The 72,089-nt window shown below is 44.2% G+C and overlaps 1 protein-coding gene across 3 annotated transcripts; it reads left to right on the top strand.

Moving 5' to 3' along the window:
* The first annotated feature begins 14,478 nt into the window (after positions 1-14,478).
* LOC147984638 (uncharacterized) lies at positions 14,479-23,890 on the top strand. 3 transcript variants are annotated; one of them, XM_087543675.1, is made up of 5 exons: positions 14,488-14,741; positions 15,623-15,679; positions 16,151-18,142; positions 23,013-23,069; positions 23,541-23,890. In XM_087543675.1, the coding sequence occupies exons 3-4, from the start codon at positions 16,804-16,806 to the stop codon at positions 23,066-23,068; spliced, it is 1,395 nt and encodes a 464-aa protein (XP_087399801.1). In that variant the 5' UTR covers positions 14,488-14,741; positions 15,623-15,679; positions 16,151-16,803; the 3' UTR covers position 23,069; positions 23,541-23,890. The 3 variants fall into 3 exon arrangements, with proteins under 3 accessions (XP_087399802.1, XP_087399801.1, XP_087399803.1); XM_087543676.1 differs by lacking the exon at positions 15,623-15,679 and having other exon boundaries at positions 14,479-14,741; XM_087543677.1 differs by lacking the exon at positions 23,013-23,069.
* Positions 23,891-72,089: the final 48,199 nt, after the last annotated feature.

Here is a 72,089-nt window from a genome sequence, read left to right as displayed (position 1 = left end):
CGCTGTCAAACGACATATATGATTCCACAATGGAATCGTCAAGAACACTCAGCAGGGCGGCTTTGAAGAGGGTATCCATGTTCTCAAAAGCTTCCTGTTGTGTAGGATTAAGATCGCCCTCAGGCTTACCCTTAGTGGCGTCATAGCAGTACATGATCTGAAACCAATATACTGCTCTTGTGCGCCACCTTTTATATTGCACCCCCTAAAAGTAGGCGGCTTCAAAAGCACAGCAGAACCACTCGGAGTAAATTGCCTATAAATAGGTTTTTGGATTGGATTGTTGAATATATGAGCAATTTACTATGAGATTTAATCTGAATCAATAGTAAATAGATCATGACGACAACTGCAAAGATCAAAGTAATGATGTGGACTAAACCAGGAGGAGAGAATCACATACTGTATAGCGGGAGCAGAACCACTGTGGTTGGTGTTGTCATTCATGTCGTTGATGAAGAGGTTACCGAGGTCGGGGAAGAAGGTTGTCGTCGAGGAAGTCGTCGCTGGCAGCAGTCACAGGAGTGTTCTCCCCAAAAACCTAATCGCCCCTCTCCCGTACAAGATCATGAAAGGCGGGGTTCGGAGGACTGATGCCCCTTCTCGCGGTGCACGCCGAAAGGAGGGCTGGAGAAGAATTGTGTGGCGGCGCTAAGATCTGGAACGGTGCGAAACCACATGATACAGCAGCGGCTAGGATAGAGCCTATCAGGTCGGTCGTGTGAGTTAAGACCAAGTATAATAGTAGGCCTTTGGCCCAAACCCCACGTCCAAGTCAATAATAGCCCCACTATCCAAAAGAATCAGAAACGGCTGAGTAATTAAGGCATCCGTTAATTATTAATTAATGGCTGAATAAATTTTCCGACCAACAAAAATATAGACAACGTGGATAGCTTTTGTCCTTGGACAGGCTCATTCCCGAAGAGCGCACGTGCAGGTTTCCTATTATCATGCTCATGCAAATGCTAGAATAGATCACATTATAAAGTGGTGCAACTCACATTCACCTAGGAGTATGGGACTAAACTTTAGTCCCACTCACACAACACTTAGAGCATGGTTAATAGTATAGCCAACATCCGGCTATATGAAGTTGACACATCATCTAGAACCAACCTAATAGCCTGCTAGTACAATAGTTAGTCCCTTTAGTATAATACTATATCATTAATAATGGCCCCACCTTTTGTCTCACAGAGTATATTGGAGCTCCTACTACAACTGGCTACAAGTTTACAAGCCGCTTCTCTTCTCTCTCCTCTTGTCTCTCCTTCAACTAAGCACAAATACTATATTTAAATCCTTATGTCTTCTAATTGTAGTACTTGCTCTAAAGTTACTCTCCACTGTAGTCTGAAATGTCGGGCGTGCAGTGGGTGGTGCCCTCGGTCGGTGCATCGCTTCAATGGCGGAAGCAGTGAGAGGTCGCGTCGCCCTGACTTGCCATCAATGTGGAGCGGCGGGCTCAGCTGGTGCCGGGCAGGAAGCGCGCAGGAGGGGGAGGGGGTTTTGTTGGGCCAAGAAGGTGAGAAGCCAACTTGGGATCGGTCCAGACGGGGAAATATCATGTGCTCCCATACTCACTACTCCCTCTGTTCCTAAATATAAGTCTTTTTAGGTATTGCAATAAGAGACTACATACGGAGCAAAATGAGTGAACCTACACTCTAAACTATGTCTATATACATCTGTAGGTAGTCCATAGTGAAATCTCTAGAAAGACTTATATTTAGGAACGGAGGGAGTTGTAGTTTCATGCATATGACACTAGTCTATGTTACTACTCCCTCCTTTGCGATTTATAGGGCTTATCTCAAAATCTTAGTTTTTCCATTTTATAAGGATCAATTTGGTTGTTCCCCATCACAAGTTTAGATTTCAAGGTGCATTAAATAATTCCATGCAAGTATTACGAGAAAATTGACCAATGCATGTACTTTATGCATGCATGCATTGCAATTAATACAATGGTAAACATAATTTTTTTAGGAAGTTTTGAGTCTATAGCTAATTAAATGAAGCAAGCTTAGCAACAACAAACTAAGCACCTAGTATTATGCATTGGAGACTTGAGTTGCTAAGCCATTTAATGCACTTAGCACCTCATCTAAGCACATTTGTATTGGAAGAGGTCTTAATTCCATACGGTATCATAATATGATACTCAACTCTCTCTTTCTTCATTTAATTCTACGCCACCTCATCAAATTTGCCTACTACTAGTTGGCATGCATGATACTACTTATAATACTACCATTACAACCAGCCTGGTAGAATTAAAATACCTAATCTAAATGGTCGCCGCCCGATCTCTTTGTCCTCCTCCAGCATCCGGCAGAAGAAGAATCGTGCAAGACACCGGTTGTATTCGCCGGTGTCGCCTCAGCGGTGGCCTTCATGGGATACAATCGGCGGCGGCCTCCCGTGTTCTACTTCTCCTCGATGATGGCGGTGGGCGGGGACGTGCTGCCCATCACCTCGTCGACATCCGGACGTAGCCGCATCACCTTGTCGACATCCGCAGTGGCTTCTTTCTCTGCCTGCATGTCGTGGCTACGAGTGCCCCGACGGCAGAAGGCGCAGTCGCAGACACTGGAGCCAATATACGATGCGACGGTGTCGAGAGCAGCGATGATGCCCGTGCCGCCGCGCTCCCTGACAAGTCAGCGTGGAGCAAGTCGGCACTCTTCCACGAGCTGTATTAGAGAGGCAAGCTGCGGAACCACGCGTTGGCTTAGTGCGGCAACTGCCTCCAACGGGCTAGGCGAGGTAGGTGGAGAAGCGAGTTGCCTCGCTCGTAACTGTCGGGCTCGGCGGGCCACCCAGACGGCTTTTATGCTGGAGAACTGCTCTTCCTGCTCGTCGGATGCAACCGAAAGAGTGGACAAAATGGTGGAAGGAGGAGCTTGGCCGACGTCCTGCTCCTGAACGGACGTGTGTGGCCGGAGTTGGTTTCTCGCATTCCACGCGGTTTTAAATGTAGGTTTTTGAATGCAGCGAGGAGGCGGATACAGCGGGCGGTGCCCTGGGCTGGTGCGCCGCTTCAAATAGCGGACACAGTGTGAGGTCACATCCGCCCTGACCCCCTTGACCGTGGACCTTGACGGTGTACGTCACCTTGTGTCCAGACCTAAGATGCCACGTGTACCAGATGAATGACTCCTAGCTCGACCATCGTGATGCAAGAGGTGCGAGCCGAGGAACACTGTGCAAACGAGTAGTAGTAGTTCATTGGTTGGTTTCGATTTTTTTATTCAATTGTTGTGCTGCTACCATCCAATATTCGTGTGTGGTTGTTTCTAGAATAAAAAAGGATGTAGCCCTACTTATGTTACTCCCACTATGCCTAGCCTAAGGTTAGTAGGTGACATTGCGCTTGGCTCTTTGCCTCTTCCGGAAGTCAAACAAAAATGATGGTACTACAGTAGTACTTCTGGCAATCTGACACCAAATGAACTGCAGCACGTCCACTGCTTGTAAGCAAAAGTTTCTCCTCGTGCTGCGAGCCACCACGCATGCGTTGGCGAGGTATAAGGCATAGCAAGCAAGCTTCTCATCGTTCTGCGAGTTGACGATACACATCAAAATTTAGTACGTACTCTCCCCAAAAAAGGGCTGACCATGTCATGGCTACCCCCCATCCCGTGCTCCGATATTGAGTACATGCACTATTCACGTGCCATCGAGGAGAAAAAATATTGCGTAGTAGTAGGTGCCATCGAAGTGCACGACTCACTTACGCACTGCTTATCTAATTATCTCCATTTTCTTGCATGACACGTGCACCTTGATGCTAGATGTCTCGCGTGTTGGCAAAATGATGAACAAAGCTCATGTAAAAAAAGTTGAAGAACATAGATTCCCGATGACTGAGAAGGAGCAAGGAACCTCGCGGTGGAGCGTCTACAAGGAACCTTGCGTGTTTTTCCCCTGTTTTTTGCCGCCTTCCCACCTATAAACAAATAAAAGAACATGGACTCTTCGCTAACCACTAGAGATGATACATCAGGATGCTAAGTTGAAGATGTTTTATACTAGTTTATGGGCCTCTTTGATTCACAGGATTTTGAAAATGTAGGAATAGGAAAAGTATAGGATTGCAGTGGCATGTCAACTTGAATCCTATAGGATTAGCAAAGAGTGTTGGATGCCACATGAAAAACAAAGGAATTGTAAAAAGAGGTTGGAGTGGATGTTAGATTTCCTATGAAATATAGTACAAAAGATTCCATAGGATAAATTCCTATGGGATCCAATCCTATGAATCAAAGGGCCGACATAGGAAAAATTCCTAAGGATTTCAATCCCCCAAAAATCCTAAATAATTCATTTGAATCAATGGAGCCCTATATTGATAACCACGCAAGAAGCCACACATGTACAAGACGCATGCAGCCATGCATGTACACACGCCAACGCACTAACTCATGCCGATCCAACTCATACACATACGTGCACAGCATGGAACACACAACGCACGTACACAACACATGCATGCACACACACTTGGCCATAGAATGCACGTGAATAACACATGCATGCGCACACACTCGGTTGCATGGAGGCGTGCGCCATCTGCGGCGACGTCCGATTCGTCGTGCTACGGCGAAGCTCACACACAACGGCGCCTACACATCTCTTGCAGCGCCTTTTTGTCGTTGTTCCTCAACGACTAGTTGGAGACGAAGACGACTGCAGCCTCGGCCTTAGAGCTAGCACCGATGGAAAAGCACACACCATGCACACGCACGAGCACGTACAGAGTGCCCACGATGTGGTGCGTCCCCAGTAGCCTCTACTCCTTCTGTGCATGTTGTCTATCAAGGCGGTTGCATGCCTAATGATGATGTGGGTGAGATCTTCTAGGACTCAGATGATGACGAGGAAAATTATGGGGAGTGGGCTCTCAGACTGGTTGTATAATGGCGAGTATCATATACTAGTATCATGTATATGATACTACATCCATAGTTCATAGTATCATAAGTTAGTATCATAGCTAACTTCATTTATTGCCATGCATGACACATAGTAGCACACCATTTAATATGATACGGTATCATGATATGATACTCAACCCTCTCTTTCTTCATTTAATTCTATGCCACCTCATCAAATTTGCCTAGTTGGCATGCATGATACTACCTATGATACTCAGCCTCATGCAAGATCCTGGCTATATGCGGATTCCTAGACAAATAGAATAAATGTTAAGAAAGAGAAATAGAGAAGGTTTAAAAAAGTACTAAGTGATGTTATAGCCAACCTTGTACCCACACTACTATATGAGTGACTATAAATGATGGCTATACATGACATGGCAGTTTCTTATAGCCATCAGCTGGCTATACTATTAACCATGCTCTTAGGCTGGTCATAGTGCAGAGTAACTTAGACTAGTGTCATGCATATGACACTAGTCTAAGTTACTACCTCCATAATGCAAAGTAACATAGTAGTAGTGTCATACCAGTTGGCTTCATTTATTACCTTATAGACTCATCCTCTTTTGGAAAGCGCTATGTTACAATGACATATTTTTTCTCGAATACACACAAGTGTGCATATCATTCATTAAAGAAGAGGGGAAAGAGCCCCAAATCCACGGTTACAAGCTTATTTACATGCAGAATTAATCCGGCACCATCCTAGTTTCTACAATGGACTACTCGCTTGTGCCCCACACTACATATTATGTTACTCTAAACACATCTCTCCTCATTAAATACATGCCACATAAAGAAAACTTGTCTTGGACTGCGCTATGTTACTACCTAGGAGTATGTTACTACCTAGGTGTATGTTACTCCCACTATGAACTATTGCACGTCCACCGCAGCAAAAGTTTCTCCTCGTGTTGCGAGCCACCACGCACGCGTTGGCGAGGGAGAAGGCATAAACCTTAGGCAAGTTTGGCAACATTGTTGTGTATGGCAAAATGTGGCACTCCTAGTCCTAGAACCAAATGGCCCCGTAGTAAACAAGCTTCTCGTCATTCTGCGAGTTGCCGCGTGTTGGCAAAAGGATGAACAAAGCTCATGTCAAAAAAGGGTGGAAGAGCATAGATTCCCGACGACCGAGAAGGAGCAAGGAACCTCATAGTGGAGTGTCTGTACTCATAATATCTTATATTATTCAACGATATAAAATCAACCAATCATCTCTACAGTGGACTGGAAGAGTACGAAACACGGCAGCCCAGTGTAGTTACATCATACTACATGGCTAACCCACGTTATCACCATTTTTCTTGGCCTCCGTGCGACACCTAGCTCTAGTAATCCAGCAGCCCGTATCGCTTCTCGCTCCTCGTCTCCCTCAAAGTGCGGTAGGTTGGCATTTTTGCCGTCTATTGAGGTCAGTTAACTCATCACATGTTACCGACATGCAAAGAGCATTCTAAAAAAATACCGTACTCTATTGTTATGCCAAGAAGAGGAAGCGCTTTGACCAACAGACCAAACGAGACAGGCGTGCCGTGCCGTGAGTATGTCGAGTTTCTCGTTTTCAACTCGTTTAGAACACTTGGTTTTGACTATTGATAAGATTTTATATAGGGCCTAATGTATTCTTCTAGGATGCCTTTGACTATTGATAGGATTTTATATAATTTAAAATTTATATCATTTGAAGATCCTTTCATGTTCCGTTTTCAAAAAAAGATCCTTTCAAGTACGCATTTGACCGTATGCTTTAAGCAACTTGCATGTCCTATACTGCTCCTGTTTGGATACTCTAACTTAGCTAGAGGTTAGACTAACTCATGACTAACCCTGAACTAACTGTAACCAAAGAGGTGTTTGGGTGACAGGGTTAGATTGACAATAAATGCACTTGATGGAGAGAGAAAAGTGATTTTCTAGTGGGCCCAATGAGAACTATCTCCAATTAGCACCTCTTGGGTGGGATAGTTTTTTGGTGGGTTTGGTGCAACTTGCTCCAATTTAACCCTCATGCTTGGATACTTTAGGGCTATTTGAGCCCCAACTAGCTCAAACTAACTCTAACCCATGGATCCAAACAGGGCCAAAGTTAGTCTCGGAAAATCCATTAAGCCCTATATACATGGACAGACGGAGTACATGATACTAGCAAACGCTCACCATTAGTAGTAGTTCATTGGTTGGTTTCAATTTTTTATTCAGTTTTTGTGCTGCTACCGCCAATATTCTCGTGTGGTTGTTTCTAGAGTAAAAAAAGAGGTACTAGTACTTACTGTGGGAAAGCTGAAGTGATGGTTGCTTCGCCCGACCAACTTATTACTCTGGGAATATGGGAGTACCAGCGGATTCAAGGAACAGATAAATGATGGTTGCTTCGTCCGAGCAACTTACTGTGGCGAAGGTGGGGCTCTGTGATTTGACTACTCACTAGTCATTACTACTATGGCGCACTGACTGAGATGAATATTTCCATGTAGTTGTGCACTCAATATTGCTACATGGCAGGTGGAGCCGGATGAAGGATGTCCCACATGTCGGCGAAACGAAGTTGAATTATTTCTGGCATTGCTATCAATCCTTCAGGATTTGTTTATATGTATGCATAATTTTAATGAAATTGTACTGTGATGCTATGAAGGTTTCAACTTTGGTTCCCGCAGGAAAAAAAAGGTTTCAACTTAGGATTCATGTGTCCTCTTGCCTCAAGATTATCTCGTTACAACATTCCAGCAAATACAAATAAAACTACCATGGCTGCTAATGCATCTCAATGGTTCGCAGAGCAGCGCCAATATTCACATCAAACCTGAAGACAAAGTTGTGAGAAGGTGTACAAATAAAGAAAATATATAATTGATCGATGTTGTTCGTAGGCATGGCTCCATTCCTGGCCACAGTGTTCATTGCTTGGCAGCTAGTTTCACCCAGCTCTGTAGCAAAAAAAGGTGTGTGGAGGACACCACAATCCGATCATTTTTTGCAGCTCCACTAAAATCGAGCGAACCATCCTTGTTTGAAAATATATCCAGTCAGTGTGATTACAATAATAGTGGAACTAGATGATGAAACATAACACACACAAATAGAATCTGATCACCTCTGCGATCTCTATTTAGGACTAACGACTTTTTGGATAAGATTAGGCACGAAGTTGGATGAGGAGGATAGAAAAACAAATCTCCCTTTCTGCAGTCCCACAGAAATGTAAAAACGTTGCCCGTGTGACATTTTGGTGGAACTGCACGAAACACTCTTAAGAAAAAAATGATTTGTGCAGTTCACCCAAAGTTCGCAATAGCAACGAGGTGAAAATGGATAGCCATGTTTGCAAAAGGAGGTAGAAAGGAACCAATTACTGCCCAATAACACGAGTTGAAAGAAGACACATACGCCGACAAAAAAGAAGCATATTCCATGTAATAAGGGAAAGATAGCAGCATGGTGGTTCACCAAAAATGGTTTGAGGACAATATTGCAAGATGGAAAGTACGCCAGCCGAGATACGTTTTAAGCAAACAACTAAAGAAGATCCACATGCAGCAACGTGGGAAGATGGGTAGTGGAGCAAGGCCGGAGGAAGATGTACCTGAGGATTGTCGGGATGTTACTAGGAGGGCGCCGGCAGCCGGGATCTGCCCATACTGCGGCAGCGATCAAGTGGCGAAGGCCCTACCACGCTGGAGCTTGGTCAGAGAGAACGGCGGGTACCGCAGATCAGGACGTGCTGCCTCAACACCGTCGAACGGAGAAATGATGCACATCCTCCCTTTCCGCCGGTGGACGGGATGCGGCCGGATCACTGACCAATGGTGAGAGAGAGAGGCCACCGCTGCCTTGTGTGATATGGTGTGACGAGAGACAAACCCCGGCAGGCAGGCTCTGTTCTATATAGTGGAGCGGATTTTTCCATTTCCCCCACGGCAATCATTTTATATTTTGTACGTGCCATTGAGGAATATATAACTTTATTTAATACTAACGCGTTAAGTCAAACTTTGTTCCGTCTAGGCATGGTACCCGACCCTCCTTCAAGTAAACAATCGCTACACGCGTCAAATTATCACGTGGGATGCCTTTTCATACAGGAATGAACTCCACCGTGTACCCGCGCGGGTGTGGCCGAGAACGAGACGTGAGTACGTGTGTCCCCCGTGCACCTCTTCTTTAGGTGCAGGTACGTACGTGGGTGGGTGTGATAGAGATGGTTTGTGCGAAATAGAGGCAATGTGTCGATGATATGTCAAAAAAAACGTAACATATGCAATGTGTGTGAAACAGAGTCATGGACGTGAGATATCGATAGAATCAAAAACAGGGATGAAGGCTGCACGATCGATAAAGAGTGCCATCGAATTTGTGTTTGCCCACATCAAAGATATAGGGTGGCTGGCCTATTGGAATTTGAGAGGGCAGAGGTGCAGTTTTTCTCTGTGGCATGGATACCTACCTACAAAGTTCGACTATCGGTGTGTGTAGGGGGGGGTAGAGACCGACCGACTAGTATATGTGTGGGGAAGGAGAGGGACCTAGCTATGTATTGAGGGAGATCAATCGGCATCCATGGATATGTGTAGCAGAGGTATAAGGTTGGGAGAAAGACAAAGGTAGAGCATCGGAGGGTTGGTGGTGGAGTGGCGTCTCACAAATGGTGGGAGAGGCCTGCTAGACAAACAAAGGGTACGAGTGCAATATCAATAAGAGAGGGCGAGGGATGTTTGTATCTCTATGCACGTGCGTGTGAGAGACGGGTCGGGAGGTATGCAAGGATGATGAGGGGAGATGATATGGTTGTGGTAAGCATACGTAACTACATAGGAAGATCAACCGCCATGTGTCCGAGAAAGGGAGAGACATAACTACTGAGGTAAGTCTATCAGTGCGTGGGGAAAACGAATTATAGTCGACCTGGCTATATGTAGGGAGATCGGTACGTATAGATGCATGCATGTGTTAGAAGCAAATAAGGTCCAGAGAGACATATAGGGGGAGAGGGGTGCAGCTAGGAGGTGGTGCGAGAGGCCTACCATGTCGAGGGGGGAGGAGTGTGCGAGTATGAGATCGATGAAAAGAGGGGCGGGGGTGTGCTCCTGCATGGAACTGTATTGGACATAGGGGGCATGGATGGTGAGAAGAGAAGAGGGGAAGTATGTGTTTGTGGTAGGCACACTTGGCTAGAGAGGTATATCGACCGGTGTGTGCCAGAAAGAAGGAGCCGGGGGGCCTACACACACCGCGGGTGGACAACCTAAAGAGAAATAACGAACATGCGCGATGGAGGGGATGCTAAGGGAGGGTGAGAGGGGGGCAGGCGTGTGCATGCACGATAGAAAGTTAGCGCTAGCTAGCTACAAAGAGAAGAGGATCGTGAAGGTGTAAAAGACGAACAAAGATCGTAATTCATTATAAAAAAGTGGACACGGATACTTGAAGAAGATATCATAATGTAGAACATTGATTATAATTTGGGCTAATGTGTGGCTTTTGCAGCTCAAGGCTAAATACTTGTCATAATGTAGGGGGCGGGGCACTATACTTTGTGTGATAAACACGGTGTACGTATGGAAGTAGGGGCGGCGCTAGGGGTATTCTTGGGTCTTCATGTGAATGCCCATGATTTTTACAAAACTGTGTTGATTTTGGCAAAACAGTGACAACTTCTGAAAAACAACAATGATTTTGGCAAAACAGTGACAACTTTTGAAAAACAACAATGATTTTGGCAAAATGAATACACATGAATACCCGGTTGCAAATTCTTGGAGCCGCCAATGGAACATGGTTTAGATTATGAATATATAGTTAGTACATCAAATGTACTATTATTTGGAATCAACATCAAGTGTATTCAAAAAATTGAATTCGAGTTCATATAGTACACATAGTTCATATCTATCTCTATAGTAATCATGTGGTGTGTTGTTAAGGTAATACACGAATGATGGTTGAAGTTGGCAACAATCATGATTGTAGATTCTTATTGAAATAGAGAAATGAATTCAAATTTAGTTCGAATTGCAGCGGTAGTATAGACATTTGGAATGCACTAAAATGTTGGTATGAGTAGGTTACATGCATTATACATCCAATGAAAAAATTTAATTGGACATAACATGTTGGTATGAGTAGCTTTGAATAGCATTTGTATAGTAAAATGGGACAAGACTCTCTCTTTGTGTGGTGAGAATAGTTTTATTTTTTTGTTTTTTTTCGTTGAGGGAAGTGCGAATTGATTTAGCACGTATATTACACGTTAGGCACGTTAGGCTTGTCCCTAAAATTCAACCCGCGCCTTGTTATATCCCAAAAATTCAGATATCGTGCTCCCAAAACTTGCGCCTTCACAACCCGCGCCTTGCTATCCCGAAATTACAACGCGCGCGAAAACTCCTTCCAGCTGCCAAATCCCGACACACAAAATCCCCCTTCTAACCCTGAGCCGAAAGGGCCGCTAGTTCAAATCGGTGGGGGTACTTTTGTAACACACCCTACATTTTGGACAAGCGCGTCCCGAAGTCATGGTTCCCCCTCCCATCGCCTCCTTTTCGCCTTTCGAAATCCCAGGCCGCCATAACCTCCCCGCTCCAGCCGTGAAACCCTACCCTCCTCTGTCCGCCACCTCACTGCTGCCCATCCGGAGCCTCTTCCTCGACGAGGTCGTCCATCGCAACAGCTCGATGTCCCTCATCCACCTCCCCGGATGAGGATCCGTCATCCATCATGTCGTCCCAGCGGTTCAGCCGCCCCGTCCTCCACCTCTAAGGAGCTACTTCAACGATCTCCTCGTCTATCGCGACTGCTCCATCCCCATAGCGCCTCTTTAACCCGCTCCACCGGAACCGCAGCATCCTCACCGACTCCTCGGACTAACTCATCGCATCGCACCTTCTCCTAAACTCGACCTCCCGGCGCCGACGGTGCTCCATCCCGCACCCCCATGGAGCGGCTACCTCGAAGCCGGCGCCGCAAGCGACATCTCCACGATGGATCTCCCCCAGTGCGAGGCCCCTTCGGCGGCGGCATCCATACCAGCCGGATCTGCTACTGCTCTGGCTCTCGCTCGCTCGCACTACTGCTGCTGCTCTGGCTCTCGCTAGCACTGCTGCTGCTGCTCCGGCTCTCGCTCGCGCTGTTGCTGCTGCTCCGGCTCTCGCTCGCTCACGCTGCTGCTGCTACTCTCCCCCTCGCTCGTGCTGCTGCTCTGCTCCGGTTTAGCTACACTTCAGTCGACTGAATCGACTTTTGGGTCAGTCGATTTTCATGGGGTGGGGGGGGTCTCGCCAGAGATAAGGAAGAACCACCCGTAGTGGGGAGGGGGCTCACCGGAGAGGTACCCCATTATCTATCTTAGGGTTCTGGGTGGGGTGCTGCATGCCGGCGGTGGGGGCGCGATGGTGCGGCGGTGGCACGAGGATCGCCGGAGAAAAAGCTTGGCATGGGGGGGGAGGCTAGAGGGCTGGCTGGGGTGGCGGCGGACCGACGGTGTGGATTTGTTTCGGGGCGGCGAGGCAGCGGTGGACCGGCGGTGGGGAGTTGTTTTGGGGCGGCGAGGCGGCGGCGGACCGACGGTGGGGAGTTGTTTCGGGGCGGTGAGGCGGTGAGGCGGCGCGAGGTTCGGTCGGTGGTGGCTGGCGGCTCAGGGGGGTGCAGGTTGAAGATGAACTACAGGCCCTCCCTAAACTACATGTCAAGTGCATCTCTGCTACCATTGCGTTCAGTTTCGACAGTAACATTCAGATTCCACAGTAAATTTCAGTTTCGGCAGTTAAGTTCAGAGTCAATAGTTTTTACCTCATCTGTTGTAGTCAGGTGGTTTTTGGTGATGTAAATTTTACATCTATTTTAAATCATCTATTGGAGATGCTATTAGAATCCCACTTGAGATTAACGATGTCTGTCTTGTGCTGCTTCAGCCTTGACGTCTTACGGCTCACTGGAGCTGCTCCAACGATAGAACGATCCATCACAACAGAGCAATACCCCGGACGCCGTCTACAAATATCTCAGATCTTCCTCCACACCTCCGACAACCACCTATGCCTCAACTTCTTTAGCGACCAACCCAATGATGCTGAGGTCGACATGGCTACGACAAAGAGGTTGTACACTTGTTGCATCACTTATTAATCTACATTCATGTCGATCCATTAGGGCTATTTTGGTTCAATGGAAAAACAGAGCAATAGGAAATTTTCCTCTGGCACTCTAATATTCAATTATTCATGCATTTTGTTTAAAGGAATGGAGCAAAACATCTACCTGGACCTACTTTTCAAAATCCTATGCATGAAAACAAGACCAAGTGCATTAGTGTCAGAATAACATTGTAACTGTACACGCTTTCATATGATTTCACTTTATTTTGGCCATATTTCTTTGCATTCCTCTGCTCTTCCAATTCCTGTGAACCCAATACCCAAGTTGACAAAAATCTTGTGTTTACAAATGCTTTGTTTACCATGTGCATTCCTATCCTATTTCGGTGTTCTTTCTATCCATGCATTTTTAGAATCATGCAAGCCAAATGAGCCCTTACAGAATTACTTCAGTTACAGGTAGATGTCGAAGGAAACTTGGTGTGGTTTGTCCTGCTCCTGTCGCGATGTCGTCCACCTCACCTGAGTTGCTCCATCGACAGAAGCATCCACCAAACCAGACATCACGACTCCTGACCGTCTTTCGCCGTCTCAGATCTCCTTCCCTGCCGCTGGCACCCACCGCAACGGCATCACCATCATCAACTCGGCAGACGAACCTGAGGAGTACACAGGTCCACAAGAGAGGCCGCACTCTTTTGTTTCTGCTTAGGTTATGCATTGCTTAAAACTACCTGCTACTTTATTGTCATGTTCACCTCTTGGAGTCCAAGTTAGGTCCAAATTAATGTTCAAACTTGAGTTCTAAATTAGTTATGGGGCACATATTGAGGCAGCAATAAATAGTATCTCTGTCTAATATCTGGTTCACCTAGGTTATGCTTATGTTGTTCATTTTGGGTGGGAAACAAATAGTAAAGCAATCATCATCTGTCTTTTTATTAAATTAAGCAATCATTAGCCTGCTATCATTAGTTTTGGATCCATTCACTGGTTGTTACCATCACTCTAGATTTCTGCATGCTCTCCTTACATACTCACCTTATTTTTTTCGTATGCATGTCAGATATTGTACACAGTCATGCTGAACATTTAAGAAAAAAAGAAGAGTTTTGCGCAGCAATACAATTGTAATGCCCCAAATTTCTTTTACTAATTGATTCTGCCTATATGCTTAAATATATAGATGAATAAGGTAAAGTCGATATTTGTAGACCATGATATAAAATAGAAAAAGGAAAATGACAGAGACAGAGAGAGAGAGACTATGGGAAATAAATGGAAGAGGCAAAAGGAAAGAAATGAAGAAGGGTGCATGTTGGCATTTGAACCTTGGACTTCTCAGTAGTAGGCTGAATACAAGTTGACCTATGTGGTGCTTTTGACTAAATAGCAGATTTTAGCTCTTTAAGCCTTCTTAAACGAGAGGAAAGAAATCCTATATGGGCTGAAGGCCCAGTCAGACTCGGCGTAGCCATCGGTCGCCCCTTGCGCCGCTATACGCTGCGCCCAAATCCTGTTTCTCCCCTATTACCCCTCACCAAAGCCTTCCTCTAGTCTTCACAACAGAGGCTGCTGTCGTCGCTGCTGCTGGTGGTGGTTGTCGCCGCCATGAGCCACTAGGTTGCTGCTCTCCCCGACGCATCTCCTCTCCGTGGTCATTGCCGAGAAGTGGTGGCTGCTGGGCGTCGTGTCGCTAGCAGTACGTCCCAGTTCTCCTTTTCTACGGTGCCTCCTAGGTCATAATTAGGGATTTGGGTAGCAGTTGATGGTTTAGAACTAGATTCGAGATTTGGAGAGGGATTCCCGAACCGATTTGCAAATTCGTTGGTGATCTCCATGCGTTTACCTAATTGGTATTGACACCCAGGCTGGACCTTCTCTATGTTAGTTCCTTTGATTAACCAAATCAATTGGGGATGATAGCCCATTTATATTGTTGCGAGGTGTTGATTGCTTCCAAGTAAAATCTGGAGCGTTGGGTGTCTCTCCCTGTAAACTGAACTTGGTTCGGTTAAATACTGCACATAAACTGCACAAAAACTGCACTGTCAGATCTGGATAGCCAGCTTCTAGGTGAAAAACGGGAAAGTTAAGCTTAGAATTTTGAGTTGGGCTCTACATATGATTTGTAAAGCATGTTCTAAGGTTTCCGTAGAGTACTTATTTGCTTCGTTTGGATGTACGGTTTGAGAGCAGCCGTCTACTTGGTTTGCTGGCCAGAAATACAGTTTTCTGCGTACAGTAATTTCATTTGGGAGATTAGGACCTGTTAGATGTGGAACTAAAATAAAGTTACAACATGATATTTGTAGATGTTGTTCTGTAGATGATTAAACACATATCATTTATTATATTTCGTTTGGTATATTAGATCCTATGAAGTTATCAAGGTGGGCTGTACTATGTTGGACAGAATTTTAATGTATGGACTTGTGTAGAGGAACAAGTATATATTCTCAGATTTCGGCAATGTTGATTGATATGTACTGGGGTCTTATGTGTAGGAGAGAAGCTGAATCATATATGCTTAGAAGTTAAGTTCATGTTTTAGTATTGGTTGTGATATATGCCTGTTTACAGGTGTTGGTACTTCTGGTTCAGGATCCTTTAACCCACAAGTTGTGCCCCGCGGTTGAGGCAAGTTCATGACAGGATAATGACGTTGCATATCCTCTGCACTTCTTTTGTATCTTGATATTCGCCCATGTCAATGATGTTTATTGTGATGGAGATGACGATGAAAAAGACATGTTGATTCAAGTTCTTTGCTTGCATTTGCATATTTGCATTCATGATGATCGTGAAAGAAAGAGTTCCCTACCTTGGGTAGGCACTTTGAGACCTCCATTGTTGGGTTGCGACCTACTTTGGAGGCAACCTCCATGCGTTGGAGTGAGTGGATGTCGACGGGCGTCCACTCAAGCGATATCGGTATACGCAATGAAATGAGATGAGCATGTAGGCATGTAGGGCATGAATACAAGTGTTGAGCGCTAATGAGTGTATGGTGCTTAATAGAGTTTTGGTATCTTGACATGTGTAATGTTTCTTATTCATGTATGTACTTGCTGAGCCTTTGTACTCATCCTTGTTGTTTATTTGTTTTAGGTAAATCCTGAGGACGACATGCATGGGAGTCTTGGGAGTAGCATCTTCACCGTTTTCACTTCACGGAACTTACACCTATTGTCCTTTAGGACCGTGTTTTGAGAACCTAGTACAGTTGTACTTTACTACCCGTGGTGGTTCATCTTGAATTTGAGAGATACTCTCTTGGTCTGTAGCTAATTTCCCCTTAAGACTAACGCCATCGCCTAGAGTTACCGAGCATGTTCTCGGTTTTGGTATTGTAGCTTTGTGCTTTGCACCGGTGCTAGTTCTTTGCAATATATAACTATATGAATTGCATGTCGTGGATGTCCTTAGAAATAGAGGAAACTCTGCCGAAATTCTTTTGAGGGCATGTTTTCTTTTCGAAGTTATGGGGTAATATTCCAAGCGTTGTGTCGTTTGGGGTGTTACAGTTGGTATCAGAGCGGGCTTTAGGTCCTGGTGTATCTATATGGGATAACAGCCTAACTTAGTTATGAATTTAGGATTGATTAAAATTTTGACTATAGAGTGAACAACATTAAAATTGACACACTGATGCACAATAGGATGGGTCGGGCCATGCATTGCATTACGCTTAAGTTTATGCTTTCCCTTCATGTTGACATACTTGTTGGCATATGATCATGACTTTTGGTTGATATTTAATTATGTTACTTATAGCTATGCTGAGGGGTAGAGGTCGTGGTCGTGGTCCTCATGGTCGTGGTTGTGGAGTACGCAACAATCAGGAAGAACTTTATGCGGAAAGTGAGCATAGCCATCATGGAGAAGAACTTGCAAGAGAATCTGCTAATAGCGGTGGGCACAATGATCGAGGGATGATCCTAAAAGATTGGATATGTTTGAAAGCTGATTGCTTTGATGGAACTGGGACGCCAATGGATGCAGCATCATGGTTGAATACCATGGAGAAATATATGGATGCTATGGAGTTGACTTCGCAAAAGAGAGCCCAATTTGTGCGCTTCAACCTTAAGAATCTTGCTGATGATTGGTGGACAGGAGTCCGTGCTGCTCATATTCCTATCTATGGGCAACCCACCTGGGAGTTTTTTGTGCAACAATTCACCGCAAAGTATTATCCAGACTCATTCAAGGAGGAAATGTCGGTGAAGTTGAACTACATTAAGCAAGGGAAGTTGACTGTGGATGAGTATGAGGCAGAATTTAGTAAGATGGTACTCTTTGTGGATCGGGTGAAGTGTAATGAGGCGGAGAAGGCTAAGGCATTCTTTAGAGGGCTGAATTCAAAGTATAGAGAAGTGATGGGAGCAAACCCCCCTACAGATTACTACCTAACAATGGTTAGGCAGGCTAGAGGGATGGAGTTGGAGGTCCGCCTCACAGAAGCCCAGGAGAATCGTGCTGGAGGTTCTGGTGGCACGGGTGGCGACTCAAAGGTGAGTTACCGCGGTGGAAGTGGGTCTACCCCTCGACCTCCTTCCACGAAGTTCAAAGGAAATTACCGTCCGCAACAAACAACAAAGTTCAAGCAGTCAAGGTCTCAGTATTCTTCGGTGCCCCGTCCTTCTTCATCAGCTCCATCTTTTCGCCCGGTGCCAGGGCAAGGCATGATTTGTTTCAAGTGTGGTGAAGGGCACCGTGCTTTTGAGTGTTCCTGGACTGGGAAATGCCACCATTGCAATCGTGAGGGTCATAAGGGACTGGTATGTCGTCAAAACCCCGCCAGCATTATCAAGTGGGAGCCGATGCCTGTTGGCACTACTCCTGCATCATCTCGGGGATCTATGCATGTGATAGTAGCTGCCACTACTACTCCCCAACTTCCACCAGCTGGTGTGCCACCTCCTGGCTACGTTTGGCAGGCTGTTTCGATGGCTTCATCCCATTTTCCTGCATTGACAGTTCCACTTCAGCTACCTGCACCGTCACAACAGGGTGTTGGGTCTTCCTCTGTTCCACCACAGCCTGGAGTTTACGCCATGCCCACTAGTGCTTCTTTGGGACGACCGGATGTCATGACAGGTATACTCCCAGTTGACTCACATGATGCACTTGTCCTTTTTGATTCTGGAGCTACTTATTCGTTTGTGTCGTCGGAATTTGCAAATAAGGCCAACTTATCTAGGCAACAAATTACTCAGTCAGTGGTTGTTAGTTCTCCTGGTGGTCCAATCTCTTCATCCACAGTTTGTCCCGGGTGTGTGATATCTGTAGATGATGAGGATTTTATAGCCAATCTTATGGTTATTCCACTAAAGCCTTTCGATGTCATTCTTGGCATGGATTGGCTACATCGATATCATGCTTTTGGAGGACCATCTCACATCAGGCCCCATCTGGCGAGGAGTTGATTTTTCAGGGAGATGCTCCTCTACACTCTCTACTTGTCCTAGCTAGCTTGTTCCCTGGCCAACGAGCAGTCAAGACCGGCTTACTATGGGCCCTTGCCGAGACGCCGAATGCTATGTTATCAATTGAAGATATTCCAGTGGTATGTGATTATGCGGATGTTTTCCCTGATGAGTTGCCTGGTATGCCACCTGAGAGGGATGTTGACTTCTGCATTGATCTTATTCCTGGTACCCGACCTATCTCCATGTCCCCATATCGATTGGCACGCCCACTTCGAGAAGAATTAAAGAAACAGTTGGATGATATGTTATCCAAAGGGTTGATTCGGCGTAGTGTGTCACCCTGGGGAGCACCTGTGTTGTTCATACTTAAGAAGGATGGTAGTTGGCGAATGTGTGTGGACTATCGTGCCCTTAATGTCGTGACTATCAAGAATAAGTATCCTTTACCCTGCATTCAAGATTTGTTTGATCAACTAAAGGGAGCTAAGGTGTTCTCCAAGATTGATCTACAGTCTGGCTATAATCAAATTCGCGTGCGTGAACAAGATATTGAAAAGACTGCTTTCTCCACTAGGTATGGGCATTATGAATTCAAAGTTATGTCCTTTGGACTAACCAATGCCCCTGCTATCTTCATGGAGACGATGAATAGTATGCTGCATATGTTCCTTGATGACTTTGTGGTTGTTTTCATCGACGACATCCTTATCTATTCAAAGACGGAGGAAGATCATGAGCGCCACTTGAGGCTTGTTCTTGAAACCCTGAGGAAGAATAAATTTTATGCGAGGCTAAAGAAATGTGAATTTTGGCTTTCTGAAGTGGCTTTTCTAGGACATGTTATCAACCAAGAAGGAATCTCAGTTGATCCTAGTAAAGTTTCTACAGTTGTAGAGTGGCCAAGACCGTCTAATGTCAAAGAAGTAAGAAGTTTCTTGGGTTTAGCTGGTTACTATCGGAGGTTTGCGAAAGATTTCTCTATTATCGCCAAGCCAATGACCAATCTAACACAAAAGGATGTGAAATTTCAGTGGGATGCTGAATGTGAGAATAGTTTCTCAACGCTAAAGAATAGATTGGTAACCGCGCCTGTTCTCACTCAACCTGAACCTGGGAAACGCTTCACAGTGTACTCTGATGCTTCTCGGGTTGGTCTTGGGTGCGTTCTCATGCAAGATGGCAAAGTAATTTCCTATGCTTCTAGGCAACTGAAAAAGCATGAGCAGAACTACCCTACACACGATCTAGAGCTTGCGGCTGTGGTCTTTGCACTCAAGATATGGAGGCCCTATCTTTACGGAGAATCTTGTGAGATTTTTACTGATCATAAGAGTCTCAAATATATCTTCACTCAAAAGGAGCTAAACTTAAGGCAAAGACGATGGTTAGAATTGATAAAGGACTATGACCTCTCAATCCAGTACCACCCTGGCAAAGCAAATGTGGTTGCGGATGCTCTTAGCCGCAAGATTGTCCCTCCCACTTTAGGTTACCACATTGCTGATTTTGAGCGGATGGGCATCTCATATTGTTTTGTCGGTGTAGCACATGAGGAGACACAATTCATTCTTCAGTCAGCTATCCCAGACATAGTGAGGGAAGCACAACAGAATGACCGGTTGTTGCAGGTGAGGTAAAACCGGAGATTTCACTCTAGATGGGACTGGCTCGATTCGGTTTCGCGGCCGCCTTTGTGTGCCACAAAAGTCTCATGTTAAGGAGGATATTCTAAGAGAAGCACATCGTACCCCATACACAGTTCATCCTGGAGAGACAAAGATGTATCAAGACTTGAAGAAGACTTATTGGTGGAAAAGGATGAAAGTTGATGTGGCAAAGTATGTGGCTTCTTGTGGGGTATGTCAGCTCGTGAAGGCTGAGCATAAGAGACCCGCGGGTTTGTTGCAGTCCTTAGAGGTTCCAGAGTGGCCATGGGATGACGTCGCCATGGATTTTGTTGTTGGCCTACCTCGCACCCGAAGGGGAAAGGATGCAATCAGGGTGGTGGTGGACCGACTTACCAAAGTGGCTCATTTTATTCCTATCCGTACCACAGACTCGGCAAGTGACTTGGCACCGGTATATGTGCGTGAGATAGTAAGATTGCACGGAGTTCCAAAAATTATTACTTCTGATAGAGATGCCAAGTTTGTATCAAGGTTCTGGGAGAGCTGGCAGAGTGCAATGGGTACACAGTTGAGGATTAGCACGATATTTCATCCCCAAACAGATGGTCAGTCAGAGCGTACCATCCAAACTTTAGAAGATATGTTGCGGTGTTGTATCCTATCGTGGCAAGGGAGCTGGGAGGATCATCTGCCACTTGTGGAGTTTGCTTACAATAATAGTTATCAATCTAGCATTCGGATGGCACCTTATGAGGCCTTGTATGGAAGAAAGTGTAGGTCTCCAGTATGTTGGAATGCAGTGGGCGAGAAGGCAGTGTTGGGACCAGATTGGGTTCAACGAACTACAGACAGAATAGCTGAAATTAGACACCATATGCTAGCAGCCCAGAGTAGGCAAAAGAGCTATGCCGACCCCAAAAGGCGGAATGTGGAGTTTCAGGAAGGAGAAGAGGTACTTCTGAGAGTCTCACCAACCAAGGGTGTTATCAGGTTCAATATCAAAGGAAAGCTTAGCCCACGGTACATTGGACCCTTCTTAATAGTGGCACGAGTAGGGAAACTAGCCTATCGTCTTGAGTTGCCCGAGTCAATGAAAGGTGTGCATAACGTATTCCATGTATCCATGCTACGTAAGTACTTCCGAGATCTCGAACGACAATTGACTGTGGAGCCGATTACAATTGAGCAAGATCTTACCTTTGAGGTTCGCCCTGTGAGGATATTGGAAGAGTCAGAGAGTGTTGAGGAATAAGACGCTCAAGTATGTGAAGGTTCTCTGGTCGCAACAATCCGAGCGTGAGGCGACTTGGGAGCTTGAGTCGCGCATGTGGGAGAAGTATCCGGAATTGTTCGAGACCGGTACGTGGTGTATGGTTTTCTTTCCATTTCTTAGTTATCAGCTATGCCCGCTTTCTGAGTAGTAATGTGGTGAAGAATTCGAGGTCGAGTTCTGCTTAAGGGGGTGATAATGTAATGCCCCAGATTTCTTTTACTAATTGATTGTGCCTATATGCTTAAATATATAGATGAATAAGGTAAAGTCGATATTTGTAGACCATGATATAAAATAGGAAAAGGAAAATGATAGAGACAGAGAGAGAGACTATGGGAAATAAATGGAAGAGGCAAAAGGAAAGAAATGAAAAAGGGTGCATGTTGGCATTTGAACCTTGGACCTCTCAGTAGTAGGTTGAATACCAGTTGGCCTATGTGGTGCTTTTGACTAAATAGCAGATTTTAGCTCTTTAAGCCTTCTTAAACGAGAGGAAAGAAATCCTATATGGGCTGAAGGCCCAGTCAGACTCGGCGTAGCTATCGGTCGCCCCTTGCGCCGCTGTACGCTGCGCCCAAATCCTGTTTCTCCCCTATTACCCCTCACCAAAGCCTTCCTCTGGTCTTCACAACAGAGGCTGCTGCCGTCGCTGCTGCTGGTGGTGGTTGTCGCTGCCATGAGCCACTAGGTTGCTGCTCTCCCCGACGCATCTCCTCTCCGTGGTCGTTGCCGAGCAGTGATGGCTGCTGGGCGTCGTGTCGCTAGCAGTACGTCCCAGTTCTCCATTTCTACGGTGCCTCCTAGGTCATAATTAGGGATTTGGGTAGCAGTTGATGGTTTAGAACTAGATTCAAGATTTGGAGAGGGATTCCTGAACCGATTTGCAAATTCGTTGGTGATCTCCATGCGTTTACCTATTTGGTATTGACACCCAGGCTGGACCTTCTCTATGTTAGTTCCTTTGATTAACCAAATCAATTGGGGATGATAGCCCATTTATATTGTTGCGAGGTGTTGATTGCTTCCAAGTAAAATCTGGAGCGTTGGGTGTCTCTCCCTGTAAACTGAACTTGGTTCGGTTAAATACTGCACAAAAACTGCACTGTCAGATCTGGATAGCCAGCTTCTAGGTGAAAAACGGGAAAGTTAAGCTTAGAATTTTGAGCTGGGCTCTACATATGATTTGTAAAGCATGTTCTAAGGTTTCCGTAGAGTACTTATTTGCTTCGTTTGGATGTATGGTTTGAGAGCAGCCGTCTACTTGGTTTGCTGGCCAGAAATATAGTTTTCTGCGTACAGTAATTTCATTTGGGAGATTAGGACCTGTTAGATGTGGAATTAAAATAAAGTTACAACATGATATTTGTAGATGTTGTTCTGTAGATGATTAAACACATATCATTTATTATATTTCGTTTGGTATATTAGATCCTATGAAGTTATCAAGGTGGGCTGTACTATGTTGGACAGAATTTTAATATATGGACTTGTGTAGAGGAACAAGTACATATTCTCAGATTTCGGCAATGTTGATTGATATGTACTGGGGTCTTATGTGTAGGAGCGAAGCAGAATCATATATGCTTAGAAGTTAAGTTCATGTTTTAGTATTGGTTGTGATATATGCCTGTTTACAGGTGTTGGTACTTCTGGTTCAGGATCCTTTAACCCACAAGTTGTGCCCCGCGGTTGAGGCAAGTTCATGACAGGATAATGACGTTGCATATCCTCTGCACTTCTTTTGTATCTTGATATTCGCCCATGTCAATGATGTTTATTGTGATGGAGATGACGATGAAAAAGACATGTTGATTCAAGTTCTTTGCTTGCATTTGCATATTTGCATTTATGATGATCGTGAAAGAAAGAGTTCCCTACCTTGGGTAGGCACTTTGAGACCTCCATTGTTGGGTTGCGACCTACTTTGGAGGCAACGTCCACGCGTTGGAGTGAGTGGATGTCGACGGGCGTCCACTCAAGCGATACTGGTATACGCAATGAAATGAGATGAGCATGTAGGCATGTAGGGCATGAATACAAGTGTTGAGCGCTGATGAGTGTATGGTGCTTAATAGAGTTTTGGTATCTTGACATGTGTAATGTTTCTTATTCATGTATGTACTTGCTGAGTCTTTGTACTCATCCTTGTTGTTTATTTGTTTTAGGTAAATCCTGAGGACGACATGCATGGGAGTCTTGGGAGTAGCATCTTCACCGTTTTCACTTCACGGAACTTACACCTATTGTCCTTTAGGACCGTGTTTTGAGAACCTAGTACAGTTGTACTTTACTACCCGTGGTGGTCCATCTTGAATTTGAGAGATACTCTCTTGGTCTGTAGCTAATTTCCCCTTAAGACTAGCGTCATCGCCTAGAGTTACCGAGCATGTTCTCGGTTTTGGTATTGTAGCTTTGTGCTTTGCACCGGTGCTAGTTCTTTGCAATATATAACTATATGAATTACATGTCGTGGATGTCCTTCGAAATAGAGGAAACTTTGCCGAAATTCTTTTGAGGGCATGTTTTCTTTTCGAAGTTGTTATGCGGTAATATTCCAAGCGTTGTGTCGTTTGGGGTGTTACAACAATGTCATGCACACATCACTTCATGGTGGGTTCAATGGCAAACCCTCCCCCTTTCCAGATTGTAATCCAGAGGAAAATGTCTGTTCTGAGGTGGATTCAGACGCAGCTGACCACTTCTATTTACCTCCAAGGTGTTTTCTCTACCTTGGCATGATCATGTTAGTCATATCATGCATATGTTGCCTTGTAGTGCCTACTTTTGACATTATATATGTCATCTGCTTAGTTTAGACATGTTCTGTAATGCCACCTATTTAGTTTCTATATCGTATAGGGGAATTATGTAGTCTCATGTCTTTTAGCCAGCCATAATATATGTGAAATGTGCAATGCCATCCTGTTTAACTAGGCATCATATATTTGAATGATATCTTGCCCATACTTTTCTTCATTACATTTCCATTTGTCGACAATGTTTGTACATTAAACTACTCTTCTCGCGAATCAGCCATTTGGGTGGCAGATGGAAAAATCTGGAGTGAAAACAAGGACTTCAGAGCTGACAATGCTACTTGTCAAAGCAGATCTCTTGTTGGGTCCCGATAGCTCCTCGGAGATGGATTCAGAGACAGATGACCAGTCCTATTCCCCCCACCGAGGTGTATGCTATAACTTGGGATTTAACTTGGCATGGTTATACTGCGCATATCATGTATATGGTGTCTTGCATTGCATAGTTTAGACATCATATACAAAATATTCAACACCATGTTCTTAGTTTAGACATCATATCGAATGCTCTCTGTTTAGCATATAAATCACATATGTGAATTAAATCATGCGATCCTGATTACTTAGATAACATGTATGTGAATTATGTCATGTGATCCTGTTTAGTTATTCATCATATCTTTGAATTATGTTGTGCTATGTTATCCATTTTAGATAGACATCATATATGTGAAATTATGTCATGCTATCCGTTTTAGTTAAACAATATACATGTCAACTATTTATTAATGCCCTCTTTTTCCACACTATCTATTGCATCTGTCTCTCATACAATGTATATACATTCAACTATCTTTCCTGTTTATCGGCCATTTGAATTGGAGCGGGTGATGCCAGTATCTAGCGGAGTAAAAACATGGTCTTCAAATAAAACAGTGCTACCTCTTGGTGGAGATAGCACCCCGGTTGTACATGCACGAGAACCAGCCCTACCACAGATAACCCAGACTCTCGCAGATTACCCCTACTGCGATGGTCAGAGAACCAGCTTCACCCAATCTAACCCCAACCCCAGCAGATAGTAACCCAGTTCTTGTTGACACAGCACCATCTCCACCACAGAGCTCCCAAACAAGAGCAGTTAGTAAGGCAGCTCCAGTGCCCAAAGGGCCAGTACTACGTATCATGGTGAATCCCAACTCCACTAGTTAGTACGCCTATTCCTCTGGAGGAAGCACAACCAGCCAGTCGTAGTTTAGCATCTATCGCATTTGATGTTGTTAAATCCTATGTGCGTATCTTCCCATCTTGGAAATATTATACTGAAGATGAAGGAAAATGCTAGTTGCAAGTGTTTGTCCAGGAGTTATGTGTAAGTAATATTATTCATGGCAATTACTTTGCTTTGTCCTATACATTCTACCTCCATGATGGTTATAATACAACAAATTTTCTCATTTTTCTCTATAAAGGACCGATTTGAAAACTCAGGATGAGGTAACCTGTGCTAATACCTCTGCTATCTTCAAGAATGCTTGGTGGTAGTATCGGAATTACCTGAAGAAAACGTACTTCACTGGCAAAGAAACTCATCAAATTCCCTTACGTTCTCCTGAGACACATTTACTGGACGATGACTGGGAACGCCTTGTTCTGTACTGGTCCCGAACCAAGAACATGGTAAAGTCTATGAGCTCATTTTTTAAAGTACGGTATTCTTGTGTCTTACTGTAGTCTGTTCATGTAGAACAAGTGCTTAAACCTGAAGAACAACTGTTCTAATTTAAGATTCCATTGATATCGTGCATACTGCTTTACTCTTCTATCACTGTATTTACTCATACAAACTTATTTTTAAATTGAAGGATCCAAACGAAACTCCAATGGCATAGTAGGTATGTTCACACATGTTTCTTTAACAGGTTTGCTCTTATCAATAGCTCTGTTGATTTCAATTTCAATTGTGTACACAGTTGACTTCTCATATCATGCACATTACTAGCATCACAACAGAGCCAATAGTGTTGTTGTACATATAGATCCATGGTACCCATCTGAAATCTTGTTATGCATTGTAGTTTCCCATGCTTTGTATTCTTTCAGTGTTACTTTGTCTTGAACTGATATGATTTGAACCGTGTCTCTATTTTGATTTGGCAAGACAATGCAGTGACCATAGGACATAGATATATGTTTGTTTGATGCTTTTATTATGTACTAGTACTTGGCGATAGAAGACTTGGTAGTTTAATCCTGTCCACCTTACTAATGAACTGGTTCACCGAAATGAGTTTCATATACTAGTACATGTTAAACTTGTTACGTGTCTGCTTGTTTCTTCTTTTAGAATGTTGACCGAATATTGGGGAAGAGTGCCTTATTAAGCAATGGTAAAGGAAGTAATGCAGATAAGGTTTAGGATAGTGAGATACCCTTGTTGGTCTCCAACAAAGCTGATAAAACAGCTAAGGAAGACTATCTTGAAGACAGTGAGACAACACCAAAGTTCTGTCTTGGTTTAGTGTTCGAGTTACTGGCCACTACCTCTTACACAAGCTATTAAAACTCACTGTCTGAATCAGTCGGTTTCTTGAGTCTCAACTACAAGCTGAAAGACATCGATCAATTGTGCTACGACAAGAAGCAGAAGGACTGCGAAAGTCCCTAGAGCATTTAGATGCATACTTTCTGGTGCAACAGCAAGCGTTGGAGGATTTTAGCGCCAAATAGGACAAAGCTAATACGCTTGCTAAGCTTATTGCCAGCATGGTGGATACCTAGGATTACGCTTCTTGAGCTCTTCTGAAGTTGTTTCAGTTATGCTCTTGTTTTGCTGTCGTGTTTATTTGCACTTGTGGCCAATTTTGACGGCCAGTGTATGTAATATGCTACTCCGTTCCCTATATTTGCACTGGTGGCGAACTTTGATGCCAAGTGGATGTAACATGTGTAATAGATGTAATAGGCTGGCGTTTGTTGCTTGATTATTTATTTCCTTACTGTCTTGTTTAGTTGTTTGCTAGTTGTCACTGCAGTTCTTTTTCTGAGTTTTTCTAGTGGCGACAATAACCTATTTTTGGTAACTAGTCCACAATAATCATGGCAACACACGCATTGTTGTAACCATGGGCCTCCTGCGGGCCGTAGTATCCATGGGCCTTCTACGGGTCGTAGGACCCATGGGCCTTCTACGGGCCGTAGGATCCATGGGCCTTCTACGGGCCGTAGGATCCATGGGCCTCCTGTGGGCCGTAGGATCCATGGGCCTTCTACAGGTCGTATGATAAATGGGCCTTATACGGGCCGTAGGGTCCATTGGTCTTCTACGGGTCGTATGATCCATGGGCCTTCTACGGGGCGTATAATCATTTCGCCAAACATGGGGCATACTATTCGTGGACCATAATGGGCTGTTAATAGGCCGTATTTGATAACGCTATGAAAACAGCCCAACAGGTTAACGGGCCACAAACGGGCCCAATGTAACCACGGGCTGAATTTGGCCCACAAACGGAACAGGCGGGTAACAGACCGTAACTAATCGAATTCTAGAAATGAGCCCAAGAATAAATGGGCCCTTAGAAGGCTAAAAGTTAACACGACTGTAAACGGCGGACGGAATAATGGGCCGTTAATGGGTATAAAGCGATACACTGTTCATTATGGGCCAGTTTCATCTCGGGGCTTTATTGGGCCTAGAGTTACGAAGGGCCTCATATGGGCCGAAAGACATCATGGGCCATACATGGGCCGGAAGTAACAACGGGCTGGAATCATATTGGACGGCCCAGATGAAGCTACTAGCTTAATTCCGATAGGTCGTAACGGGCCGGGAGTTAGCGGGCCGTAAATGCGCGATATACGAACAGGTCGTTAACAGGCTTTCCATGGGCCGAGCCGTTACCTTTTGACCAAGTCAAACGGGGCGGCCTTTTCATCAGAATGGGCCTTTGTTGGGCCGTGCCATGTGTCGACGTATCATAGGCGCCCCATGTCCAATGAGTGGATGACATCTGTCCCAACGGTGAGCCAACACGTGTTTCCTCTGGCCAATGAGAATTTTACATGTGGAAAATCACCATTGGTCCGGACTGTTAACGGGTTATCGGATCCAAAACTGGACCCGATAGCCTAACGGCGACCTATTATGGTGGATGCCACATGTCGGTCACCCTTGACGAAAACACTTCTATGATGCGCGATTTATCGTCATGGAAGTGGACACTTCCGTGATGATAATTTTGGTAATGTCATGGAACACTTCTACGACAGCACAAGTATGACTATCTTGATTCTGTCATAAAACTGTCATGGATGTACATGCATGACAGAAAACGTGACCTACTGTGACAAACATGTATCATCACGGAAGTGTCTTTTTTTGTAGTGTCTGTCGGTGTGACCGAGTGGAACAACTTGGTGGCACCGAGATGCAGAATCGCAAGCGGTTGCTGCAACTCGGTGTGACCGAAGGGTTCAAATTGGTTGCACCGAGATTAAAACCTAGATCAACTTATTAATGAACTCTGTATGACCGAATGGAATTGATCTGCCAGGCCGAAATGCACTAAGAGGTTTTGGAAATTAAGCCCTTGACAAATCAGTGACTCCGAGTGCTCCTCACCTGGAGGGTCCGAATTCGACTTGTTCAAACTTTGTGATGTAGCATGAATAGAGTTTGAGATGAGAAAAGCATAGATAGCTAGAGGGAGTTCTTAGGAATTCTTGTCCGTCCATTTGGCAAAAAGAAAAGCCAAACAAACAAAGCAACAAATGGGTGCCCTCGAATGAGAAAAATATGCAACCAACATGCTCACACAATAAGATAGCAAATGAAATATGTGGCAACGCATGCGCAAACACTCTAGCATCTATCAAGCAATTGGCAATGACTAGGTCATCTATATATGAGTATATTGACTGAGGAGTCAAATGAGAACATTTGATCGTAGGTCATACTCATCGTTTAAGCACAAGTGGGGTTACCACTTTTACATAAAGCATTGTTGTGTTCACACCATTAGAGTTGCTTCAGCTCAATATTTGGAGCAAAGCTCCCCTAGATGTGATATCCCCCCTAAGAGGGATGAACTAACCTAGGCTTTTGTCGATGATGACTTCATGTAGGTGTTGAAGATGTAGGTGCTCAATGTTGATGTAGATCATTTGGAGCAATCAATTGGAGTGAGTTGCACTTTCAATACCTACATGGGTTAGTCCCACAAGGAACACGCAAGGATAACCATAGACATAGAGTGAAATTCACACATGATGTTTTCCATGAAAGCATTAGGTTACCTTGTCCCTTGTCTTATCAACAAGAGCGTTTGTGACTCCATGAACTAGTGCAAGATGTGAAAGTTGATTGCACTTGTCCTTGCCAAATGAATATGAGTGAAGTATGTTGGCGGAGTCACCCTCAAGAACTCTCTAGTTCTTCTTCTTCTTCTTCAGGATCCACATCATCTTGATGGGAACCCTTGGAGTTGTAGTCATACTTGATGAATTTGAACTTGATGTAGTCTTGGGAACCAACTTGACCAAGGCCTTGGGAGCTTCTTCAAATGAATCAATCTCCTCTTGAAGCTTGTCCTTGCCTTTTAGCTTGTGGTCTTGTGGTGGAAGATCATCTTGAGCTTGTGTTCCTTTGAAAGAAGTGGGATCATACTTCTCTTCTTGAGGAACAAACTTCATCTTGGGGTATTGATCTTCTTCCCACTCAACTCCATTGGCATTGAACTTGCATTCAAAACCAACACCTTGATTCTTCCGGTGCCTTCCTTGCTTGTGTACAATTTCCTCAAATTGCTTACTCATGGCAAGGCTCTTGTAAACACATTTCTCTATAATTCCCTTCAATAAGTTGTTTTCTTGCTCAAGTGTAACTTGGCTAAGAGAATCATTAGTGGAATCAAGAGAACTACTAGAAGCAACAATATTGGATTTAACATGACTATTGTTACTACTAGAAGAAGAATCTTTCTTGCTCTTGTTGCTAGATTTTACTTGTGGGATGTAAGTAGACAAGAGTAAACGCTTGGCAATGTAAGAGGAACTTTTCTTACGAAGATCATCATTGATTGCTTTTAGAAACGCATGCTCTTACTCTAGATTGAGCTTTTCGAAGTGTAGCTTATCATGAGTCTTTAAAAGATCTCGATGATCCTCTAAGGTAGTTTCATGAGCTAACTTAAGAGTGTTTAGTTCTTTAGTTAGACGCTCAATCTCCTTCTTATCATCGTCATTCATTTTATCTTGATTAGCATGATTAATAGCAATTTTATCATAGTTCTCATCACTAGAGTTGTCAACAAGTAAATCATCATCACCTAGCAAATTATATTCATCACTATTGAAATCAACATACTCGGGATGTGATACCTTGGGGCCTTTAGCCATGAAGCATCTTCCAATCCCTTCATTTGGTGAATCAAATATGTCGTAGGAGTTGGATGACACAAGTGCAAGACCGGAAACACCTTCATCTTGAGTATATTGAGAGTCAGAGTGATAGCTTATCTCGGAGTGGTTGTCGGAGTCGGAACCGGATACCCATTCACCAACATGAGCTTGATGTCTTTGTCTTGTGTAGCTCCTTGATGACTTGTCGTTTCATTGTGAATCCTTGCTTCTACGAGAGAATATTCATTCATAATGATCATCTCTACTCCTTCTTTCTCTTGGAGGTGATTCTTATCTTTTGCTTCTCCTTTTAGGTGAATCTTCTCTTCTCTTGTAGGGAGCCGTACACTCACTAGAGTAGTGTCCGGGTCTTCCGCAATTGTAGCAATTGTGATCACGACTATAAGATCTTTTGTCATCGTAGGACCTTGACTTGGAAATTCTCTATTTGCTTGTACTCTTGTAGAACTTGAAATTCCTCACCATTAGGCTCAATTCCTCATTGAGGACTTGTTTTTCACTTGATGTTGTAGGAGCATCACATGAAGCTTTGTAAGCACCACTAGACTTGTTGTGAAGCTCTTCCTTATCCTTGAGTGACATCTCATGAGCAACAATTCTACCCATGACTTCCGTTGGCTTGAGATCTTTGGAATTGGGCATCATCTGGATCAATGTGCACACGGTATCATACTTTCCATCCAAGGCTCTTAGGATCTTCTTGATGATGAATCTGTCGGTCATCGCTTCACTTCCTAAGCCGGCAATCTCATTTGTGATGAGAGCAAGCCTATAGTACATTTCAGCGACACCTTCACCATCCTTCATTTTGAACTTGTCAAGTTGACTTTGAAGCACATCCAAATTGGATTCCTTGACAGACTCAGTACCTTCGTGCATATCAATCAAAGTATCCCAAATTTCCTTTGCATTCTCAAGACGGCGGATTTTGTTGAATTCTTCGGGGCACAATCCGTTGAAGAGGATATCGCAAGCTTGAGCATTGTATTGCAACATCTTCAATTCTTTCGCGGTTGCTTCACGATTTGGTTCTCTTCCATCAAAGAATTCACCTTGCAAGCCAATACACACAATAGCACAAACGGCGGGGTTATGTCCAAGAATATGCACTTTCATCTTATGCTTCCAACTAACAAAAATAGTACCATCAAAGTAAGGACCTCTACGGTGGTAATTTCCCTCACTAGACGCCATACTCTCCTAGGTTGTGAAACCAAGGCTATGATCACCAAAGCTATGGAAATCAAGGTAAATGGAGACTAAATCTCTGATACCACTTGTAGGATCGAAAGTAGGTCTAGAGGGGGTGATCAGACTACTTGACCAAATAAAATCTAGCCTTTTCCAAATTTTAAGTCTTGGCAGATTTTAACTACTTAGCACAAGTCAAGCAATCAACCTACACATGAAATTCTAAGAGTATAGCAGCGGAATGTAAAACATTGCATATGAAGGTAAAGGGAGGGGTTTGGAAAGGCAAACGCAATGTAGACACGGAGATTTTTGGCGTGGTTCCGACAGGTGGTGCTATCGTACATCCACGTTGATGGAGACTTCAACCCATGAACGGTAATGGTTGCACGTGTCCACGAAGAGCTCCACCCACGAAGGGTCCAGGAAGAAGCAACCTTGTCTATCCCACCATGGCCATCGCCCACGAAGGACTTGCCTCACTTGGGTAGATCTTCACGAAGTAGGCGATCTCCTTGCCCTTACAAACTCCTTGGTTCAACTCCACAATCTTGACGGAGGCTCCCAAGTGACACCTAACCAATCTAGGAGACGCCACCCTCCAAAAGGTAATAGATGGTGTGTTGATGATGAACGCCTTGCTCTTGGGCTTCAAATGATAGTCTCCCCAATACTCAACTCTCTCTCACAGATTTGGCAATGGTGGAAAGATGATTTGAGTGGAAAGCAACTTGGGGAAGGCTAGAGATCAAGATTCTTGTGGTTGGATTGGAATGTCTAGGTCTCAACACATGAGTAGGTGGTTCTCTCCCAGAAAATAAATGCTGGAAGTGTAGGCACATTCTGATGGATCTCTCTTAAATAGAGAGGAGGGTGTAGGGGTATAACCGTTACACACATAAGACCCAACTCGGTCAGACCGAATGTATGAACTCGGTGAGACTGACTCAGTTCAAAATGTGAACGTTAGGGTTTTCGGTGGGACCGGCATGATCAACTCGGTGGGACCAATGAGCAAGGGTTAGGGCAAACTTGATCTCGGTTTGATCGATTATTTCAACTCGATGGGACCGATTTCAGTAATGAGCAAACAGAGGGTTGGTCATGCAAACTTGGTGGAACCGATCGCTCCTTTCGGTGAGACGAAACATTACAAAAGAGAAACAGAGAGTTTGCACTGCGAACTCGAAGGGACCGATTGTTCATTTCGATGGGACCGAAACGTTGCGAAGGGAAACAGAGAGTTTGCAGTCCCATCTTGGTGAGGCCGAGATCCCTATCGGTGAGACCGGACTGATTAGGGTTTCTGGCCATGTCTATGTCAAGTGAACTCGGTGGCGCCGGATAAATCAAATCGGTGGGGCCGAGTTTCACTTCAGGTTTAGCACATATTTGGATTTGAGAAAAATGGTTGAGGGCTTTGGAGCATATCACTAAGCATTTTGAGCAGGTAGACCATAAAGCAATACCTCATCCCCTTTTAATAGTATTGGCTTCCCTATGGACTCAATGTGATCTTGGATCACTAAAATAGAAATGAAGAGTCTTGAGCTTTTGCCAATATTTGTCCTTAGCATTTTGAGGGGTCCACATCTCTAGTCCATGCCATGCCAATCATTGAACTTTCTGAAATAATAAATTGAATGGATATTAATTCAATGAGCTATATGTTGTTATGAATTACCAAAACCACCTAGGGAATAGTTGCACTTTTAGGAGAGTTGCTGGTGATGATGATGACGATGATTTACCCCTCCGGGAGGGAAGTTCCCCCGGCAGAATTGCTCCGCCGGAGGGCAAAAGTGCTCCTGCCCAAGTTCCGCCTCGAGACGGCGGCGCTTCGTCCCGAAAGTCCTCTCCTCATTTTTCTAGGTCAAAATGACTTATATACCAGAAGATGGGCACCGGAGGTCAGATGGGCTGAGCACAACCCACCAGGGCGTGCCTGGGGGGCCTGGTGCGCCCTGGTGTCTTGTGCTCACCAGGTGGCCCCCTCCGGTAGTTATTTGCTCCGGTATTTTTCATATATTCCATAAAAATTCCTCATGAAGTTTCATCTCATTTGGAGTTGTGCAGAATAGGTAGCTTGACATAGCTTTTTCAGGTCCAGATTTCCAGGTGCCGGAATTCTCCCTCTTTGTGTGAACCTTGCATATTATGAGAGAAAAGGCATTAGAATTACTCCAAAAAGCATTATTATGCATAAAACATTATAAATAACAGTAGTAAACAAGATGCAAAATGGACATGTCATACATGTAGACCCGTGGTACCCATCTGAAATCTTGTTGTGTCGTGTATTTTCCCATGCTTTGTATTCTTTCAGTGTTGCTTTGTCTTGAACTGATATGATTTGAACCTTGTCTCTATTTTGATTTGGCAAGACAATGCAGTGACCATAGGACATAGATATATGTTTGTTTGATGCTTCTATTATGTAATACTTGGCAATATAAGACTTGGTAGTTTAATCATGTCCACCTTACTAATGAACTGGTTCACCGAAATGAGTTTCATATACTAGTACATGCTAAACATGTTATGTGTCTACTTGTTTCTTCTTTCAGAATGCTGACATAATATTGGGGAAGAGTGCCTTATTAAGCAATGGTAAAGGGAGTAATGCAGATAAGGTTCAGGATAGTAAGACATCCTTGTTGGTCTCCAACAAAGCTGATAAAATAGCTAAGGAAAACTATCTTGAAGACAGTGAGACAACCCCAAAGTCCTATCTTGGTTTAGTCTTCGAGTTACTGGCCACTACCGCTGGCAGAAGCTATTCAAACTCACTGTCTGAATCAGTTCAGTTTCTTCAGTCTCAACTACAAGCTGAAAGACATCGATCAGCTGTGCTGCGACAAGAAGCGAAAGCACTACGGAAGTCCCTGGAGCATTCAGATGCATACTTTCTAGTGCAACAGCAAGCGTTGGAGGATTTGAGCGCCAAACAGGACAAAGCTAATAAGCTTGCTAAGCTTATTGCCAGCATGGTGGATACCCAGGATAATGTTTCTTGAGCTCTTCTGAAGTTGTTTCAGTTATGGACTTGTTTTGCTGCCGCGTTTATTTGCACTGGTGGCTAATTTAGACGGCTAGTGTATGTAATATGCTGCTTTGTTCCCTATATTTGCACTGGTGGTGAACTTTGATGCATGTGGATGTAATATGTGTAATAGCCGTAATAGCCTAGCGTTAGTTCCTTGCTTATTTATTTCCTTATTTTCTTGTTCAGTTGTTTGCTTGTAGTCACTGCAGTTCTTTTTCTGTGTTTTTCTAGTGGCCACAATAAAATATTTTTATAACTAGGCCACAATAACCATGGCAACACACGGACTGTTGTAACCATGGTCCTACTACATGCTATATTGACCATGGGCCTCCTACGCGTCGTAGGATCCATGGGCCTTGTGCAGGTCGTAGGATCCATGGGCCTTATACGGGCCATATGATCCATGTGCCTTCTACAGGCCATAGCATCCATGGGCCTTCTACGGTCCGTATAATCATTTCGCCAAACATGGGTTGTACTATTTGTGGACCAATAACGGTCCGCAGATGGGCCTTAAACGGGCTAGAGTGGAAATCGTCTGTTTATGGCCCGACCATAATGGGCCATATTTGATGACTCTATGACAACAGACATTGGTTAACGGGCCACAAACGGGCCGACTGTAACCACGGGTTGAATTTGGCCCACAAGCAGAACAGGCCAGCAACGACCGTAACTAACCGAATTCTAGAAATGAGGCCACGACTAAATGGGCCCTTAGCAGGCCAAAAGTTAACACAATCTGGAAACGGCTGACGGAATAATGGGTCGTTAATGGGTATAAAGCGATACACTATTCATTATGGGCCAGTTTCATCTCGGGCCTTTAAAGGACCCAGAGTTACAAATGGCCTCCTATGGGCCGAAAGACGTCATGGGCCATACGTGGGCCGGAAGTTACAACGGGATGGAATCATATTGGATGGACCAGATGATGCTACTGGGCCAAATTCCGGTAGGGCGTAATGGGCTGTGAGTTAGCGGGCTGTTAATGGGCTATATGCGACTAGGCCGTTAACACGCTTTCCGTGGGCCAGCCAGCTACCTTTTGACCAAGTCAAACGGGCCGACCTTTTCACTGGAATGGGCCTCTGTTGGGCCGTGCCACATGTCGACGTATCATAGGCGCCTTCGGTCCATTGAGTGGACGACATCTGTCCCAACGGTGAGCCGACACGTGGTTCCTCTGGCCATTGAGAATTTTACACATGGAAAATCCCCATTGGTTCGGGCTGTTAACGGGTTATCGGATCCAAACCGGAAACCGATAGCTTCATAGCGACCTGTTACAGTGGATGTCACGTGTCGGTCACCCTTGACGAAAGCACTTCTATGACGCGCGATTTATCGTCATGGAAGTGGACACTTCCGTGATGATAATTTTTGTAATCTTGTGGAACACTTCTACGACAGCACATGTATGACTATCTTGATTCTGTCATAAAATCGTCATGGATGTACATGCATGACAGAAAACCTGACCTACTGTGACAAACACATATCATCAGGGAAGGGTATTTTTTGTAGTGTATTATAGTATCAATCTTGGATATTTTATATGTAATTATATGTCATTATATATCAGCTTTTGGGACTAACCTATTAACTTAGTGCCTAGTGTCAGTTGTTGTTTTTCGCCTGTTTTTGGTTTTCTAGAATATCAGTACCAAAGAAAGTCCAAATGCCACAAGACTTCTTGGAGATTTTTTTCTGGACATAAGAGACCCTGGAAGCTTCGGGAGAGGGCCAAAACATGAAGGAGGGGCCCATGAGGCACCAGGGCGCGCCTAGGGGGTGTGAGCACCATGGTGGCTCGTGGGGCCCACATTCACCCATTTGATTTAATTCTGTCTCTATAGATTCTCTAAAATCGAGAAACCAACAAAGATCCACCCAAAATACTTTTTCCGCCACCGCAAGCTTCTGTTCTCGAGAGACCCCATCTGGAGGCCTTTTCCTATACTCTGCCGGAGGGGGATCAAACACGGAGGTGCTCTACATCAACCTTGCTGCCCTTCCGATGATGTGCAAGTAGTTTACCACAGACCTACGGGTCCATATCTAGTATCTACATGGCTTCTTCTCTCTCTTTGATCTTCAATACAATGTTCTCCTCGATGTTCTTGGAGATCTATTCGATGTAATCACTTTTTGTGGTGTGTTTGTTGGGATCTGATTAATTGTGAGTTTATGATCGGATTGTCCATGAATATTATTTGAGCCTTCTCTGAACTCTTTTATGCATGATTATTAAAACTTTGTATTTCTCTCCGATCTATTGATTTGGTTTGGCCAACTAGATTGATTTTTCTTGCAATGGGAGAGGTGCTTTGTGATTGGTTCAATCTTGCGGTGATCTATATACCACTGAAAAAAGGGACAAGACGCATATTTGTATTGTTGCCATTAAGGATAAAATGATGGGGTTTATTCATGTGTGAGTTTACTTTGTGTACATAATGTCATCTTGCTTAAGGCGTTACTTCGATCTTTATGAACTTAATACTCTAGATGCATGTTGGATAGCGATCGATTTGTGGAGTAATAGTAGTAGATGCAGTCAGGAGCCGGTCTACTTGTCTCGGACGTGATGCCTATATACATGATCCTTGCATTGGATATCATCATGATTATTCGCTTTTCTATCAATTGCCAAACAGTAGTTTCTTTACCCATTGTATACTACCTTCATGAGAGAAGCCTCTAGTGAAAACTATGGCCCCCGGGTCTACTTTTCATCATATATAAAAATCAAAAATACCTTTCTGCAATTTCTATTTTACTTTATTTTATTTTGTGTTTTAATTATCTATGTATCATGATACGTCTCCAACGTATCTATAATTTTTGATTGCTCCATGCTATATTATCTACTGTTTTGGACATTATTGGGCTTTATTATCCACTTTTATATTATTTTTTGGGACTAGCCTATTAACCGCAGGCCCAGCCCAGAATTGCTGTTTTTTGCCTGTTTTAGGGTTTCGGAGAAAAGGAATATCAAACGGAGTCCAAACGGAATGAAACCTTCGGGAACATGATTTTCTCAATGAACAAGACCCAGGAGACTTGGACCCTACGTCGAGACACAAAAGAGAAGGCCACGAGGTAGGGGGGGCGCCTACCCCCACCCCCCCAGGCGCGCCCTCGACCCTCGTGGGCCCCCTGTTGCTCCACCGACGTACTCCCTCCTCCTATATATACCTACGTACCCCCAAATGATCAGATACGGAGCCAAAACCCTAATTCCACCACCGCAACTTTCTGTATCCATGAGATCCCATCTTGGGGCCTGTTCCGGAGCTCCGTCGGAGGGGGCATCGATCACGGAGGGCTTATACATCAACACCATAGCCCCTCCGATGAAGTGTGAGTAGTTCACCTTAGACCTATGGGTCCATAGTTATCTGCTAGATGGCTTCTTCTCTCTTTTTGGATCTCAATACAATGTTCTCCCCCTCTCTTGTGGAGAACTATTCGATGTAATCTTCTTTTTGCGGTGTGTTTATTGAGACCGATGAATTGTGGGTTTATGATCAAGTCTATCTATGAACAATATTTGAATCTTCTCTGGATTCTTTTATGTATGATTGGTTATCTTTGCAAGTCTCTTCGAATTATCAGTTTGGTTTGGCCTACTAGATTGATCTTTCTTGCAATGGGAGAGGTGCTTAGCTTTGGGTTCAATCTTGCGGTGTCCTTTCCCAGTGACAGTAGGGGCAGCAAGGCACGTATTGTATTGTTTCCATCAAGGATAACAAGATGGGATTTTCATCATATTGCATGAGTTTATCCCTCTACATCATGTCATCTTGCTTAAGGCGTCACTCTATTTTTAACTTAATACTCTAGATGCATGCTGGATAGCGGTCGATGAGTGGAGTAATAGTAGTAGATGCAGGCAGGAGTCGGTCTACTTGTCTCGGACGTGATGCCTATATACATGATCATGCCTAGATATTCTCATAACTATGCTCAATTTTGTCAATTGCTCAACAGTAATTTGTTCACCCACCGTAGAATACTTATTCTCTCGAGAGAAGCCACTAGTGAAACCTATGGCCCCGGGTCTATCTTCATCATATTAATCTCCTACTACTTAGTTATTTCCTTTGATTTTACTTTACTTTGCATCTTTATCATAAAAATACCAAAAATATTATCTTATCATATCTATCAGATCTCACTCTCGTAAGTGGCCGTGTAGGGATTGACAACCCCTTATCGCGTTGGTTGCGAGGATTTATTTGTTTTGTGCAGGTGCGAGGGACTGGCGCGTAGCCTCCTACTGGATTGATACCTTGGTTCTCAAACCTGAGGGAAATACTTATGCTACTTTGCTGCACCATCCCTTCCTCTTCAGGGAAAACCAACGCAGTGCTCAAGAGGTAGCAAAAAGGATTTCTGGCGCCGTTGCTCGGGAGTCTACGCAAAAGTCAACATACTAAGTACCCATCACATACCCTTTCTCCCGCATTACATTATTTGCCATTTGCCTCCCGTTTTCCTCTCCCCCACTTCACCCTTGCCGTTTTATTCGCCCTTCTTCTGTTTGTCTTTTTGTTTGCTTTTATGTCTTACTTGGCTCGTTTGCTCGTTTGGTTGGAATAGTTGTTTATTTATTACTAAACAGAGAACCTAAGATCTATGGATCCTCGTACGCTTGCTAATATTTTTAAGAGATCCGATTTTGATGGACCAATTGCTAGTGAGTTTTGTGCACTAGATTATCTTTATAAGGTTTTGCTTGAAATTCGTGAATCTAAAAAGTGTGATGAATTACCTTATGAAGCGATTCATGATAGATCTTTGAATAAAAAGCATGATTGCAATGATTTTATCATAAATTCTATTTATGTAAATTGTGCTAATAATATGCAAAGCCCTAAGCTTGGGGATGCTAGTTTTGCTATGTCCTCTACTTGTTGCAATGATCATGATTGGGGTGATTCTTCTTATGATCTTGAAAATTTATTTAAGCCCCATGATGAATATGAGATTGATAATAATGTTTGAAATAATATTGAAAGTGGGATTGGAAGAGTGTCAACTTTAGATCCCACATATTTGGATAATGTTCAATCTTATGAAGTTTTTGATAAAAGTGGGTTTGAAGAGGTCATGACTTTAGTTAATGTTAATCCCACTATTTTGAAAGAGTGTCAACTTTGCATGCATGTGGATCGTGTTGAAAATATGTTATGTTATAGCTATTTTGTTGAATTTGATTATGATCCTACATGTAATTATTATGAGAGAGGAAAATATGGTGGTAGAAATTTTCATGTTACTAAATTACCTCTCGTTATGTTGAGATTGCTATTGTTTCTTTCCGCTTCTTTGCATATGCTAGATTTTGCTTGCCTTGATAATTTGTTTGCCTATAAGATGCCTATGCATTGGAATTATGTTAGACTTAAGCATGTTTGTCACATGTTTTATGATGCTCTCCTTGTGCTTTAATTCTTGTCTTTTCATGTGAGCATCATTAAAATTGTCAATGCCTAGCTATAAGGCTTTAAAGAAAAGTGCTTGTTGGGAGACAACCCAATATTTATCCTTGCTTTTATTCAATAAATAATTTATCTAGCCTCTATTTTGGTTGTGTTTTTTGTGTTTAATTAGTGTTTGTGCCAAGTAGAACCGTTGGGAAGACTTGGGGAAAGTCTTGTTACACTTGCTGTAAAAAACAGAAACTTTAGCGCTCACGAGAACTGCTTCCATGTTTATTTGGAAAGTGAAATTTAGTTAATTCTTTTTGAAGATTATTAATAGATAAATTCCTCACGTCCAGAAATTTATTTTAGAATTTTTGGGGTTCCAGATCTTGTGCTAGCTACAGATTACTACAGATTGTTCTGTTTTTGACAGATTCTGTTTTTCGTGTGTTGTTTGCTTATTTTGATGAATCTATGGCTAGTAAAATAGTTTATAAACCATAGAGAAGTTGGAATACAGTAGTTTTAACACCAATATAAATAAAGAATGATTTCATTACAGTACCTTGAAGTGGTCTTTTGTTTTCTTTCGCTAACGGAGCTCACGAGATTTTCTACTTTGAGTTTTGTGTTGTGAAGTTTTCAAGTTTTGGGTAAAGATTTGATGGATTATGGAACAAGGAGTGGCAAGAGACTAAGCTTGGGGATGCCCATGGCACCCCCAAGATAATCTAAGGACACCTGTCGGTGTCAAAACCGGCGGATCTCGGGTAGGGGGTCCCGAACTGTGCGTCTAGGCCGGATGGTAACAGGAGACAGGGGACACTTTGTTTTACCCAGATTCGGGCCCTCTCGATGGAGGTAATACCCTACTCCTTCTTGATTAATATTGATGATATGGGTAGTACAAGAGTAGATCTACCACGAGATCAAGGAGGCTAAACCCTAGAAGCTAGCCTATGGTATGATTGTTGTGTATGGAGTTGATTGCCTACGGACTACAACCCTCCAGTTTATATAGACCCCGGATAGGGTTAGGGTTACATAGAGTCGGTTACAATGGTAGGAGATCTTGAATATCCGCATCGCCAAGCTTGCCTTCCACGCCAAGGAAAGTCCCATCCGGACACGGGACGAAGTCTTCAATCTTGTATCTTCATAGTCCAGGAGTCCGGCTGAAGGCATAGTCCGGCTACCCGAACACCCCCTAATCCAGGACTCCCTCAATAGCCCCTGAACCAGGCTTCAATGACAACGAGTCCGGCGCGCAAATTGTCTTCGGCATTGCAAGGTGGGTTCCTCCTCCAAATCCTTCATAGAAGATTTGTAAACACCAAGAGTAGTGTCCGGTTCTGCAAAATAAGTTTCCACATATTGCCATAGAGAGAATAATATTGACTCAAATCAAATCTGCTGACGTATTCCGCAGTGCGCTATCACACTACGGCCAAGTCCTTTACTCGAATCGTTTTTACTTTTCCACCTCAGCATGTTTTGCGAGGCGGTTTCCTTGGCACGTCTTGTCAAAGCAGAGATCATGTGCCCTTTTTACGGGATTCTCATCAATACGGACGTGGGTAACCCTAACCGCGCCATTTACCACGGCGCTTGGGAGGCAAGCGAGTTTTATTAGGCAGGTGGGGACGCACAACCGCATCCGCCCATATAAGGGGATAAAGGTTCACCTTTTTACCTACGCCTTCTTCCTCCTTTGCCTATCCATCTCCTGCGCACTCGAGCTCCAGTGCCCAAGCCCGCGCTTCCCACCTCAACCTTCTCCAGCGATGTCCGGAGCGGGAGGCAAGTGGAAGGTCTCCTCCGTCACGGAGGGCGACGTCAAAAAGCTTAGGAAGGCCGGATACTTGTCCAAAGACATCGCGCACCGGCTTCCCAAGGAGGGGCAGCTTGTCCCCACCCCAAGGCCCCACGAGAGGGTAGTATTCCTTCCCCACTTCCTCCGCGGACTGGGTTTTCCACTTCACCCATTCGTCCGGGGGCTCATGTTCTACTATGGCCTGGAGTTTCACGATCTGGCCCCGAACTTCATCCTCAACATCTCGGCGTTTATCGTCGTGTGCGAGGCTTTCCTCTGCGTCCGCCCCCATTTCGGCCTCTGGCTCAAGACCTTCAACATCAAGCCCAAGGTGGTGTGCGGCAACCAGGCGGAGTGCGGAGGCGCCATGGCGGGCAAGATTGCCAATGTGCTGTGGTTCGAGGGCTCCTTCATAGAGACCCTAAAGGGGTGGCAAGCCGGGTGGTTTTACATCACCGAGCCACGCGATCCGAACTGGATCGCACCCCCCGAGTTCCGATCCGGACCCCCACGCGGCTCATGTCCTGGAAAGAGACGGGCCTATCATGGGGTAACGAGGAAGAGGTGACCGGACTGAAGACATGCATCCAGTCCCTGGTAAACAAGTCAATCAGGCTTGTAAATGTAGTCCAGGTCATGCTCGTTCGCCGAATCCTCCCGTGCCAACAACGGGACTTTACTCTGTGGGAGTTCGACCCGGCACAACACCGAACCCTTAATAGGCTCTTCAACACGACGTATGAAGACGTCTGGAAGGTGCTAATCAAAGGTGCCGAGGCTCCCGCATCCGCTTCCGAGGACCGCGGATACAACTCGCAGCGTCACGCTAGCGAGGTAAGCTATTTTCACCTTTTACAGGATGTTCAGCTTCTTTCATAGTTTAACTCTATGCAGGATCTAAACTCCCTTACCTTTGACAGGCTTGGCGGGCGGTATCCGGACCGATTAACTGTCCGGCTCCGCTGCCCGAAGACCCAGCCCCAGCTCTACTAGTGAAGCTGCTGGCTCCGGCGCCTTATGTGGTGCCGGAAAAGAAGGCCAAGAAGAAGACCACGGGGACTCGAAAGAGCACCCGCAACGTGGTGTTGTCGGACTCGTCATCCGATGAGTCCGAGACACCCTCCTCCCGTGAAAATGAGGAGGAGGAAGAAGAAAGCTCTCCCCCCAGCGGGGGGAGGAAAGAAAAGGAAGGCCGCCCCAAGGGGGAAGGCCGAGGGGTCCAAGAAGAGGAAAACCCCTCCACCGGACTACGCCCCCGACGCCGACGAGGACGAAGAGGAGTGGCCGGACAGAGCCAGGCGTCCGGCGAAATCGTAACTGTTCGGATACTAGAGTAATTCATGATATTCCTTTCGTTGCACAGCTTTCCCTAATGCCGAATATAATCATGCAGCCCGCCCCGGGCCGAACTCAACGAGTCGTCGAGCGGCTCCCTGGATTCTTCGGAGGTGAACTCAGTTCCGCCCGCTGTCTCCCTCCGCAGTGCGGATGACACCGAAGTGGCGTCACAATGAGCTCCGGGGCAGGAGGAGGTGGTCCTGGAGGAGCCGCAAGGCGACCTCCCAGACTCCAGGAGTAAAGGGGACAAGACCCCCCAGGGCTCCAAGTCTGGCTTTGAGCCGGACACCGTGCCAGAATCTTCAACGATTCCGGACCGCGGCAGGCGAACTCCTTCAAAGAGGAGCAAGCCTTCTGAGCCGGCAGCCTCCGTCCAACCGGAAGTGCCGAACAATCTGCTGGAGGTGCTTGAAGGCGCCTCCATCGACGAGGAGCACCGTACTATTATGAGTACAGTGATCCAGAAGGTTCAGTCCGCCAAGAGCGGACTGAGTGAAGCTTGCGCTAGCCTCCTAACAGGCTTCGAGGTAAGTAAAAAATATGTAAAAATATTACCGCATAGACAGTAGCCCCTGATGCTCTGTTTGGCGTTCGGAAAGAAAAGCCGAATAGAGGATCTATTAAATTTCGCAGGAGTCTAACAATAAAGAGTCAATATGCGTATGCAGGCTTCGCTGCTATCCACCGCCGCACTGATTGCAGAGGCGGGTGTCCTGAAACAGGACCTCGGGCGGACCGAGCAAGAGCTCGGCCTTGCCAAGCGGCAGCTCGAGGATAAAGAAGGTAAGAAATACCTTACTGAAAAGGGTGCCTATAGAGAGGCGTGATTGCAAAAAATAACAGGATTGTACTACTTATTGTAGGGGCCACGACTGAGGTGGCGACCCTCAAGCAGGCGTTATCTGAGGCCGAAAAGAAAACGGCCGCGGAGCATACCGAGCGAGAGAAACTTGGGGCTCAGGTCGGCGAGGTGCAGCAAGAGCTTCAGGCTCTCATGAAAAAACATGAGAGTTTGGAGCTTGAGTCAAAGACCCAAGCGTCCGAGCTCACGACGACCCTTGAGACTACCAAGTCTGCCAAGGCCGAAGCCCAAAAGGCCCTCCAAGAGTTGGAGGAGGTGAAAAAGATAGCAGCGGGTAAGGCATTCTTCATACAAAGCAGAAATATAAAAGTAAACTACTTGTTACTTACCCGAATCCGGAGCTCTCCAGGGGCATTCGCAGATCTTCCCTGCAGCGTATCCGACGCTGCCGCATTCTACCGAGCTGAAGAGGGCAGCTCGACGGAGAAGGTGTTCTGGTCTCAGTATGCTGAGGCCGGACACCTTGTTCCCTTGAGCGACCAGCTGAAACAGCTGGTCAAGCTCCACAAGGCGGCCGAACAGGCCATGAAGGGCTTCATAGTTCGGCTGTGGCCCGGAGAGGCCCTGCCTGGGAGCTACTTCGGGCTGGTGCGGCGACTGGTGGAGGCCTGTCCAAGGCTCGAGGTCGTCAAGCGCTCCGTCTGCATTGAAGGTGCCCGTCGGGCCCTTGCCCGTGCTAAGGTGCACTGGGGTAAGCTGGACGGTGAGAAGCTTGTGAGGGACGGGCCACCGCCGGGGAAGGAGCATCGCAAGCCCGAGAACTACTATAAGGATGTTCTTGCGGGTGCCCGCCTTGTGGCGGATGAATGTACCAAGGATGTAATTTTTGAATGAACTCGCTCGTGTTTATCCTGTGCGCTGAAAACTTGTTCATATGCGCTAAGCAATGCTTATTGAATTTAAAATATTATTTTCTGTGCGGCCGTTTATCAAAAATTGAGAGATGGCCAGTCGTCGGCTTCTGCCCCCATGCCACTAGTGCTGGGGTGTTCGGTGATAAACCTGAGCGCTCTTTTTCCCATGGTTGGGTCCTTCGAGGGAGGCGCTCAGCATGACGAACCAGGCAATCGGACTATAATGCTTGAACACTCTCACTTAGCCATAGAACTTTATAATTTTAAATTTCGGTGAAGCCCCTAGTTCGGAAGACCGAGTTCGGGGCGCTATCCACGCCTTGGCTGGGGTTATCCAACTCCTCGCTCGAAGCGGCATAAGTCTTTAGGGACTCGAAAAACCTCTCGAATAGCGACCGGTCTCTCGCCTCATCATGACAGTCAGTTTTAGCTTTCTCCACTGAGGTGCTTAACCCAGCTCAACCGGGGCACAATCGCAGTGGTTCTCCTAGTGCTACCTTAGCCGATATAGCGGAACGTAAGGCACCAAAACATAGGAGCCGGGCAAACCCAACTATTGACCCAAATCATGGTTCGGAGCCGATGCATATAGTGCTATAAGTTTGGGGTGCCGCACTTGTGGAAGTGTACGGACTTCTCACACCATATTAAAGGGTACTGAAGCCCCTGGCGTACTTGCCGTACCACGGTGTACGGGTGCAACATGTCATTAATGAACATATATGAAAGAGGGTATTGCAAAAAATAGACAAAAAGCTATGCATTGTTTATATAAAGGCTATTTATCAAAGCCGAACGATACAAATAGTGCGGTAAGCAAAAGATATTGGACTATTCAGTATGTCCTGACTAGGGGCAGGCCGCGGAATTGTATTTAAAACAGGTATAGCGCTCGTAACAGAGACCACCTGGGATTCCATAATGCGGCATGGCTTGTCTGCCTCCCTGGATCTTGCATCGTTTGTGCGGCAGTTGAATTGCCGAACAGGTCGTCCGAAGTATGGAGTCCTAAAAGTAAGAAAAAATTAAAAAAAGAATCCGGCAGCCCCTGGTATGTTTTAAGCCGTATTTTGGGCGTGCCGTTATTGTGCCCCTTCCCCTGTGCTCATGGTATTTCAAGTGCGTAGTTATGTACATGAGGTACTGGTTTCGCTATGTCGCGAAAGCTGGGGTTGGGGCCGTATTGCTACTCTTGCTCAGAGTGTGCCAGACGTCCTGCTGTGGGTTACTCCGGGCGCGCTTGGCAGTGTCTGGCTTTTTAATGGCCGGACTGGAGAATTGCCTAAGAAGACTACTTTGTACCTCCACTGCGAGAGCCGCCGTATGCTCCTCCGTACGGAGGGAGCGTTCGGTGTTTCCGTTGACCGTAATTACTCCTCGAGGGCCTGGCATCTTGAGTTTGAGATATGCGTAGTGTGGCACCGCATTGAACTTTGCGAATGCGGTTCGTCCGAGCAGGGTGTGATAGCCACTGCGAAACGGGACTATATCGAAGATTGACTCTTCGCTTCGAAAATTGTCCGAGGATCCGAAGACCACGTCAAGTGTTACCGAGCATGTACAGTTGGCTTCTACACCTGGTATAACGCCTTTAAAGGTCGTTCTTGTGGGCTTAATCCTTGAGGGATCTATGCCCATTTTTCACACTGTATCCTGATAAAGCAGGTTCAGGCTACTGCCGCCGTCCATGAGGACTCTCCTGAGATGAAATCCGTCGACGATTGGGTCGAGAACCAATGTGGCGAAGCCGCCATGACGGATGCTAGTTGAATGGTCCCTTCGATCAAAAGTGATCGGGCAGGAGGACCATGGGTTGAACTTTGGGGCGACTGGCTCTATCACGTATACGTCCCGTAGCGCACGTTTCCGCTCCCGCTTGGGAATGTGGGTTGCGTATATCATGTTCACCGTCCGCACTTGTGGGGGAAAACCCTTCTGTCCATTGTTGTTTGGCGGCTTGGGCTCCTCATCGTCGCTGTGCAGCCCCTTGTCTCTGTTTTCGGCCCTTAACTTGCCTGCCTGCTTGAACACCCAACAATCTCTGTTAGTGTGATTGGCTGGCCTTTCGGGGGTGCCATGTATCTGGCACAAGCAATCGAGTATTCGGTCCAAACTAGACAGGCCCTGAGTATTCTTTTTGAATGGCTTTTTCCGCTGACCGGATTTATAGCCTTTGAATCCGGCGTTGACTGCCGTGTCTTCATTGCTGTCGCTGTTAACGCGGCGTTTTTGCTTATTCCGACGTGTCCTGCCACTTTTGTCCTTGGTACCCGAATTACCAGGGTTCTTTGATAAGTTGTTACTGCGAGCTAGCCAGCTGTCTTCTCCCGCGCAAAAGCGGGTCATGAGTGTCATGAGGGCTGCCATGGATTTTGGCTTTTCCTGTCCCAGGTGCCGGGCAAGCCACTCGTCGCGGATGTTATGCTTGAAGGCTGCTAGGGCCTCTGCGTCCGGACAGTCGACTATCTGGTTTTTCTTTGTTAGGAACCGTGTCCAGAATTGTCTGGCCGATTCTTCTGGCTGCTGAATTATGTGGCTTAAGTCGTCGGCATCTGGCGGTCGCACGTAAGTGCCCTGGAAGTTGTCGAGGAATGCGGCTTCCAGGTCCTCCCAAGAACCGATTGAGTCTGCTGGCAAGCTGTTAAGCCAATGCCGGGCCGGTCCTTTAAGTTTGAGCGGGAGGTATTTGATGGCGTGTAGATCATCGCCGCGTGCCATGTGGATGTGAAGGAGATAATCCTCGATCCATACCGCCGGATCTGTTGCGCCATCGTATGATTCGATGTTTACGGGTTTGAAACCCTCTGGGATTTTATGATCCATTACTTCATTCGTGAAGCATAGCGGGTGTGCGGCGCCTCTGTACTGGGCTATATCACGACGCAGCTCGGAAGAGCTATGTCTGTTGTGTTCGGCCCGGCTGGATTGGTTGTATCCGGAGTGAAGATCATTGTCACATGCCGTAGGGCGCCTACGCGATCTGTAGATCGATCTTGTTTGTCTTGCCTTATCCTCCAGTATGTTTCGCAGGTCGGGCGCATTTTCCCGTGCCTTAGTTGAGCGGCGTCGGGGCATGGCTTGGGTGGAGGGCCGACAGGCCTCTCTGTCGCGGCCGCGAGGTGGCCGGTCTGCCATGTCATGCGCTCGTGATGTAGGTGCTTCCTCCTCTGATCGGGGTAGCGGCCTGCGCTTCGGGTAACTCTTGGAGGGGCATTCGAGTTCATACTCTTCGGCCGCAAGGTCTTCAGTCCATCTGTCAGCTAGCAATTCTTGGGCAGCTCTAAGCTGTTGCTGATTTTTCTTGAGGCTGCTTGCCGTGGCTAAAAGCCAGTGTTTAAAACGCTCTTGTTCGGCGGGGTCTGATGGTATGACGAATTCGTCGTCATCGAGGCTAGCCTCGTCTTCGGAGGGGGGCGTATAGTTATCATCCTCGACCTCTTGGTCTGCCACTCTTTCATGAGGGCTGGTTTCTCCATCTTCCTGTGCCGAATTTTGCTGAGGTGGGTGTTCTTCGGCGCTATCCGGGGTAGTATTATCTCCCGTGCCGGAATCACCGTTTTTGCTTTGGCGGGATTTAGAGCGGCGCCGCTGACGCCGACGCTTTTGCTGTTTCTTGGGGGTGTCATCCCCCACTGTTCCATCGCCATCTCCATCTTTTGGAGTATCCACCATATATATGTCATATGACGAGGTGGCCTTCCAGCGCCCTACATGTGCTGGTTCTTGTTTGTCTCCTGCATCGTCGTCCATGCCGTCGATGTCTTCGGAGTCGAAGTCAAGCGTGTTGTTTAAGTCGTCGACAGTGGCTACGAAGTGGGTGGTGGGTGGGCTTTGAATTTCTTTGTTGTCCGTATCCCAACCTTGCTGACCTTAGTCCGGCCAGGGCTCTCCTGATAAAGAGAGAGACTTTAGAGATTTCAGGATGTCGCCGAAGGGCGAGTGCTGAAAGATGTCCGCGGCGGTGAACTCCATGATCGGCGCCCAATCGGATTCGATCGGCAGGGGCGCGGGGGGCTCGGAGCTCGGAGAAGAATCCGGCTCCTCGGAGTCACGGGCCATGCGGAGTGCGGGGCTGGAGTTCGGCTCAATCACCTCTGAGATCACAGCCCCTGAGGCAGCGTCCAACCGCCGATCCTCGATCGATGCAGTGGGCTCCGAATCAATGGTCGGAACCGATGCGTGCGCGGCCTCTGAGGCGCTGTTCGGTGGCAGAGCTATATCATGCCCATCGAGACAGTGCGGCGCGCTTGGCTGTGGCTTGAATCCGTCGAAGATCAAGTCCCCGCGGATGTCAGCCGTATAGTTTAGGCTTCCAAACCTGACCTGATGGCCAGGGGCGTAGCTTTCGATCTGCTCAAGGTGGCCAAGCGAATTGGCCCGCAGTGCGAAGCCGCCGAAGACGAAGATCTGTCCGGGGAGAAAAGTCTCACCGTGGACTGCATCGTTGTTGATGATCGAAGGAGCCATCGGGCCTAAAAGCGACGACACAGAGAACTCTCAATGAAAGCACCAATGTCGGTGTCAAAACCGGCGGATCTCGGGTAGGGGGTCCCGAACTGTGCGTCTAGGACGGATGGTAACAGGAGACAAGGGACACTTTGTTTTACCCAGGTTCGGGCCCTCTCGATGGAGGTAATACCCTACTCCTGCTTGATTAATATTGATGATATGGGTAGTAAAAGAGTAGATCTACCACGAGATCAAGGAGGCTAAACCCTAGAAGCTAGCCTATGGTATGATTGTTGTGTATGGAGTTGATTGCCTACGGACTACAACCCTCCGGTTTATATAGACACCAGATAGGGTTAGGGTTACACAGAGTCGGTTACAATGGTAGCAGATCTTGAATATCCGCATCGCCAAGCTTGCCTTCCACGCCAAGGAAAGTCCCATCCGGACACGGGACGAAGTCTTCAATCTTGTATCTTCATAGTCCAAGAGTCCGGCTGAAGGCATAGTCCGGCTACCCGAACACCCCCTAATCCAGGACTCCTTCAACACCTAAAAGCCAAAGCTTGGGGATGCCCCAGAAGGCATCCCCTCTTTCGTCTACTTCTATCGGTAACTTTACTTGGAGCTATATTTTTATTCACCACATGATATGTGTTTTGCTTGGAGCGTCTTGTATGATTTGAGTCTTTAATTTTTAGTTTACCACAATCATCCTTGCTGTACACACCTTTTGAGAGAGGCATACATGATTTGGAATTTGTTAGAATACTCTATGTGCTTCGCTTATATCTTTTGAGTTATATAGTTTTGCTCTAGTACTTCACTTATATCTTTTAGAGCACGGTGGTGGATTTGTTTTATAGAAACTATTGATCTCTCATGCTTCACTTAGATTATTTTGAGAGTCTTAAATATCATGGTAATTTGCTAAAAATCCTAATATGCTTGGTATACAAGATTAATAATAAAACTTTCTTATGAGCGTGTTGAATACTATGAGAAGTTTGATGCTTGATAATTGTTTTGAGATATGAAGATGGTGATATTAAAGTTGTGCTAGTTGAGTAGTTGTGAATTTGAAGAATACTTGTGTTAAAGTTTGTGATTCCCATAGCATGCACGTATGGTGAACCGTTATGTGATGAAGTCGGAGCATGATTTATTTATTGATTGTCTTCCTTATGAGTGGCGGTCAGGGACGAGCGATGGTCTTTTCCTACCAATCTATCCCTCTAGGAGCATGCGTGTAATACTTTTCTTTGATAACTTGTAGATTTTTGCAATAAGTATATGAGTTCTTTATGACTAATGTTGAGTCCATGGATTATACGCACTCTCACCCTTCCACCATTGCTAGCCTCTCTAATACCGCGCACCTTTTGCCGGTATCATACACCCACCATATACCTTCCTCAAAACAGCCACTATACCTACCTATTATGGCATTTCCATAGCCATTCCGAGATATATTGCCATGCAACTTTCCACCGTTCCGTTTATTATGACACACTCCATCATTGTCATATTGCTTAGCATGATCATGTAGTTGACATAGTATTTGTGGCAAAGCCACCGTTCATAATTCTTTCATACATGTCACTCATGAGTCATTGCATATCCCGGTACACCGTCGGAAGCATTCATATAGAGTCATATTTTGTTCTAAGTATCGAGTTGTAATTTTTGAGTTGTAAGAAAATAAAAATGCGATGATCATCATTATTAGAGCATTGTCCCAGTAAGGAAAGGATGATGGAGACTATGATTCCCCCACAAGTCGGGATGAGACTCCGGACGAAAAAAAAGAGAAAGAAAAGAGGCCATAAAAAGGAGAAAAGGCCCAAATAAAAAAATGAGAGAAAAAGATAGAAGGGGCAATGCTACTATCCTTTTACCACACTTGTGCTTCAAAGTAGCACCATGATATTCATAATAGAGAGTGTCTCATTTCGTCACTTTCATATACTAGTGGGAATTTTTCATTATAGAACTTGGCTTGTATATTCCAATGATGGGCTTCCTCAAAATGCCCTAGGTCTTCATGAGCAAGAAAGTTGGATGCACACCCACTTAGTTTCTTTTTGAGCTTTCATATACTTATGGCTCTAGTGCATCCGTTGCATGGCAATCCCTACTCACTCACATTGATATCTATTGATGGGCATCTCCATAGCTTGTTGATATGCCTAGTTGATGTGAGACTATCTTCTCCCTTTTTTTCTTCTCCACAACCACCATTATATTCCACCTATAGTGCTATATCCATGGCTCACGCTCATGTATTGCGTGAAGATTGAAAAAGTTTTGAGAATGTCAATAGTACGAAACAATTGCTTGGCTTGTCATCGTGGTTGTGCATGATTTAAATACTTTGTGTGGTGAAGATAGAGCATAGCCAGACTATATGATTTTGTAGGGATAACTTTCTTTGGCCATGTTATTTTGAGAAGACATAATTGCTTTGTTAGTATGCTTGAAGTATTATTATTTTTATGTCAATATGAACTTTTGTCTTGAATCTTTCGGATCTGAATATTCATACCACAATTAAGAAGAATTACATTAAAATTATGCCAAGTAGCACTCCGCATCAAAAATTATGTTTTTATCATTTACCTACTCGAGGACGAGCAGGAATTAAGCTTGGGGATGCTTGATACGTCTCCAACGTATCTATAATTTTTGATTGCTCCATGCTATATTATCTACTATTTTGGACATTATTGGGCTTTATTATCCACTTTTATATTATTTTTGGGACTAACCTATTAACCGGAGGCCCAACCCAGAATTGTTGTTTTTTGCCTGTTTTAGGGTTTCGAAGGAAAGGAATATCAAACGGAGTCCAAACGGAATGAAACCTTCGGGAATGTGATTTTCTCAATGAACAAGACCCAGGAGACTTGGACCCTACGTCAAGACACAAAAGAGGAGGCCACGAGGTAGGGGGCGCCAAAACCCTAATTCCACCACAACTTTCTGTATCCATGAGATCCCATCTTGGGGCCTGTTCCAGAGATCCGCCGGAGGGGGCATCGATCACGGAGGGCTTCTACATCAACACCATAGCCCCTCCGATGAAGTGTGAGTAGTTCACCTTAGACCTATGGGTCCATAGTTATTAGCTAGATGGCTTCTTCTCTCTTTTTGGATCTCAATACAATGTTCTCCCCCTCTCTTGTGGAGAACTATTCGATGTAATCTTGTTTTTGCGGTGTGTTTGTTGAGACCGATGAATTGTGGGTTTATGATCATGTCTATCTATGAACAATATTTGAATCTTCTCTGGATTCTTTTATGTATGATTGGTTATCTTTGCAAGTCTCTTCGAATTATCAGTTTGGTTTGGCCTACTAGATTGATCTTTCTTGCAATGGGAGAAGTGCTTAGCTTTGGGTTCAATGTTGCGGTGTCCTTTCCTAGTGATAGTAGGGGTAGCAAGGCACGTATTGTATTGTTTCCATCAAGGATAACAAGATGGGGTTTTCATCATATTGCATGAGTTTATCCCTCTACATCATGTCATCTTGCTTAAGGCGTTACTCTGGTTTTAACTTAATACTCTAGATGCATGCTGAATAGCGGTCGATGAGTGGAGTAATAGTAGTAGATGCAGGCAGGAGTCGGTCTACTTGTCTCGGACGTGATGCCTATATACATGATCATGCCTAGATATTCTCATAACTATGCTCAATTCTGTCAATTGCTCAACAGTAATTTGTTCACCCACCGTAGAATACTTATGCTCTCGAGAGAAGCCACTAGTGAAACCTATGGCCCCCGGGTCAATCTTCATCATATTAATCTCCTACTACTTAGTTATTTCCTTTGCTTTTTTACTTTGCTTTTACTTTACTTTGCATCTTTATCATAAAAATACCAAAAATATTATCTTATCATATCTATCAGATCTCACTCTCGTAAGTGGCCGTGTAGGGATTGACAACCCCTTATCGCGTTGGTTGCGAGGATTTATTTGCTTTGTGCAGGTGCCAGGGACTGGCGCGTAGCCTCCTACTGGATTGATACCTTGGTTCTCAAAACTGAGGGAAATACTTACGCTACTTTGCTGCATCGTCCCTTCCTCTTTGGGGAAAACCAACGCAATGCTCAAGAGGTAGCATATCACTACAAGATTTAATCCTTGCAATTAACCTCCGAGAGATTGACAACCCCTTGTTCGCGTTGGGTGCAAGTATTTGTTATTTAGTGTGTAGGTACTGCTAACAAGGTGTTGCTTGGTTCTCCTACTGGATTGATAACCTTGGTTCTTAATTGAGGAAAATACTTATCTCTACTGTACTGCATCATCCTCTCCTCTTCGGGGAAATCCCAACGCAACTCACAATCTGGCATCGCTTTAATTTTCTTAGCGATACTTTATAAAACCCTGGATGCATCGGTATCCTCCTGAGTCATCACTATGCTCACAATACAAAATCCTCGTTGCTGGTTTTGCTCTTATTTCTTGTTATTGTGTTCTGGCATCCCCGTGAAAAAGTCACATGTGTCTGGCCAGATGATGATCAATGTCATTACACCAGAGGGCCCTAAGAATATCTCTCCATTGTTGGAGGAGAAAATTCTACTGTCAAGCTATCCGAACACTTGTCAAACTTTTCGATGAACCTGTAAGTTATCATTATGATCACCGTGTTACAGGTGATGTTTGAGCAACCCCAAAGCCCACCGTACGGTAAGAAGTGACCACGATACTCTCATGGTCTGAGGAGCAATATCACATGTTAACACTGCATGTTATTACAATTGAATGCAAACGTTATTAACTCAATTCATAACAAACAAGATTGGGTCGGTTCAATATGATTGTTCTTCCAACGCCATAATCTCAATGTTATTTTAGGATCATCATTGCACTTAATGATATCCTAAGATCCGAAAAACGTGATCACCAACAACACTTGAGCTAGTCTTTGAGGTGAGACTAGGAACCTTTTATTTTACTGTTTATCATTCCACACCTACATATGAGTTTTCCAATGAATCTCATATTCTAGGATCATAGCAGTTATAACATAGAATATAAACTCTATGATTATGAATATGGAAATATAATAATACAAATATTATTGCCTCTAGGGCATATTTCCAACAGCAAGATCTTACACTAATCAGACTCATTCATGTCATCTTGGTAAGATAATGGCAACATGTAGTGAGTTTGTTCCATGGATGAACACCTACCATTCTCTATTATGGTACAGGTCAGGATTTAACACTGCCATCAAGTGTGATTATATCAACAACTTGGTGGAGAGTTTTAACAACAAGGTGAAGCAGTTTATAAACTTGCATGTGCATGACATGGCTGGCCAAATAAAGATTGTGATCATGCGTTTGTCAAAATTGAGAAGAACAATTGGTGATTGTCTGCAAGGGGATAAGCTTTCTGTAGTGGTACAACAAGTGGTTAACAGGTGCAGAAATGTTACACATTTTTCTGTTTAAAAATCTATTGTGTGGGGTGCTGAAGTTAGAGAGACCAAGACTAGAAGGCAGCATGTTGTTAACACTGAAATGCATGATCGCACTTGCCTCGAGTGGCAACACACTAGGAAACCATGTGAGCATGCCATGCTTTTCTTGTCCTCCCGCCCGAATATAAACATGCACCAATATTTCCATGAATATTACTCAGTAGCAAGATTCAAGTTTGTGTATGAAGCTCCAAATCAAGTACTTATAGATCAGTCTCAGTGGCCTGAAGTGGAAACTGAATTTTCCATGTGTCCTCCCTTAATGAAAAGAAAGGCGGGCAGGCCTAAGGAGAGTACATTCAAGGCACCGTTTAAGGAAGGTGAGAGTAGTAAGAAGGGAGAGAAAGTTGCAAAGCCTAAAAGGTCCCAAAAAGGTAGCAAAAATAGAGGCAAGTTGTGCCAGGAACTTGGGCACTGAAAAGGATCTCAAAAACGCAGTTACACTCCTAAAATTCCAAAGTATGTTCCTGTTTGTGATGTTTTTGATTTGGCTGTTTTTTCAATTACTAACCAAATGACATGCTTTGTTTGTCAGGAGGAAGCGTGCAGGCCAGCCCCTAGTTGCTGAAACATTGCAAACTGAAGCTAATCCAACTATTGTGCTGGAAACTAAAACTACAGCTAGTCCAATGAAGAAAACCAAGACCATTAGTGAGCTTCATGATGTGAAATCAAAAGCAAGTTGTCGTAAGAAGAAGTGAAAACTATTAGTCTAGGAGTCTCATTTTGTGTGATGTGATGCTACTTCTATTTTGATGTGTGTTGTACTTTGAAAACTATGTGCAATGTTCCAAATTCAGCGAGATTTCATGTTTGAGCCAACTTCTAAATTTGAGGCACATTTGAAATTTGTACTTTGATGTGTATTGATGTTCCAGTGCATTCTCAAGTTTTATGAACATTAGGTGATCAATTTGAGCACTTTTGTGAAGTGAAACTCATATTCATGAAGAAGGTGCTCGAAATGAGTTCCAAATCTAGGGTAAACAACCCTATTTCTAAGCATTTTTTCGAACTTCCCTAAATGAGCTCAAAAAAATCTTGAACACCTAGTGCACAAATATATGCTCCATGCCCAATATGGGATCATTTGGACAAACTATGTCATGGTTAACCCTAAACCCTAGCTTATTCCCCTTCAAAACCATGCAACCTTGTGTGTGATAGCTAAGTTATGTGAACGGAATTTCATGAAAATATCCATAATCATGGTTTCTTATTTTTCCTAGCAACTTAGTAACATAAAATGATGATGTGCGGAAGTTTCATATTTTTTATTTTTTATTAGTTGTGCTAAACCCTAGCCCTCAAACCCCTCTCAAAACCCACACAATCAGGGTCATTGGATCCCTGTTCGGGGACTGTTTGGATCAGGCGCTAGGGTTTTCCATGGTCAATTCACGAGAGGAGACCTAATTGGCTGGATGCAGGCGGGTGTTCCGTGACTACTTGGCGTGGAGAAGGAGCGGACGTGAGTGGCCCACCTGGCAGCGGCAGAACAGGGACAAGAGACTGCGGTCGCGGGCCGCGGGCTGGACACCTTTTTTAAAACACATTCATTCAGGGGGGCACGCTCATCGAACCGATGGGTCGTCGTAGAAAGGCCACCCTCTCAGCCTGCCATGCATGCGCGCAGGCACACATTGCATGCATGTGTGTGCAGCCACCCGACGCAGCTTCATCGCATTAGGGCAATCAGTGCAGCCTCGATTCAGAAAACATGACACAACTTTACCGATCGACACACCTCGATTTAGTGTGAAAACGCATATGGCTCCGGTGGGCTATTACTGCAATAATTGGTGGAGGCAGTGCTCCGCTGAACACATTCAAACGGGTGCGTTGCAGCGGCTATTTAAACACCTTCCGTCTACATATTCCTCTCAACTCGATCTCACATCCATCTGTGCCCCCTTCTTCTTCACCAAAAGCCAAAGCAAAAGCCAGATCCCGCCCAAGACAAGATGCTGTACTACGACCCAACCTATCATCTGTTGGCCACCATGCCAGAGATGTGGTACCTAGCCGGGGTCCTCATGGAGGACACCCTACGTGTGTGGGTCATCTCAAGGTGGAGGGGCCCGGCGGAGCTAGCGAACTTCTTCCTCGCTATCGGCTACTGATATGTCTCCAACGTATCTATAATTTTTTTTTCTGTTCCATGTTGTTATATTATAATTCTTGGCTGTTTTATATTCATTTTATAGCAAATTTATATCGATTTTTTGGGACTGACCTATTGACATAGTGCCCGGTGCCAGTTGTTGTTTTTTACTTTTTTACTTACAGAATATCCATATGAAACGGAGCCCAAACACCCCGAAGACAACTTGGGAGGCAAGGAAGTGCATGAGGGAAGGCCCGTGGAGTCCACAAGGCACCAAGGCGTGCCAGAGGCCCCTGGCGTGCCCTGGTGGATAGTGGCGCCCATGGGAGTCCTTTCCACCGCCTCTGAACACAATTCCAGTCGCTGCAAGTTCTAGAACCACAAGATCCAATCTAGAGCCCTATTTTGGCACCTTGCCGGAGGGGAACACGATCACGGAGGGGTTCATCATCCTCATTGGTGCTCCTCCGATGATGCGTGAGTAGTTTACCACAGACCTACCGGTCCATAGGTAGTAGCTAGATGGCTTCTTCTCTCTTTTTGATTCTCAATACAATGTTCTCCTCGATGTTCTTCGAGATCTACTTGATGTAATGACTTTTTGCGGCGTGTTTGTTGGGATCCGATGAATTGTGAGTTTATGAACAGTTCTATCTATGAACATTATTCGAGTCTTCTTTGATATCTTATATACATGATTATTATAGCCTCGATTTCTTCTCCGAAACTTTGGTTTGGTTTGGCCAACTAGATTGATTTTTCTTGCAATGGGAAGAGGTGCTTTATGATGGGTTCGATCTTGCGGTGCTCAATCTTAGTGACAGAAGGAGAAATGACATGCATGTATCTATGCCATTAAGGATAAAAATATGGGGTATACTCCTACATGAATAGATCTTGTCTACATCATGTCATCGTTCTTATTGCATTACTTTGTTTCTCCATGAACTTAATACACTAGATGCATGCTGGATAGTGGTCGATGTGTGGAGTAATAGTAGTAGATGCAGAATTGTTTTGGTCTACTAATCTTGGATGTGATGCCTATATACATGATCATTGCCTTGGATATCCTCATAATTATTTGCTCTTCTATCAATTCCCCAACAGTAATTTGTTTGCCCGCCGTATGCTATTTTCTTGAGAGAAGCCACTAGTGAAATCTACGGCCCTGGTTCTATTTCCTATCATATTGTTTTCAAATCTATTATTCCAAAAACCCAAAAATACCTTTCTGCACTTTTTCTTTATTTATTGTATTATGTGTTTTTGTTAGATCTATGTATCCAATCTCATAGAATTTAATCTATCTCAATACCGACGAGGGATTGATAACCCCTCTTACGTGTTGGGTTGCAAGCATTTGTTATTTGTGTGCAGGTACTGTTTACATAGTGTTGCTTGGTTCTCCTACTGGATTGATAACCTTGGTTTCATAACTGAGGGAAATACTTATCATTTTTATGCTGCATCATCCTCTCCTCTTCGGGGAAATACCAACGCAGATACAAGCAACCAGCTACCGCCACCTCCCACGGAAGGAGGTGCAGAACACCATTGATGTGGGATGGTGTTGGAGACCGGAAACTTTTTGGTCCCGGTCATATTAGAGATTCCGAAGAGAAGGTCAAGTTGATTCGTGACAGACTCAAGATAGCTCAATCCAGACAGAATAATTATGCAAATAGTAAATGCAAGGAAGTAACAAGCAAAGTGGGAGATCGAGCATATATCCTTCTGTCTCCAGTTTGAGGAATCAAGAGGTTTGTTGTTAAAGGAAATTTAGCACCCAGATTTATAGGCCCATACAAAATTCTTGAATGTACAGGAGAAGTTGCAATCAAGCTGGAATTGCCGGAAGGATTGTCAGGAGTTCACGTCGTCTTTCATGTTTCCCAGCTAAAGAAATGCCATGCTGAGATGGTTGGTATTCCTTTGAGAGACAGAGTGACCCTAGAGACCATATAGATTGACAGTGATCTGAATTATGATGAGAAGCCCATCAAGATTCTTGAGACCGCAAACAGAGTTACCCGCAGCAAGATCATCAAGTTTTGCAAGGTTTTGTGGAGCCACCGTACTGAGGAGGAAGCCACCTAGGAGTGAGAAGACCTTCGTCGAGACCACCCGCACCTATTTGCTAGCCAACCCAAATCTCGAGGGCGAGATTCATCTTAAGGTGGGCAGGTTTGTAACATCCCAAAATTTCAATATGGAATGTTCTACAATATAGCTAAGCATCTATGCATTTTGATTGAAATTGAAGTGGCATTTGAATTTTTCAATTTGAATTTGACTTCATTTCAAAATGGAATTTGAATTATATTCAAAAATCTCGCACAAAATATTTTGATCAAAAAGTATGAGAGGAGGTAACATGACACCCCAAAAAGTCAGTAGAAATAATGCCAAAATATGTGAAAGTTATATTTTATTTTATTTGAATTTTCAAAAAAGGGTATTTTTGCCTCTGAAAAATGGTTCATGATTTAGGATATTTTCTCCTGGTCATTTTGGTATATAATATATTTTTATTTCTTTTCTCTCTCTGGAAATTCAAAATTGGAAAATTGTTTTTTAAGGAAATGTCTGGCACGGCCCACATCTCTCTCTCTCCCCCACGCCGTGGCTTACAGGCCAGCCGGCCCAGTCGCATGCACCCGAGCCGAATCCCACCAAATCCGGTCGCCCGATTCAATTTTCTCCCCCCTCTCTAACACCGGGGCCCCACCGGCTGCTCCCAGGTCACCACGATCACCTTCCACTCAAGCCCCAATTCCCTTCCAGACCACGCCGGATTGTGCCGCCACCCCAATTTCATGTCAACCCCATGCTTCCCCTGCTCCAAGGCACATCCCCCTACAAAGGGCATGCCTGCCTCAGCCGATTCCCCCTGATCCCCTTCTCAAACACACCACAGCCACCGGAATCCCTCGTCGGAGCCCCGTCTCTACCGCTGGACGCCCTAGCTCCCGCCGTTGCCCTAGCCACCCCTGAGCTCCACATCCACCACCAATCGCTCTGCCGTCGTCGACTGCATCGATTGCCGTATTCACCGTCACCAAAGAAGCACCGAAGAGCCGTCATCGCCAACGCCCGAAGTCACCACCGCCGTCGACCTCGCCGGACCACCCCGCCATCGCTGTAAGACACCGACGATACCCACCACCGTAGGATCTAGATCACACGGTCATAATGGAATGTGTTTTTTTAATTTAGCCATGAACCATTTTTCTCTAGCGCTCGGTTGTCCGCCCGCGTTTGAAGTTCAGTCGCTAGCCGCAGCCAATAAGGCTCTTCAGCATAGCCCATCAACCGATCCGTAGTTTTTTTAGTTTTCTATTTTCTTTTTAGATTTCAGAATAGTTTCTATTTTTAGAAAAAGTGCTACCCGTGAGCTACGTTGGGATTTCCTCAAAGAGGAGAGGATGATGTAGTACAATAGAGATAAGTATTTCCCTTAGTTATGAAACCAAGGTTAACAATCCAGTAGGAGAACCAACCAACACTATGTAAACAACACTTGCACACAAACAACAAATACTTGCAACCCAACGCATAGAGGGGTTGTCAATCCCTCAATGGTTACGAGCAAGATTGAACGATATAGTTTTTGATAGATAGATCAAACAAAAATACAAAATAAAATAAATAAAAGTAAATTGCAGTCAGATATTTTTGGTTTTAATATATGTTAGAAAATAGACCGGGGGGCATAGTTTTCGCTAGAGGCTTCTCTCATAAAAAATAGCGTACGGTGGGTGGACAAATTACTGTTGGGCAATTGACAGAAAAGCAAATAATTATGACAATATCCCAGGCAATGATCGTGTATGTAGGCATCACGTCTGAGACAAGTAGACCGGAACAATTCTGCATCTACTACTATTACTCCACACATCGACCGCTATCCAGCATGCATCTAGTGTACTAAGTCCATAGAAGAAAGGAGTCACACCTTAAGCAAGATGATATGATGTAGACAAGATAAACTCACGTATGAAATAAATCCCATCTTGTTACCCTTAATAGCAACGATACATGCGTGTCATGCCCATTTCTGTCACTGGGACTAAGCCCCGCAAGATCGAATCCATCACAAAGTACCTCTTCCCACAGCAAGATAAATCAGTCTAGTTGGCCAAATCAAACCAATAAATCGGAGAAGAAATACGATGCTATAACAATCATGCATAAATGTGTTCAAATAAAACTCAAATAATATTCATGGATAGATCTGATCATAAACTCACAATTCGTCGGATCCAAACAAACACGCCACAAAATGTCATTATATCAAATAGATCTCCAACAACGCTTAGGATAACATTGCATTGAAGATCAAAAAGAGATAAGAAGCCATCTAGCTACTAACTATGGACCCATAGGTCCGTGGTAAACTACTCACGCATCATCGGAGGGCAGCAAGGATGATGAAGAGCCCCCTCCGTGATCGAATCCCCCTCCAGCAGAGTGCCGAAAAAGGCCTCTAGATGGGATCTCGTGGTTCTAGAACTTGGGACCGCGGAAAAAGTATTTTGTGGACTCCTCTGTTGGTTTCACGATTTTAGAGAATGTATAGAGGCGGAGCTAGGTCGAACGGAGCCTCATGGGCCCCACCACCCATCATTGCGTGCCTACCCCCAGGGCACACACTGGTGGGTGGTGGGCCCATGCTCTCTCGTCTGGTCGTCTCCCGAAGCTTCTAGTGTCTCTTTTGTCCAGAAAAATATCTCCAAAAAGTTTCGTGGCATTTGGACTTCGTTTGGTACTGATATTCCGCGACACCAAAATCAAGGAAAAAGCATCAACTGGCACTAGGCACTAAGTTAATAGGTTAGTGAAAGGTCGCCGCATCTGCCTTGATAGTAAAGCCAAAGAAAGATGCCCGAAGACAAGATACAACTGTTTGTAAGGGGACATGATCAATAGAACCTGGCTGGATCCGGGCTGAGATAATGGCGCCCAAAAAATGATATATAGATAGATGCTTGTAAGTGTATATAAAACATCCAAGATTGATAACATAATAGTATGGAACAATAAAAAATTATAGATATGTTGGAGACATATCAAAAATCCATATGTCCTAGTTTATTTAGTGTTTTGATTGATTCTTTTTGCATTAGGTTTAGAATTTTATGAAGTTTCTGTTGATGCAAAGCTTGACTATATTTAAAAAAAATTCAATTTCAATTTGCATGAATTTGATTCAAACACTAGAAACTAATATCTTTTGTTTGAAAATAGTTTTTAATTAATTCTTTTTGGAAATTGTCACAAAAATAGTTGCGCATCGAGTAGCACTTATAATCTTCTTTTTGTTTTATTTTAAATTTATTTATTGCAAAAACATTATTGTTTTGGTTGTTTCTAGGATTCATCTTATTTCCTTTAGTTTTAATAGTTTTCTATTATTTTCTTCTTACATTTTTGACAAGTTTTAATTAGTTTCTGTTAGTTATCAATAGGCACTTTATTTGTAGTTAAAAATAATTTTTATTATTTTTGTTTGTTTTGTTTTGAAAGAAAACTTGTTTTAGTCCACAAAATTTTTCTCAACGAAACTTCACAAGATTGATAGCAACTACTCGTAGAGATGCATTGAGGCCATATCAAGCATTCAAACTACTTAGAACTCTAAGAATTCAACATGGAAACTCATCTACAGCAGCACCAAGAGTGGCTAATTATTCAAAATATAAACCACTAAAGCAAAAACTAATTGGACCAATGGAGGAGTCACATACCAAGTAGCAATCCCCCAAAACAGTTTTGAAAACGGAGCTTCGAGCAAAGAGATCGAAATCCACGGGTTTGAGAGCAAGAACATGAGAGAGAGAGAGCAATGGTGATTTTTTCTGGAGGTATCACTACAGGAATCAGGCACTTTGCTTTCTTCCATGGCTGATGGCAAAGGCATGCCTGGCGGATGGCAAAGGCCTTTGCCGTCAGCCAGCAGATGGCAAAAGGTCCTGCTGAATAGGCTACGGTGAAGGGCTCAGCGGACGACAAAGATGAAATGGTCTTTGTCGTCCACCAGCAGACTGCAAAGGACCTGGATAGCACATGTGGCGGCTTAGGGCCGTTAAGGGGTTAATGGCGTGCAGACGACAACGATGCAAAGTTCTTTGCCGTCTGCCAGCAGACGGCAAAAAAACCATATAGGCCAGCCAAGTGCCCCCAGGTTGCAGAGGTAGCTGCCACGTGGCAGCTTTGCCGTCAGCTGGCTGATGGCAAAGCTCTTTGTCGTCTGCTAGCAGACGGCAAAGTGCCTGTATAGCCCCTTTTTTCTTAAATTCATTCAATTTGACAGAATTTCACAGATATACACACACACACACATTTCAAAATAATTTCAACAAGCATAACAACAATAAGTTTACAACAACATAAGAAACATACAAGTTTCCAACAACATATCCAACATACAATGATTTCCAACAAGATGTTTGCAACAACATATCCATATATACATACATATCCAAAAGAAGTTTCCAACAACATATCCATATATACATACATATCCAAAAGAAGTTTCCAACAAGTTTCCATAAACAAAAAGGAAGCACAAGGAGAAGAGTACACTCCATCAATGCAAGCTTCCTCATCTAAAGCAAATCTGCAAATTGGGAAAGATGAAAGTTAGAAGAAGAAGAAGACTAGCTAGAAGAAAAGGAAGAAAAGGAAGAAGAAGACGAAGAAGAAGAATTTATCTTCTCTTTCTTTTTCTCCTCTCCTTTTCTTTATCTTCTTCTTCGAACTAAGATAGGTAAAAATGCTAAGTGTGTAGGTCATTTTAGACCTAAGCTAGGTAAATAAGTCATTTAGGAGCTAACCTGGGTAAAATGGATCATATTGGAGCTAATTAACCTAGGTAAACTTGGTCATTTGGGAGCTAACCTAGGTAAAATGGATCATATTGGAGCTAGCATAGGTGAAAATTGGTCATTTTGGAGCTAACCTAGCTAATTATGCCATTTTGAGTTAACTAAGCATATTATGCCATTTTTTACATAAGTAAGCTAAGTATAGGTCTTTGTTGAGCTAACCCAGGTAACTAAGCATATTAGGGATAATTTAGCATTTTAGAGCTAACTCAGGTCGTTTCGGAGCTAACTTAGGTAAAATCGATCATTTTGGAGCTAATTGGTCTTATTATGTCATTTCCGAGGAAAATAATCTAACTATATGACACATATGAGGTTACCAAGATTGTTATGCCATTTCAAACCTAAGTAAGCTAATTATGCCACTTTTTACACAAGTAAGCTAAGTGTATGTCATTATTGAGCAAACCTAGGTAACTAAGCATATTAGAGATAACTTAGCATGTTACAGCTAACTTAGGTCATTTCGGAGGAAACAAAGCTAAGTGTGGATCATTTTGGAGATCTAACATACCTGACATACTTCACTCCTCCTTCTTATCCTTCTCCTTCATCATCCTGATGCGCTTAGAGTAGCGAGGCAGTGGGATGCACTCTTCTACCACAATTGGCATGGTCATGTCGCCCGGCTGTGGGATCACCGGCGCCACCACCATTGCAAGGTCATTGTCAGGCACCACCACCATCGCGAGGCCATCTTCCGGCAGCACCATCGCTAGGTCATCCTCAGCCACCATCATGTCTTGTCCATCATTAGCCACCACCATCACTTGGTCATCGCCAACCACCACCATCGCGAGGTCATCATCAGACAGAATAGGCTGCACCTCCTCATCCCACTCTGCTCCTCTTCTTCCCCACTCCATTCCGGACCATCCTCGCTACTACTTTCGCTGTAGAAAGACTCGCTGCTGCTTTTGCTGTAGCCAGAGTTGTTGATGTTGCTCCCATTGCCTGACCAAATGCAACAAAGTTTTCTTAACAATCAGTGTGAGACAAAGCCAAATGGAGAGGAAGAAGAGGCAGAGCTTACTGGCATCGTCGTCGTCCTGGTAGTGCATGCGACACATAGTCGTGTTGAACACCTTCACGGTGAGCATGGCGTCGCCATCGTACCTGAACACAAGGAAGTACCCGTGGCGCAGGTCGTAGGCACAGACGAACTACTCCCAGCCACGTCACAGGTACATGTGGTCGTTCCTGATCACCACCTCCACATCCCAATGCCTGTGAAGCCTGCAGCCAGCCTGTCGCAGCTTCACATTATTTGGCCGATGGCCGTCCAGCATCTTCATAAAAGTGTCAGGCAGCCTCTGCAGCATGGGTCAAGGAGTGATGTAGAAAAAACAGTTATGATAAAGAGATGGGTGAAGGGGAGATCTCTCCTTTTATATACCTGCCTCCTGGAGGAATTCTCAAGTACGATCGTGAAGAACTTGAAACCTTCCAAGTCGTACTCCGGTGTGGCAGAGCGCAACCTGCACTGGCAGCCTCCCCCCATCTCTGGTAAGCAGCAGAAGAGACCAATTGCTACCCTTAAAACATTATCAAACAACATTACAGCAGCAAAAGTTTTGAGCAGTAGATAATCAACTACACCGAGTCATCATTTCATATTCAAAAAGCAATGCACTTGTGGACATATGATGGCAACACCTAGAACCCTTCAAAACTAGGGATTTCTTTAGACATGAAACAAAACTGAAAATGTAAACCAAATTGATGGTGATACCAATAAGAAAACATTAACACTACCAACGATATTGATGGTGATATTCAAAGATAACACAAGGTTCAAGTGTAACCAATATTTTTTCATTTATTTTTGGTAGAAAAATTATTTGAAATTTGGTGAAATATAAACAACTACAATTTTGCATGACATGCCATGGACCTTATGTCTTCCACTATCACACTTCAACCAATATCATATCATTGAATGATCAGTTCCTCACTCCATATCACATAAAAATTGCCGTTTTTGACCATTAGAATATCATTGAATGAGCAGTTCACATAGAGTATGAAAACAACAGTATGACTAGATGAGAGTAGGAGTATGAAAACAACAGTATGATTGAAGAGAAGTTCACATATAGTATGAAAACAACAATATGACTAAATGAGAGTAGGAGTACTTTAAGATCCTCTTGAAGCACTAGTGCTAGAAGAGGATCCTTTAATTAAAACTATAGAAAATCTACTGAAACTACAGATGATCCTTTAATTAAAACTACAGATACAAGCAAAACTATTGAAACTACAAATGATCCTTTAATTAATTGGAAAATTTCATTTGGTTTTTATTAAAGGAAAAGTTTCATTTAGGTCTAGCAAGCAAATGATTGAACAACATGTTGCAGTTACTTGGAGTAACATTTGGTTTTAATTTACTTGGAGTACTGTCTAGAGCAAGAAGAGATAAGAGGGTACTCCAGTACTACAGCAAGCAATCCACTAGCATTACTCCAACATCACTACACCATCTTGTCACATTAGCATTACTCCAACAGTACTCAGGAAAACACCACATCACAAGAGTACACTGGAAAATTCAGAAAGAGCTTCAAATACTAGGAGCTTTTATTCATAGTGTACACCAAAATCCTACTCCTAAACAGCACAGAAAAGCTTCATCTGCGCCTAAACAGCACATAACAGAATCCTAAGCAAGTGCTTCGAAGCGAAGCAGACAGGGGAGCTCACCTCGCGGTGGAGTGTGTGGTCGGAGGAGCAGCGGGCGAGGTCGGGGTGGCACGGGGCAGAGGAGGGGGTCATCGAGGCGACGCAGCGACGGGGTTGGCACGGGGCGAAGAGGGGGTCACCGGGGTGGCGGGGGCAGCGGGGCAAAGTGGGTGGCGTGGGGCGGCGGCGGCACAGGGGCAGGGCAGCCGGCGACGGGGGTGGCACGGGGCGGAGGCGGGGGTCGCTGGGGCGGCGGGGCCGGCGCGGCGACGGGGTTGGCGTGGGGCGGAGAGGGGGTCACCGGGGCGGCGGGGGTGGCGCGGCGACGTGGGTGGCGTGGGGCGGTGGCGGCACGAGGGCGGGGTGGCCGGCGACGGGGGTGGCTGCTACCTCTTGAGCATTGTGTTGGTTTTCCCTTGAAGAGGAAAGGGTGATGCAGCAGAGCAGCGCAAGTATTTCCCTCAGTTTTTGAGAACCAAGGTATCAATCTAGTAGGAGGCTACGCAGGAATCCCTCGCACCTACACAAACAAATAAACTCCTCGCAACCAACGCGATAAAGGGGTTGCCAATCCCTTCACGGTCACCTACGACAGTGAGATCTGATAGATATGATAAGATAATATTTTTGGTAGTTTTATGATAAAGAGAAATAAAGATGCAAGTAAAATAAATGACAAAGGAAATAACTATGTATTGGAAGATTAATATGATGGAAAATAGACCCGGGGGCCATAGGTTTCACTAGAGGCTTCTCTCGAGAGCATAAGTATTATGGTGGGTGAACAAATTACTGTTGAGCAATTGACAGAATTGAGCATAGTTATGAGAATATCTAGGTATGATCATGTATATAGGCATCACATCCGAGACAAGTAGACCGACTCCTGCCTGCATCTACTACTATTACTCCACACATCGACCGCTATCCAGCATGCATCTAGAGTATTAAGTTCAAGAGAACAGAGTAACACTTTAAGCAAGATAACATGATGTAGAGGGATAAACTCATGCAATATGATATAAACCCCATCTTGTTATCCTCGATGGCAACAATACAATATGTGCCTTGCTGCCCTTACTGTCACTGGGAAAGGACACCGCAAGATTGAGCCCAAAGCTAATCACTTCTCCCATTGCAAGAAAGATCAATCTAGTAGGCCAAACCAAACTGATAATTCGAAGAGACTTGCAAAGAAAACCAATCATACATAAAAGAATTCAGAGAAGATTCAAATATTGTTCATAGATAAACTTGATCATAAACCCACAATTCATCGATCTCAACAAACACACCGCAAAAGAAGATTACATCGAATAGATCTCCACAAGAGAGGGGGAGAACTTTGTATTGAGATCCAAAAAGAGAGAAGAAGCCATCTAGCTAATAACTATGGACCCGTAGGTCTGAAATAAACTACTCACACTTCATCGGAGGGGCTATGGTGTTGATGTAGAAGCCCTCCATGATCGATACCCCCTCCGACGGAGCTCCATAAAAGGCCCCAAGATGGGATCTCGTGGATACAGAAAGTTACGGCGGTGGAATTAGGGTTTTGGCTCCATATCTGGTAGTTTGGGGGTACGTAGGTATATATAGGAGGAAGGAGTACGTCGGTGGAGCAACATGGGTCACACGAGGGTGGAGGGTGCGCATGGGGGGTAGGCGCGCCCCCCTACCTTGTGCCTTCCTGGTTGATTGCTTGACGTAGGGTCCAAGTCCTCTGGATCATGTTCGTTCCGAAAATCACGTTCCCGAAGGTTTCATTCCGTTTGGACTCCGTTTGATATTCTTTTTCTGCGAAACCCTAAAATAGACAAAAAAACAACAATTCTGGGATGGGCCTCCGGTTAATAGGTTAGTCCCAAAAATAATATAAAAGTGTATAATAAATCCCAATAATGTCCAAAACAAGATATAATATAGCATGGAACAATCAAAAATTATAGATACATTGCAGACGTATCAAGCATCCCCAAGCTTAATTCCTGCTAGTCCTCGAGTAGGTAAATGATAAAAACAGAATTTTTGATGTGGAATGCTACTTGGCATAATTTCAAGGTAATTCTCTTAATTGTGGTATGAATATTCAGATCCGAAAGATTCAAGACAAAAGTTCAATATTAACATAGAAATAATAATACTTCGAGCATACTAACTAAGCAATTATGTCTCTTCAAAATAACATGGCCAAAGAAAGTTATCCCCACAAAATCATATAGTCTGGCTATGCTCCATCTTCACCACACAAAGTATTTAAATCATGCACAACCCCGGTGATAAGCCAAGCAATTGTTTCATACTTTTGGTGTTCTCAAACTTTTTCAATCTTCACGCAACACATGAGCGTGAGCCATGGACATAGCACTATATGTGGAATAGAATGGTGGTTGTGGAGAAGACAAAAAAGGAGAAGATAGTCTCACATCAACTAGGCGTATCAATGGGCTATGGAGATGCCCATTAATCGGTATCAATGTGAGTGAGTAGCGATTGCCATGCAACGGATGCACTAGAGCTATAAATATATGAAAGCTCAACAAAAAGAACTAAGTGGGTGTGCATCCAACTTGCTTCCTCACGAAGACCTAGGGCATTTTGAGGAAGCCCATCATTGGAATATACAAGCCAAGTTCTATAATGAAAAATTCCCACTAGTATATGGAAGTGATAGCATAGGAGACTCTCTATCATGAAGATCATGGTGCTACTTTGAAGCACAAGTGAGGAAAAAAGAATAGTAGTATTGCCCCTTTTTATTTATTTATTTATCCTTTTTTGGCCTTCTTTTTTTGGCATTTCTCCTTTTTTTGGGACAATACTCTATGAATGATGATCATCACACTTCTATTTATTTACAACTCAATGATTACAACTCGATACTAGAACAAAGTATGACTCTATATGAATGCCTCCAGCGGTATACTGGGATAACAATGATGCATGGGTGACTTATATGAAAGAATTATGAATGGTGGCTTTGCCACAACTAAAATGTCAACTACATGATCATGCGAAGCAATACGACAATGATGGAGCGTGTCATAGTAAACGGAACGGTGGAAAGTTGCATGTCAATATATGTCGGAATGGCTATGGAAATGCCATGATAGGTAGGTATGGTGGCTGTTTTGAGGAGGTATATGGTGGGTGTATGATACCGGCGAAAGGTGCGCGGTATTAGAGAGGCTAGCAATGGTGGAAGGGTGAGAGTGTGTATAATCCATGGACTCAACATTAGTCATAAAGAACTCACATACTTATTGCAAAAATCTATTAGTTATCGAAGCAAAGTACTATGTGCATGCTCCTAGGGGGAGGGTAGATTGGTAGGAAAAGACCATCGCTCGTCCCCGACCGCCACTCATAAGGAGGACAATCAATAAATACATCATGCTCCGACTTTTTAACATAACGGTTCACCATACGTGCATGCTATGGGAATGACAAACTTCAACACAAGCATTTCTCAAATTCACAACTACTCAACTAGCATGACTCTAATATCACCATCTCCATATCTCAAAACAATTATCAAGTTTCAAACTTCTCATAGTATTCAACACACTCATAAGAAAAAAATATATTAATCTTGAATGCCTAAAATAATTAAAGAAAATTACCATGCTGTTTTGTAGGACTCTCAAAATAATCTAAGTGAAGCATAAGAGAACAAAAGTTTCTATAAAACAAATCCACCATCGTGCTCTAAAAGATATAAGTGAAGCACTAGAGCAAAAACTATATAACTCAAAAGATATAAGTGAAGCACATAGAGTATTCTAACAATTTCCGAATCATGTGTGTCTCTCTAAAAAAGGTGTGTGCAGCAAGGATTATTGTTGAAAACTAACAAATAAAGAATCAAATAATACAAGACGCTCCAAGAAAAACACATATCATGTGGTAAATAAAAATATAGCTCCAAGTAAAGTTACCGATAGAAGTAGACAAAAGAGGGGATGCCTTCTGGGGCATCCCCAAGCTTTGGCTTTTAGGTGTCCTTAGACTATCTTGGGGTGCCATGGGCATCCCCAAGCTTAGGCTCTTTCCACTCCTTATTCCATAATCCATCAAATCTTTTACCCAAAACTTGAAAACTTCACAACACAAAACTTAAAGTAGAAAATCTCGTGAGCTCCGTTAGCGAAAGAAAACAAAACACCACTTCAAGGTACTGTAATGAACTCCTTATTTATTTATATTGGTGTTAAACCTACTGTATTCCAACTTATCTATGGTTTATAAACTATTTTACTAGTCATAGATTCATTAAAATAAGCAAACAACACACGAAAAACAGAATCTGTCAAAAACAGAACAGTCTGTAGTAATCTGTTGCTAACACAAGATCTGGAACCCCAAAAATTCTAAAATAAATTTCTGGACGTGAAGAATTTATCTATTAATCATCTGAAAAAAGAATTAACTAAATATCACTTTCCAAATAAAAATGGCAGCAGTTCTCGTGAGCGCTAAAGTTTCTGTTTTTTACAGCAAGATTAAAAAGACTTTCCCCAAGTCTTCCCAACGGTTCTACTTGGCACAAACACTAATTAAACACAAAAAACACAACCAAAAAAGAAGCTAGATAAATTATTCATTACTAAACAGGAGCAAAAAGCAAGGAATAAAAATAAAATTGGGTTGCCTCCCAACAAGCGCTATCGTTTAGCGCCCCTAGCTAGGGAAAAGAATTCTATGAGACCAGGTCTCACGCGAGACCCATCCTGATGGATGGCATGTGGCATTCACAAATCACAAAGCATCTACCCCACCCCCACTTGAAATCAGGGGGGAGAGATCTAGGTATTGCCATCTTCGGAAGGCAATCCATAAGTGGCTCTCATAATAGATTCATAAGGTAATTTAATTTTATTTCTATGGAAGTGTTCCATGCCTTTCCTTAACAGAAATTGGAATCTAATATTCCCTTACTTCATATCAATAATTGCACTAATCGTTCTAAGGAAATGTCTACCAAGAATAATAGGACATGAAGCATTGCAATCTATGTCAAGAACAATAAAATCCACAGGCACATAATTCCTATTTGCAACAATAAGAACATCATTAATTATTCCCATAGGTTTCTTAATAGTGGAATCCACAAGGTGTAAGATTAAAGAGCAATCATCAAAATGACGGAAACCTAGCAAATCACACAAAGTCTTTGGAATCGTGGAAACACTAGCACCCAAATCACACAAAGCATAGCATTCATGATCTTTAATCTTAATTTTAATAATAGGTTCCCACTCATCATAAAGTTTGTTGGAAATATGCCCTAGAGGCAATAATAAAATGGTTATTATTGTATTTCCTTGTTCATGATAATTGTCTATTGTTCATGCTATA

Source organism: Triticum urartu, chromosome 2A (genome assembly GCF_056163025.1).
Source record: "Triticum urartu cultivar PI428250 chromosome 2A, HENAU_Tu73, whole genome shotgun sequence".
Classification (NCBI taxonomy): Eukaryota; Viridiplantae; Streptophyta; class Magnoliopsida; order Poales; family Poaceae; genus Triticum; species Triticum urartu.
Note: the sequence above shows the minus strand (reverse complement) of the source record. Positions and strands in the feature narration are given on the sequence as shown.

What these genes read in the sequence shown, in the direction of transcription:
- LOC147984638 (XM_087543676.1), top strand. Translation starts at nt 16,804, where the DNA reads ATGTTACTTATAGCTATGCTGAGGGGTAGAGGTCGTGGTCGTGGTCCT. An exon ending in ACGACCGGATGTCATGACAG is followed by an intron (nt 18,143 to 23,012) that starts GTATACTCCCAG and finishes GCCTGTTTACAG; the next exon opens with GTGTTGGTACTTCTGGTTCA.